General features: G+C 44.9%; 3 protein-coding genes across 11 annotated transcripts in view; 1 reads left to right on the top strand and 2 right to left on the bottom strand.

The window, feature by feature from the left end:
• Window positions 1–26,108: 26,108 nt before the first annotated feature.
• SLC37A3 (solute carrier family 37 member 3) lies at window positions 26,109–48,340 on the bottom strand. 2 transcript variants are annotated; one of them, XM_041487493.1, is made up of 15 exons: window positions 48,215–48,340; window positions 44,835–45,009; window positions 44,628–44,742; window positions 42,503–42,595; window positions 41,980–42,063; window positions 40,666–40,811; window positions 39,942–40,038; window positions 38,820–38,904; window positions 37,588–37,772; window positions 35,032–35,173; window positions 33,714–33,815; window positions 32,161–32,208; window positions 31,179–31,330; window positions 29,386–29,451; window positions 26,109–28,578 (listed from the first exon to the last, which is right to left on the bottom strand). In XM_041487493.1, exons 2-15 carry the CDS (start codon window positions 44,933–44,935, stop codon window positions 28,486–28,488), a joined length of 1,509 nt encoding a protein of 502 aa, XP_041343427.1. In that variant the 5' UTR covers window positions 44,936–45,009; window positions 48,215–48,340; the 3' UTR covers window positions 26,109–28,485. The 2 variants fall into 2 exon arrangements, with proteins under 2 accessions (XP_041343427.1, XP_041343426.1); XM_041487492.1 differs by lacking the exon at window positions 48,215–48,340 and adding an exon at window positions 47,833–47,970.
• A 267-nt stretch (window positions 48,341–48,607) lies between these two features.
• RAB19 (RAB19, member RAS oncogene family) lies at window positions 48,608–53,990 on the top strand. Its single transcript, XM_041487494.1, has 3 exons — window positions 48,608–48,803; window positions 49,646–49,829; window positions 51,891–53,990. The coding sequence occupies exons 1-3, from the start codon at window positions 48,609–48,611 to the stop codon at window positions 52,154–52,156; spliced, it is 645 nt and encodes a 214-aa protein (XP_041343428.1). The 5' UTR covers window position 48,608; the 3' UTR covers window positions 52,157–53,990.
• A 3,894-nt stretch (window positions 53,991–57,884) lies between these two features.
• Window positions 57,885–70,774, bottom strand: part of MKRN1 (makorin ring finger protein 1) — a 21,472-nt gene continuing 8,582 nt past the window's right edge. For 4 of the 8 annotated variants that reach the window (XM_041487484.1, XM_041487490.1, XM_041487489.1 and 1 more), the window contains exons 3-9: window positions 66,739–66,965; window positions 63,977–64,117; window positions 61,974–62,200; window positions 61,279–61,493; window positions 60,483–60,593; window positions 59,903–60,041; window positions 57,885–59,488 (exon numbers count right to left, since the gene is read on the bottom strand). In XM_041487484.1, the coding sequence (XP_041343418.1) occupies window positions 59,276–59,488; window positions 59,903–60,041; window positions 60,483–60,593; window positions 61,279–61,493; window positions 61,974–62,200; window positions 63,977–64,117; window positions 66,739–66,965 (1,273 nt within the window). In that variant the 3' untranslated portion in view covers window positions 57,885–59,275. Of the gene's footprint in view, window positions 59,489–59,621; window positions 59,784–59,902; window positions 60,042–60,482; window positions 60,594–61,278; window positions 61,494–61,973; window positions 62,201–63,976; window positions 64,118–66,738; window positions 66,966–70,774 lie in introns of all 8 variants that reach the window. The other 4 variants (XR_005956851.1, XM_041487485.1, XM_041487488.1 and 1 more) reach the window with 4 other exon arrangements.

Consider the following 70,774-nt stretch of genomic DNA (forward strand, 5'->3'; position numbering starts at 1 on the left):
GGAAGCTCAGGAGTAAATGTTTCCTTTCCAGACTGTTACTGTAAAGCTTGTTAATGTTAACGTTTATATAAAACAAGCAACATGAGATGATGATTTGGCAGGAAAATGGACAGCAAAGAAATGTAAAACAAATAAATCCTGCACGCAGGCTCTGTGACTGAATGGACAATGAGACAGAGAAATAAAGGAAGTGTAAAGGATATCTTCAAGAAATACCCAGTTCTCAAACGAAACCCTGACCTATTTAGAAAGTGCACAAGGTTCTGACCTGTAGGACATTGCTTGTGGATGTTTCAGTACTCTAGTTTTCCAACACACCTCAGTATTTCAGCATCTCAAAATGGGGCCATATACGCATTAGTCTCCTAAAAAGCTAATGTAAAATTTATTAGGGGTAAGAAACACCAGTAAGGCAACAAATTACAATTTCAGAGTTTCAGGAAATAATACATACCAAGAGGCTCTGTCATTAAAAATAGTGTTTCCCGTTATTAATATGATTCAAAGACACACGCAGGAAGTTGTTTTCTAATGGTAGGGCCTGCAAACTCTTGCAGAATCAATTACAGATAACGTAACGACTACCAAGAGAACTGTTCCAGTTAGATCTGTTACTCTGTGTTTGTACAACAAAGTGTTGGTGTATGTAGCCACTCTGGAACCTAAAAATGGACAATTCCTTGCTCCTTAGTGGGGTGTTTCTTACATTGTCATGGGGTCAGTCTTATCTGGAAGCTGCAGTTACCAGCTGGAGTAATGTCTTTATCCAAACTGGCCATAGAAATGCAGACGTGTTGTGTATCAGGAAGTGTCTGCAAAGGACAAACCCGCTGGACCCCCGCTTGGTAAAGCGCATGGGAATAGGGTGGGTATTCCCGGGAGAGATGGGGTGAGGCTGCACTGCGCAGGGAGGAGACCTGGCCGGGCCAGGCCGGGCGAGTCCAATGCTACTGGGTTGGGTGAGGAAGTTTTCACTTGACACAGTAGAAAGCAACCCATCAATGAGAGTGCAAAGAATGAGGAAGCAGGCTGGACTCAGCACTCCGTGGGGGACCTGCCCTTCACTGGCCTTGATTATGGAAAAAAAAAAGTTTGTTTGTTTGTTTGTTTGTTTTTTAAAGAGAGTAGTTGTAATCTTAAGCATGCAAAGTACCGCTCACTGTTTAATAAGCATTTTGCCTACTGCCACAAGCAATGTCATTTTGCCACTGTGATTTATTTCAGAACAAGGTATGTTAGTAATTCAGTCTGCTGCACCTTAATCAGGTGGGGAATGCCAACTTCATCTGTTGCAAAAAAAGTGGCATAAACCAGCTCCACCTCCCTCTGTCTGACCTGCTGACAGCTTTTCTCTTTCCAAGCTTTCTTTCAAAAACACTAGACTATACTTGAATGTAACATAGCAAAAGTTGAGGAAAGCTGAGGACCACAAACTATAACAATTACAAAACCTCTTTTAATAAGTATTCTTTCCAGAAAATTGGAGAGCTTTTCTATGACAATCTTACTAAAGACAGTTCAGAAACAAAAAATGCAATACCTACCTTCAATGTAAATAAGTAAATGAAGAAATTTTAAAGGCCAATCGCAAAAAAACTTCAGAAGCAAGCTCAGTATTCATGTCTACACAAAGATATCTGAAGACACCTGAGGCCATAGCACTCTCCATTCTTGTCTCCCAACCAGAAAGACACACCAATGTGAAATATAGTGTGCAGACCTCCTTCTGGTAGGCAGCATAGAGTTCATACGCTTGGCCTCTGGCTGAGCTCTGACTGCCAAAAACAGGTGAGGCAGCAATGACAGAGAGCTAGGGAGGGCTGAAGAACCAGCTCTAGAGCAGCTGGTAGCTCTGGAAATCCAAAGGCTGGAGGAAAAAGGCTGGAGACAGTGATGAAGAACTAGTGGAAGGGCAGTGAGAATTAAGAAGGTGGGAACAATGAAGCTTGTTTTAGGAAAGGAGAGTGATCAGTGCCGCAGACCATGACTGCCTGCTCACTCACTGATGTACAGATACTGTCACACTGCCCCATGCCCTGTCTTGTACCCAGCCTACCATCCCCTCAGCAACTGAGCACGCCACTTAGTTCTTCAAGCCATGACCAAACGTAATATTTCCACCCCAAAATCCACCAAAACATGCTCTGCCCCATCAAGCCCAAGCTCTGAAAAACACAACTTACACCAAGCAACTCCCAGTGACTGCCTCCATCTCCATGCCTGGATTCCAGCAAAAACGTTAGAAACACAGTCATGTGGGCTGGGGCTGGCAGGGGTGAGTGGCTCTGGCACTCAGAGGTACAGGACTGTGAGTAACAAGCATTGGATCTTCATCAGACACTAAAGTCAGGGTTAGAGACTGGGGCACCATGGACTAAAGAGCACCACCTCTGCTTGCTCTTCAGGGCAAGCCTGAGTGCTGGTGTTCAGTAAGACACAACGCTTCTGCTTGTGATTCAAGGAATGCTGGCTGATAGTTTATCCTTAAGGCTGGAATCAGGCTGTAGGGTAAAAAGGGCTTTAAGTGTAGGATTCTTCCTGAATAATGTGAGGATTGTGCAGAAATTATAAAGCCTGCTACCTGTTTCTTATCATTATGAGATAAACCTGCAAAGGCACTTGAGTCAGCCACATCAAGTGGCTTCTAGTGAGATGATGTAGGGATGATGGATGTGCTCAGGCTTAAGTTTAGGGTGAGATATTACCATGGGTGGACAGTGGAAGGTAGAGAAAATGCCAGGAATAGGAAGAAAATCTTAGGACTGAGGAACTAGAATGATAGGAAGATGATATAGTTACCCAGTACTGTAATGCATGTTTGTGAATGAATGGGTCAAGTACAGTTCACTGTTGTATAGGCCAGTATAGAGTCAGGATTGTAGTGGGGTTTGGGTCATGGTGCTAAGTACAGGTCACATTAGGCCATTGCTAGGGACTGAGTGTGGTAATTCTATGGTTGAAATTAACAATCAAATAAGCAGAGAGTATGGAATTAATTTCACTCTGCACGCTCTACAGAATGAATCTACAGGCACGTCATCTTCACAGGCAACCTTTGCTGTGCAACACCCTTCATCCACTAGCGTGTAATCTCTAGCTGTTCACAGACCCTCAGCAAGGTCCACAGGGCTGAGGGCTGCTATCAGCAGGGAAAAGTGGTTTATTGGTAGCTCTAGAATGCTGACTTGTGATTACAGATGAGGGTCTTAGCGAGAAACCTGTTGTTATTAAAGACATAATCACCAGCACACTGCACATTAGTAGAGAAGAGAGTATGGGAGAAGAGGGCACTGATTGTTGCACAATAAAATCATCCAAAGCCCATGGCTGGCTTTGTGTATCTCCCAGAGCACATGCCATACACTGTATATGGCATAAAGGGACAATAAAGTAGGAGAGCAGGGCAGGGAGGTTGCCAGAAGGGAGAAGGGGGTGTTTTCTGGTACTTCTGGCTGAACCACATACAGGTACCCACAAATATGCCTACTTGTCTCTTGGCAGGAGGGGAGAACTCGCAACCATCAGTCACAGGATGGTGGCTGTCACCCAGCAGGACATGGACGGCCAAATAAACACCAGAGATTATATCCATCAGACAAAGAGATGGCCCAGCAGCAACTCAGGCTAGGGAGAATCAGAAAAATTAGACATTGATAGCCATGAAAAAAATCAGATAAACTGTTGGGAAAACATGGGGGTAGAGGGACTTTCCCCATGTTTGGTCATTTCTTCAGTGTATTTATGTACATTTTGGCAAGACACTCATTTTTAAAATTACTTATTTTCACATCAATAGGCTTAAGGCTGCTGAAAAACAAAGCTCTGGGCTGAAAAATTGTTCCAGTTCTCCGCAGGAAACTGTCTGAAATATACCCAGAACTGGCAGTATGATCTTTGCATCGGCAGAGAAAATACTGAGTCATGTTGTCAGCCCACACACATTTAACAAAAATAAAAGCAGACCAACGATTCAAAATTCTCCCACTCATCATTTAAAGAAAACAGAAGTCATTCAGTCATGCCTCATGCTTCAGAGACCTTTAGAAAACACTCAGTGCAGGGAACATTTGCCCACATCGTGCCCACACACCGTTTCAAACCCACGATGTCATTTGCAACTTGTTCACTCACAGGTCTGGGCACTGTTTGCTTCAGCATCCTCAGAGGAAGTCGCCGAGACTTAAAAGGTTTCTGTTGAAAATGTGACACAATAGCTGGAGCCTCAGCCCTCCTGTGAGCAACGCTGAAATGATGTAACACAGCATGCCTGGCTTGAATCTCTGGAGGAGGCAGGAAAGTGCTGTGCACTTCATGGCAACACAAAGTTAAGCTGTAGTTTGAATAAGTGGCTACTGTGCTCTTCCTTCAGGGGTTAATCCTGTACTGAAGCATTGACTGTCCTGTGCTGAGCTCCCCAGTCATTCATTCAAAAGAGAGGCATTTGCACAAACACCAGGACTGGGGGAATTACCTAGGAAGTCCTCCTCCTCTTAACCCTTCCCACATAGTCCTCTGGCAAGGAAAAGCTGGTTTCTGCATTTCACCCAGCTGCTGGCAACATCTCTTCCTCCTTCAGTTCTAAAAGCTGCTTGTAAGTATTAGCAGCTGAACCTGTATGAGTGGCAGCCAGCCCAGCTCATGACGGAGTGGGAGACGTCACCACACAGAGCACACACAGATGGAGTTACACAATCTCTGTGGTGTTGAAAGCCGCGCTGGAAACTTGTCAGGAACCCAAAGGCCAGAGCTAATTTGTATTTCCTATTGCACAGCATGATTTTAATCAGAGCGAAAAGCGCCCAGTTGTGTTTTATGTACCAAGTGTTATAAGCAGAGACAAGTTAGCAGAGAAACTAGGGCCAGGACATGCTCTGAAGACAGCATAGAGGAACATTAGATGGGGAATATACCCAATTTATCAGCATTTCCTTTATTCTTCAGGATGGCCATGGGGTATGAAGCAAGAGAATAGGAGAATAGGAGAATAGGAGGCAGAAGTCATCAACATTTTGTGATTGCCCAATACTCTTTACAAGAAGAAAAAAAAAAAAAAAGTAAAAAAGACAAGCTTATTTTGAAAACCTCTTTCCAAAAGTTCTACATGTGTAACCAAGTAAAATATGCATTCAGGAAACCCATCTTACTTGCACCCAGTATTTGACAGCAGTCAAATCTAGGTGATCTCTAACAGAAGCTGCTTTGGCTTCATATGTAGATAAGTGTGTACGAGTTCCTTGTTACAATTAAATTTCTGCCTCATTGAGAGCAGACAACCCAAAGGACTGGCACAGCTCCCAGGTGCCACTGTTCCCAGAACAGGCTCACCTCCAGCACCCCTTTTCCATGCTGTGATGGCTGGAGAGCTGGAGTTGGGAGCCATTTGGTCACCTTGCCGCAGCTGGGCTCCAGCCATGCTCCCTTCCCAGCACACAGCATTGGGACACACCTTTTTGTGCTGCCAGCATGTGCCAGAGAGGGAATGGGGCACCAGGTTAATAGGACAGTAAATACGCCTTGACGTTTCTGGATTGGTTTGCTTTGTACTCCCAATAGATTTACTGGAAACTCAGAGGTGGGGTCTGCTGCTCAGGGAGTGCTATCATTGGAGAAAATCCTTCATTTCAGCCTTTCTCTCTTTACCCACTGGGAATAAATGCTCCTTTCCCCCTCAGTTCAGTTTTATTCCTTGACAGCTGAGATAAAGAAAGAAAGAGGGAAAAAAAACCCCAGATCTTGGACCTTTATTTTGCTCTGGAGAGCCAATGTCTAGTTTAGAGTGGGATAAACTACATGTCAGGAATATAAATGGAAGCCTGGCAGACAAGCATATCTGTAGCTTCCTATAGTCAGTCCGATAAATCCTATCCCTGGAGCGTTTTCCCCACTAGCTAGGCCCTTTCTATTGCAGCCCCTGAAATCAGCATCCTCTCATTCTTCCTCCACATGCTCCTTTACCCCCCTCCCCGATACACATTTGTCCCCCAACTCAAACAGCTCCCCGAGGAGGTCGGGCACCACCTATGTTCAGGGATGACAAAAAGAGAAGAGCGAGTCAGCTGAATATGCAAACAATTCTATTTGCACCCCAGCATGTACAATTCAGGTCTTTGTCAGCGTGATGGAGTGCACTTTGTCTAGTTTGTTTTCCTCTCTGGGATTATCATCCACACCCTTCCCACAGCAGCATTATCAAATGCTGTACCTGAATCAGCCTTTTCAAGACAGGCTGACTGCTGCCTGGTTAATACCTGTCCACCAGCTGCCTATTTGCTTTGTTTAAAAATTATAGCCAGTCATGAAATGTAATGTGACATCGACAGCAGCCATAAAAAAAAAAAAAAAAAAAAAAAGAAAGAAAAAAAGAAAAAAAAAAGCGCCACCAAAACCATTTTCCCGGTGTCACTGAGGCCCTAGATGGAAGTGGTTTTAGTTGCACAAGCCCTCCTTGGAGGCAGCCCTGCCTGGACACAACCCCCTGCACTGCAAGGTGTTTGGGGAGCTGCCTGCTGCCCACCTGCCTTTTCCCCAGCTCAGCTCCACGCCGCAGGGACACGCGTGGGGCGCGGGTACCAGACAGTCCCACCGCCACCGGCCTGGACAGACGGACACGCCGGGCAGGAAGGACGGCGGGGTGAAGGTGCGAAGTGCTTTTGGGGCAGTGGCAGCCGCCGGAGCAGCAGCGGCAGGGCCGCGGGCCGGGCAGACAATAGCTGTCTCCCTGCTCGCTCTCTCTGCCGGTCGCATACGACGGAGTAGCCTCGTGAATCAAGCCGAGCATCCAGCGACAGGCTGGAGAAATCCATTAATATGCGACCGCTGCCGCACGCCGCCAGCCCCCTGCCTGGCGCGGCGCTCACCTGCCTGTCTCTCCCCTGGCAGGCAGCGAGCGAACAAAGGAGCGGCGCAGGGCGGACGGCAGCGCCTGCCCCCGCCACGGAGGGAGGCAGCGGCCGCAGACAAAGCCCGTTTGCCTGCCGCCATGGGTGTGAGCAATGCTCCCGCTCGCCCTATTGTCTGGGCTCCTTTGTGCTCCTCCGGCCCCCCGGTCCCCAACCGCACAGGCAGGAATAGTGGGAGCAGGACAGACACGGCTTTGTTGGAGAGAGCCCTCGAATGCGGGAAGCTCCCTGGCCTGGCCCTGCCGTACGTGTCCGCCGGGCACACGGGCCCACGCTGCTCCTGCCCCACGGGGCAGGTAGGGAGCAGGGCAGACAGACGGATGGGGCACGGGTGTTTCTCCACGCACACGGGGCACTCGGCGGCCCCTTCGTAAGCACCTTTTTCTCCCTCCAGAGAGTGACCCTGTGATGCCTTTGGGAGGTGGGGAATGGTCACCAGGTCCTGCAGAAGTGACGGTGAGGGCTGCCCTAACTGATCAAGGGCTAGAGGGGGCAGTGAGGGAGCAGATCTGGTAGCATGGACCACCCATCACGCCACCTGTATCCCTCCCAGCCTCAGGAGCAGCACAGACACCTCTGCCAAACCTCCACTGCTTTGTCAAGCAGTAGCTGTGGCACCCCCTGTGCGAGCCACGTCTGTGGCTGCAGCATTGCAAACGCCCAAGTCCTGCAGGGCTGGTGGCAGGATCCAGATTGCCTTGTCTCAGGACAGAGCTGTAATTGCCAAGCGCTCCCGAGGGGTCAGTCCCCAGCTGCAGCACACTGTTAACTCTCCTCTCACTGCCACTGCACACTGGCATTAGAATGGCCAGGACAGAGAGAAGGGGAAAGCCAGGGATGCTCTCCAGTGCAGGGAGCAGGGTGTCCCCGTGGTGCCCATGCCACTGCCCAAAGGACAAAGCACTTCCTGGTCCCAGGGCAGCTGTAGCACGTGGATCAGCTCCAGCAAGAGAGCCCCAAAGAGGTATGGCTCACCTGGCTTGTGCAGTCCCTGCCCTGGTCTCCCTCAGCTGTCTTGCTCCTCTCCACTGGCACAACCAATCCTAACCACGCACAAATGTACCTGCAATGATCTGGGTGTCATTCAAACAATATGGCCAATGGAGCATAAGCAAAGAAAGTGAGGAAAGGTCCAAACCTGATGGACAGCACCTAGGACCACAAAGGAGCCCCAGCACGCCCCTGTTCCACTGTTGTGACAGCAGTGCCAAGAGCTCTGGCACACAGAACAACAGGGTCCAGGTACAAGAACCAAGACATTTACTGCAGGGGTGCTGCTAGTGGAGCTTGAGGGTGTCCACAAGGAACAGGGATGAGGAGGAGGCAACATGCAACTAAAAAGCCCATTTCTCAGTCCTGTTCTGGGGAAACAGTTTCTGATATTTTCTGGTTCTAAGGAGTGCCATTAAAGAGGAAGGCTCTACCCAAAGTGCATTTTCTCTTCCTATTTTTTTATTATATTTGGTATCTTTTAAATAAATTATAAATAAATTATTGAAAAAAAAACTTCTATGGCCACCAACAGGGAGGCCTCCAGACAAGCTTTGTTCAGGAATACATTTTTCCTAAAGAAAACTCTAAAATTCCTACTTCAAAATAAATGTAGAAACCTTGAGTCTAAACAGCATCATGTCCTTGAGTTTTCCTGCTTCACAGTGAAGCCTCAGCAGATCTTGTAAAGTATATTTGTGCTTTATAAGCAAGAATCATACTAGGTTTGATGGACAAGAGATTCTCAGCAACATCTAAGGTGCAGAAGCAAGATGGTTGTTCCTAAAGCCACCAGATAAGAGAAGACTGAGAGCAGATAAAAGCAAAAAGCCTTACAGAAGCAAAAGGCCTTCATCTTCAAAAAGTCAGAGAAAGGGGAAAGACTGGAGGAAAGGGGAAATACCTGGGAAAGAAAGGGAAAAGACTTGCTGGGCAGCAGGTTGGTGGCAGAGCTCCTGGCCTCTCTCCATGACCCCTTCCTGTTTACCCAGGCAAAAAGGGACACAGCAGCTCACTTCCCTCAATCCAGCACCAAGCTGCAGCGTGGCATTTCAGCAGCTGGAGAACTGGCTGCATCAGCCCAGAGCCGAGCTAATACAAGAGACCTTGTGAAATCCAAGATTGGAGGGGCTGCCTGAGTTGATGAAGCTGATGGGATTGGGATGAGGTGTAACAAGGTGCCTCTTACTGAAAAGCAGAGAACTTCCCCCAGGCTACCTTTGGCTCCCGCAAAGCATTCAGGTCAGTTTGTAACTTATTAACACCAACACCCACAGGATCAAAGTTCAGCACGTGTTCAGTTGTTCTTCTGGAACAGCAGACTTGAAAAGCATATTGCACAGGTGTCCTAGGAATAAAAGAGATATGCAGAGAAAGCATCCACTGCCCATCTGCTCAGAGGCGGCCACTGCACCACCTGGGGTCATGAGACAGACTTCCTTCACCACCTCGTTCCTGAAGAGCTAGCTCTGCTCAACTACTGCACCCCTCTCCATCAAGGTCCTTCCTCCTCTTGTGACAAAACAGTTTTGCACCCAAGTGACACCTGAAAAGGTCCCCACATTTAGGAGGAAATTCTCTGTCAAGAAGGCAGATTACACTGCATGTTTTTAAGTGTCTCCCCTGCAGCTGGAATTGTGCCTTAATCTAATTATACCTCCAGTGCTCCAACTTAAAGTGTTCAATATATGATGTCACTTGAAAAATTAATCACTTTGCCACTGGAAAAGCAGAGATGGGTAGTGGAGTCAATGTAGAAACACAGAGTCCAGTGAGAGCAACAAGGCTGTATCCCCAGCACTGGGAGCTGTGTGCAGGAGCACTGCTGTGGTTCCTACAACCAGCCTCTTGTCAGGCCATTAAGCCCACACGAGCCAGTTCACCTCCAAAAAAATGCAGAGTTCCCAGGGCTGGTTTTCTAGCTGCTGCTCCTGAGAGGCCTTTCCTTTGGAGGGAAAAGTGACCCTGGCAGACGTGGAGCATGGTCACACCACTGGATGCAGTTGAGGATACACACAGAGGACCTGCAAGAAGGACACAAAAGAAAGGAAGGTGAGAGCTCATTGCTGATCAAACCTGGGAGAGAAGCGCTGATGGATGGAGCTGAGTGCAGTCTTCCAAAGGTGTCACTGGGCAGGATGGCACCAAAAACAAAATCAAATCAAGAGTTTCTGAGCAGGTGACATGCTTTGAATCCTGCCTGGCCTGGGATCACCACTACTTACCCTGGTGTGCCTCTGTTGCAGTGATCAAGTTACCCAGCAAGAAGAGGTTACACAGCAATTACAAGTCTCTCCCCACCAGCAGAGCAACTGAAGATCTTCTACTACTCTCAGCTTCCCTGCAGGCTCACAAGTAAGAGAGGCAAACAGGTTTCATTTGCTGTGCAGCTACTGCCCAAACCAGTGTGGGTAACAGCACGGGGCCTGATTGTCAACAGACAAGGCTACACGGAGTTGCAGGATGATGCATAGGTGTGCTTGCTTGCTCATCCAAACCTGCAGATGTCCAGAGAGCATATAGTTCTGTTGTTTAAAGGGGGTTTATGTCCATACTTTATAATGAACAGTATAATTGGATTATTCTTTGTAAATATCTGTGCCCTGTGAAGGTCAGAGTTAAAAACACCCAAGTAAAGTTCCTGGAAGCATTCTTAATTTTTAACCATTTTGTCAGAGCAATCAGTGATTCATCAACCAGTTCTGGCATCAATTGAGAGCACTCTGCTACTGCTTACTGTGACCTATAAAGGGCCACTATTTCAGCTCTATGAGAAGTGAGATGTTCATTGCTGTTTGCAGGGTACCAGTTCCTAGTGCCAAACCTGCACAGATACATCACCTGTTGTCTCTAATCAACGACAAGCTCTGGTGGGAAGGAAGTTCAGAGGTGATTCCTTTCTGTGTGCTATTACAAGGCATCACTAAGCACTCCCCACACTTACAAATACACTTTTTGTCTGGTGGGAGAAATCATCCCTTCTCCCTCATGTTTGCAGAAGTAAATACAATTGGAGAAAGGAATGAAGTTCCACTTCCGCAGCCACTTACCAGAAGAAATTATGCATTTTGGCCATCAGGATCATCTCTTTTCCCTGCAAAGATGTATTAACAAGGTCCCTGCTTCTCAGTGACTAAGGAGGAGGGAAGAGGAACCTTGACTGCAAAGAGGAACTCAGTCTCTGGGAAACAGGCAAAGAGGATGCTGTTAAACATTTCAGGAAACACTAGGGAAAAGATGGGGGCAGCCAGAAGTTTTGAAAGTTTTGATTTCCCCAAGACAATAAACTGCCTCTTCTAACTAGAGGAGAAATGTCTTGTGAGCCCTCTCTCCTGAAGAAGTTTCTCTGACAATACTCAATACTGTAAAGAGCTGTAGAGAAGGGAGCACTTGACTGGATTAAGTTACAAGCTAAAAGTGACTCTTTTTTTCCCCAAGGAGAGTTAAACTGGACTCATGTTCTTGATGAAGAGTGTTTGAAACCCTCCTGCTTGCACGAGGAGCACAGGACTGCTGCCACTGGAGCCCAGGCATTGCTTAGCCCAGGACCACCCCAGAACTGCCTGAGCAGCATCTTTGTGGGAGAAGTTAAATACTTCAGATTCTCTTTTCAACCAGGCTACTTATGCTTTGGATCTGTTTTTGTTAAAGCCTTCTTATTTTAATTAAGAAAGTACTTGTTGAAAAGCAGTACCCTGCCCCTTTGGTTACCATTAACATGTGTCTGCTGAGACCGCCAGCAAGCCTTTGAGATGCAGCAAGGCTGAACTCAGTAGTTCTCAAAGAGTAATAAAAACCTTTTAAATGTAGCCTGGGAGAGTGATCATACTCTCAGCAAACTGAGAATACAAAACAACCCTGAGAAATTCAGCTTTTGGGTCAACAGCAACCTCATGATACACAGGAACAGGAATGCAAAGCTCTGCCCTGGGGAGGAGTAGCAATGGGCATCCACATGGACTGGGAACAGACTGGCCAAGTAATTGCCCACTGAAAAAGGAGCTGGGAGTCACAGGCTTGCCAAGCAGTGTGTGAGTTAGCGGTGTGCTCTCACTGCAAACCCAAACTGCACAGCAGGCAGTGTCAGGGACAGCGTGGCCAGCAGACCTTGGGGAGAGCGTAATTCAGCACTGCTAAGGCTGCGTCTGGAACAGAGCTGGAATAGCACACTTGATGAATGTTACGAATCCCAGAAAAGAGTTCATAGAACTCCTAGAATATATGCTCATTTTTATTATTAGAGGAAAAAAACAAACAAACAAACAAAAGAAAAAACCCCGAAGGAAAAACCCGTAAGTTACTATTTCCTCCCAGTTCCCATGTCTTTATAAGTGGCCCTACACCACCAAGTTTAGGATGTGTTGCTGAGGAAGAAAGGTTTCCTTTCACAGGAGAGTTTCTTGTAGGAAGAAGAGTTGAGAAAGGCTACTAAGCTCTGTGTTGTCCAGGACACAAGACAATGCTGCCAGCAGCCCTCCTGCCAGCAGAACATAAGGAAAGGACAGAAGGAAAAAAAGAAAAGTAAAAACCATGGCTGACAACCTCCCTGCCCTCCTGCAACCCTACCAGCATCATAGCAAGATTCTTTTGAGACAGCAGTGTACTAATAGGTGGTTTTCACAGGGTAAGGTGGGGAAGATCAGATAGGAGAAAATATGTCTGCACTGAAATGGCTGTGCACTCCTTGATCTCCTTTGAAGACATGCATTGCTTTTAACCCCCAGGTGCCTGTCCCCAGTGCAGGCCCAGTAGGTAAACAGACACAGACAGTGTTTGTAGCAGGAAGCCAAACCAGAAAGTAATTTTATCCACCCAGAACAGGGGCAGCTGGGAGACCTCTCTAGCAGTCAAACACTGACACCAGTGAAGGTCTCACCTGCTCACATACCTACTGCTTCTCTGCTCTTACTGGCAGGGGGCTGTTTTTCACCTCTGGAAACCAAGACACTCACCTGCATTGACCAAAAATCAGTGTTCAACAATAATTATTAAAGGCAACTGCTGCCCAAGCAGCACCCACAAGCATTTGGCTGGCCATGCTGACAATACTACAGATAATGCCAATGAGCCCCTCTATTCAGTCCAAGGGGAACAGCCCTCAACTCACCACTTGGGCACTTGGACACAGCGTATAAATGTCAGCTGTCGGACTGCTGCTCATGGATTATTATTCTCCTCTCCCTTCTTGCCTCTCATCTGTCCATGAGCCCACTGTCCTTCCAACACAGGACAGATTTTTTCTGGAGAACATCAGCACTTCTCCACAAGACCTCCCAGGCACCAGAGGTGATGGACAGCAAGATGGCAGTGCCTAATCCCCACATGTTATGTGTTTTTTTTCATCCCATCGCCTTCCTTTTATAGCCTAAGTGTGAGAGACTCAGGCCAGACCTCAGCCTCCATCTGCAGCCTGGGATTATGATCTGAAGCATAATATTTCTTTATGAGCAAATTTTCACCAAGTCTTCAATGTGCTGTTGGCCTTTTAAAAAACTAAGTGTTTAGTATTTTTATTTCTTTCTGCTCTGCAGTTTATAGCTCCCATAAATCAGATGACAGGCTGTGGCACATAGGGCTGATCTGATCTGTGGGAACAGGGAAAAAGGCGGGAGAAGGGACCGCTGACAGAGCTGTTAACCAGGGGGGACCTCTGCACCCTGCTGCCCATGGGGAAGGCAGGATGCTGCCCACCTGAGGCAATGCTCAAAACCATGCCAGCTCCTTCTTCTCTGACACAGAGTTTTAAATCCTCATTTCTTCTATGCCACACCACCTCCTTGCAAAAATTGAAAACCCAGTTCTCTCGCTTACAGGAGCAGTGATAGATCCACTAGAATTCACAAGGGTGTTGGGACACACACAAGCAAAGTGCTGATCCACTACACTGGTACACCAACCCACATATCTGAAACAATCAAATCTAAACCAGTGTATTGCTGATCTAGAAGCCTTACCTTGTAGCAAATTAAGGATGCTGCCATGGTTAAAATTCCATTTCAGAGTTGGAATGTTGGTGCTGAAGTCCCAGGTCTCACAAGTAAAAGACCAAATCCCTAAAGACATTTTTTCACTCAGAGATGCACCAAAGGTCATGCTATGAATCATTCTAGCAAGCAGCATTCAGGGAATCCTCCTCCTCCTCACATCTCTGTGCTTTCAAATACTGTTAAAATCTGAACTATAGTCAGCCTATGCCCTCCCAGGGAAATGACACACATTCCCACAGCCCTTCCCTTCTCCTGCCCCAATGACTTGGACTCTACTTCAGGACTGACACTTTCCTACATGCACATACGTGCATGCCTAACACTGCTGAGCAGGCCATCATCTTCACAAAGACCTCACAAGACAAATAATATATAATATTGCAAGGACTTTGTTGGACTGGGGCTTGCAGGGTTCTTCAGTGAGCCTGGGCTTATTGCCAGCTGTACTGCTTTGCTCATTGATAAGAGCTGGTCTTTCTTCCTCCGTGCTCAACGCTGCTTTGCTATGGCAGACTTTGGTACAGGTACCTTATCCTCTTGGCAGTGCCAGGTTTATGGTTGCACTTGATGATCTTAAAGGTCTTTTCCAACCCAAACAATTCTGTGATACTAAGAGAAAGGGAACAGAGGCAGCTTAATGCTCTTTCAAGTGAAGGTCTGTGGCAGGCAAGAGGACTTCTGCAAGGACAAACCCTTCCACTGGCTCATGTAAGACCAGAAGGTGATGTAACTTCATGTGGCAATACTCCCTTGAATACTCACAAAATGCCAATCCTTCCTTTGGTATTTCCAAACCAGTAGAAACTTCCACCAGGAATTTGAAGTCCTATGGATATTTTGCCTACTGAAGCAAAAAATGGTGCTCATCATTGCCCTGACTGCAATCCAGTCTCTACCACTGTTGTGTCCTTGACCAGTAAGATTTTACCTGTTATAAAAGGCTGGATAAGAGGCAGGTATTTCTGCCATCCTCAGCAGGGAGCCACCCTCTCGATGAGTGCTGGCAGCTCTGGGCTGTGCATCCATCCATCCATCTGGGTGCCTACAGTTGTCCATACAGCACTTAGTGTGACAACTAGAGCCAGTCTGTGACAGTAAGAACTCCCAGTCAGAGGGCACAGGCAAGTCAGGGCCCTACCAGTGGCTCACCCCCGTGGCTGGGGCTGTCACTGGAAGTAACAGGACTAGCAGAGAAGTAACAGGACTAGCAGAGATGAGAGAAAGCTTCCAGGCTAGGAAGAAATAGACAAAGTGAATAAGGAGTTCAGGCCATGTTTTTAAGCAAGTTTTGAGCATTAGAGAATCTTTTCAATAATAATGAGACTTGAGTATTTTTTAAAAAGAAGGCAAAAAGAGTTACAAGAACCTGCTCTCTCCCAAAAAATCATGTTGCTGCACAGAGCAATTCCCAAACACAAACAGCAGTCTGGTCCTCCCAAAACCCGGTTGTAAAGCTAACAACTGCTGTGCTATTAAAGTGCCAGATAAGCCAGGCGACAGCACCAGCCAGACTCCTGGAGCTTCAGTACATTCTGGGATCACTAGGATGCATCAGCTTTTATCCTGAAAGTATCGGAATCTAGGAGTGTTAAGACCAGGGTAAACATTATCAGTTGTTGTTCTGCCCTCCCACAGTGACTACAGCTGATCTGTTTGGACAGAAGGGCTGGGATGAAGAAACAACACCAATTTCAGAAAGCTACCTATTCTTTCCCTAAAAGAACTTTGGGGAAATGTAAAATTCAATGTGTGCCTCTGAAAGTCATGCAACTGCTTTCAGTGCTGAAAATGTGCATCTTGTTTCCAGTGCAATGTTTTCTCCATTTCACTCTCCAGTCATCATGTTGTGTCATGGCTGCTCCTCCATGGTGCTGGACACCTTGGCTCCAGGTGGGTGCTGGCAGCCTGGAGCCCCTCACCACCCCAGATCATCTCCCCTTGCTACAGAGTGGAGGGGCACATTAGGATGGGGGGGGGGACCAAAAAAGAAGTGAACTAAAGCCAACTAAAACTACAGGAAAAACGCAGGAGGCAGGTTGTCATTACCAGAGCTGGAATTTGGTCTGGGTGCCATGGAGATGAAACCTGGCAGATGGTTAAGGTGTACACAGGAAGCATGCATGCAGCACCTGACTATAGATTTATGACCAATTAATACAACAAAAGAGAAATCTCGACAAGGAAGCCAGAGACCTACAAAATGAGTAAGTGAACCATGAAAAGGGAAGGCTTTCCCATCTGAAAAAAAAGCAGCTGAGTGTACAATACCTACAGAGCCGTGAATAAACTGAAGTTGGAACAGATGGAGAGAGAAACAAACTGCCGTGTGTGTTAGTTGGCTCCCAAGTAAAAGAGCCAGCATGGGGAAAGAGCTTCCCCACAATTCAAGGAGAGAACAATAGGCTCCAGTTCTGCAGCAGCCCCTTCCCCAGGTGCTCAGTGTCCTTCCTACAGCTTAATTTAAGGCTCACAAACTGCAGCACTCTCAGATACAAGATCCTAACAAACACCAGCAAAGAATATTCTTTTAAATAATGAACCATGTGTCTCTAATTAAAAGAGCCCAGGCACAAGGCAGCAGAGACAGGAGCCTTCTCTGGCAACCCATCACACAGACACAGACCCCCAACTACATGGACTTACCTCAGACTGCATCTGAAGCAGGATCAGGGATAACAAACAAGGGTTTTCCCATGGATGGCAACTGCCCTGAAGTGGCCACACTTGCAGTCTGATGGGCAAACACTTGGTAACCCCCAGCACTATTTGGAGGCACTGAAGTGACCTTTGCCTTTGCAGGCGAGAGTGGCTTCGCACACCAACATTTCCATTGAATTTTGTCTGTCACCTGTACACTAAAGCCCTGGTCAGGTCAGAGATGAGAAAACAAGCAAGGAGGAGATGAGCCACCCACTCTAGGAATGGGAGTAGAGAGAGGTTAGTGTGGTGCAATTAAGCACAAGGAGAGTAGCCCCTCACTACACGGCTATTTAAAATCCCAGCCATGAAGAAAAGGAGGGATGCGTCCTGTGGTTCTGTGGAGCACCAGGCACTGCTGCCCCACAGACACCCTCGCCTTGACCCGAGGGCAGCAGCAGGCACTGGGGGAAGGCTGAGCCCAGGCAGCAGCCCCCTCCTCGGGATGAGCACTCAGCTTTCCCTCCAGGTCTGCAAACTTGGGGTGTCCCGCCATAGTATCTGGGATGTAAATGCCAAAGATAACAAGGCAGCTCTACAGACAACATTTATCACCCTTAAAGAGAGGTGGCTTGGGACTAAGCCCTTGAGGGGCACTCCCCATCCATGGCAAATTCAGTCTGGAAGAAACAAGTTTCAAGTCCTGCCTTGAAGGCAGTGGGCCAAAACTTTACTGACTTCACAGTGAGAGGGCTTTTGCAGAGCCATGTGCTCCCTGGAATCCCTGTCCCCAAAAGCCCCTCATTTTGCCCATGCTCCTCACCGACCCTGGATGCTCATGCATCAGCTGGTTCACTTCTTGTGGTGCTAAGGGGATGCCAGCATAATGCCCCCTCACTGCAGCTGAGCTTATACAAGAACACTGTCTGAGAGGTAGCACCTGTAATGAGCCCAAGCACAGGCACAAGCTATTAAAACCTCCCCCCACCTCTACCCCCACCTGATTCCCTCTGTGGCTTTAAGCAAATCGCATAACTTTTCCTCTTTAGTTTCTGCACCTGGGAGAGAGTAATATTTACCTATCCCAGAAGGGTGTTGAGGGGATTAGTTAATGTTTGCCCAGCATTTTAAGGGATAAAACATGTGTGACTCTCATTAGCTCAACTGAAAGATTTTTTACTTGAGTTGGGCTTTAAGTTTCTGAAAAGTAGAAGCAAGATGATGTGACAGTAACATCTCAGAGAGTGCCTGCAGCACAGGCTGTAAAACCCCCTTCTCTTTTGCCTGCCACCAACCTCCTGCTACACCGCCTGTTCTGCACAGGTGCACCCGTGCCTGCTAAACATTAAAGCACTCCCAACCCAACACGGGGCTCTGGGCTGTGCAAGCAGCACCTGGTCCCCCCCAGGTGGGGATCCCTTCAGGGAACTGTCTCACCTGCAAGGTGGCCTCTTATGGATTAAACACAGCCGCTGCACCGGCACTGCCCTTCTGCTCAGCTTTGTCAGCATTGCTCAGCTCTTATTTGGAAGCCAGGTTTGCTTGCCATGACAGCTGTGAGCTGCAGGTGGGATCGTGCAGCACCACACCTGTTGGTGGGTGTGCCAGGGGAACATGCCAGGTGGGTGGGCATCCCCTCTGCTGCTGTGCCACTGCTCTGGTTGTGTCCCCTGCCACCTGGTACTGGGCAGAAAGTAAAAGCATTAGATAAGAAATGGGCTCCAGCAGCACCCAGCTGTCTCAGCTGGCTTTACCCAGGACACTCATAGTGCATGGGAAAATACAGCACTGCACATCCCTCAAATCAGACCACCCACTGCTCAAGCCCTTTACATTCCCCATGTGGCACCAGCAGTACCACAACATTGTTGTTCCCTCCCTAAGCACTGGACACCACATTTTTCAAGCTGAGGACAATGAGCTGCCATCCTGGGTTCATTTTCCTTGTCTGTTTCTCACTGCACTTCTCCTCAGTGCTGGTATCCCATATGTGATGGGTCCACATGGGGTCTCCACTCATGTGGACAGCAAGTGGAAATGCCAGCAGCCTTCATGTGCTCCTTTGACAGAACAAGGGGAAGAAAGAGGCTGGCTTTGTCCCTTGGTATCTGCAATACTCTAGGGTAAACAGGGCCATGGGCACTGCAGCCAGCAAGAACCCACCTCCAGCAAGTGGTGGATGCACCTCTGTAGGCCTGTCTTCAAATGCAGCACAGCAAGGCTGAGCCCCAGGCAGTGGGGAGGTGGGACAGGGGGGCTCACAGCACCCTCTGGAAAGGGATTTGGGTTTAACTGCTGGTTTAACTGCCTGCCAGCAGAAGTATATGGCTGTACAATAAGGAAAGGCTGCAGGAAGGTGTTTGAAAACCGAGCTAACCACTTCAGACTCATGAAAGAACAACACCACCAAAGCAGCCCCGCACTGGCCCCACAGTGTCAGGGAGGGAATGCTGGTTTGAAACCTGAGAACAACGGAGCAACCTTCTCTTCCTTTCTTCTGGCAAAGGTAAAAGACCTTGTGGAGGTATCCACAAGGGGGTATCCACTGGGGAAGGCACTGAACAAGAAGCGCCACGCCAATTAAGCATCCCCTTGTGCCTTCAAACACCACATCCATGCACTTCCCAACCTCCATCATTGCTGTCTGCTGGCAGCACCAGGAATTCTTACCCCTTTCTGTGCAAATCCCTGACCAGAGACAATGGCATGGCCATGCTGGCATGGAGAGCTGTTTGCCAGCACTGGTCTGTGCACTCACCATGAGTGGTGGGGCAGAGCAGAGGGCTTAGTTTTCCTTTCCAGAGGCCTGTCTTTTTCCCCCATCACTCCCTACCTCTCCTGTCTTGGCCAATGTCCAGGACAGCAAGCAGAGACCAAGGCACTGCAGACAACTGCTGAGCAAAATCAGAAGCACAGACTGAAACATGACCAATTTCTAACACATCACAGCCTACGAGTCATGCTGTTTGTGAGCCTAAACTGCTCTCTACTGCTTTCATACCAGCTCGTTTCAAGGGTGAGTAAGCAGACAGTGGCAGACATGACTTTTATTATTCCCAGGGCTTTGAAGCTGTACCATTTCCCTGTGGTTAGCTGGCTGCATCAGCTGTCTGTAGTGACACATTTTGAAGAACTCAGAAATGAGACACAGGTAGCCAGACCAAGCCAAGCTGGAGCTCAGCAAGCTCCATTGGCAGCATTTCATGGTGACTCAGTAGTTGCCCACCCTCTATTATTCATTGTTTTTATCCCATCTTTTTATTTCAATATTCTTGACAACTTCCAAGAAAGCCCTTTCACAAGCAGAGGTCAAAGGCAACAAAATCAGCTTCAAGTTGCAAGTGAAGCCCATTTCCATTAAAGTGAATTTTGGGATGAATATCCTCAGAGAATAAGCAACATCATATGAAGAGAGAAAAATGTAGAAAAACTGAGCTACAACAGTGTGAGCATTTAATGTATTTATACATGTGTATATACTCATACATATGCAAAAGAATAAAAAAACACAAATCTTTTAGATTGGAAAGTGAAACTTCCTGCATTTTTTTAACTACTCCCTTAAGCCAGCTTATTGTATTTTATATATATGTATATTTAAAAACGTAGCACTTACACACACCTTGGAGAAAATGGTAAGTTTCCTTTCCATCCCAGGTTAAACTATTATGGTATTTTCCTGCTGCTCTAGTACTTCCACAGTTCTTATCTATATTTCTACATTTAACCAGTTCTACTTTGAATGGCTGAACATTTAAAAGTATCTTTGCATAGCATGAAGCAGCACAAACATCAAAGTCCAAGCAAAAGCACCAGATTGTGATTGTGGGTTTTTTTGCACAGACTAGTTCAAATTCTACTTTTAATTCCACTGCCAAAAGTTTAGACCTTGAGATAAATCACTCCTTCCCCTTGAAAGGGGCTGATTGTATTTATGGCTCATTTCAGAGTCCAAGGGCCCAGGCTGAGATGAAAGGCTGGGGGCAGAGCAGGGCGATGCCCCACATCCAGTGCCACATAAGAAGAGGGTGAGGGCTCTGGCAACAGTGGGAGGAACTTCCAGATGTATTTCCCAGCAGCACTCAGCCCCTTTGGGTAACCTCAGATGTGTCATTCAGCCTTCCTCTGACTCAGTTCCTCAGTACTGGGGAAATAACACCACCACTGTATTACGTAGGAGTTTTGGGCAGATAGACACCTTTTGAATGAGTATTGGAATCCACGGTAGAAGTGTAACTAAAATAGAGATCAGTTGCAATTCTAAAGAAATGACACAAGCGTGGGCTAGGAGGAAGGAATGAGATGTATGGTATAAATGCAGGGAGCTCCCTACCACACTCAAAAGGGCTTGATCATGAATTGAAGCACAGGAGAGATGCAGATCCTGGGTTAGGAACCCAGCTGTGGTCCTGCTTTGTGGCAAATCCTTGGGTCCCCTCAGTGGCTCTGCAGTGCCTTCACCTCCTGTTGTGAAAGAAGCACCAAGCTGCATGGCTCCCATGTCCCTGCTGGGGCTACCCAGTCACCCAGGAAGGGAAACAAAACACAATAGCTTTCCTACAAATCTGGTACACCTCTGTCCATACCCTATAAAACTCCCCCAAAGGCAGTTGGCCCCATCTGAGTTCCCATGTTTCAACCTCTGGGCCGTGCCAGGCTTTTGAACCAATGTCATGTTTTGGCACGTCAGATATTACCCAGATTCTTCTACCTAACTATGGAGGGGATGCAAGGGCAGGTCCCAGCCCTGTTACTCTGGCAAGGTCTGATAGCATCTGACACCCAGGGTTGGAGCAGGGCCACCTGGGCTGGGTGCCTCACTTTGTGCTCTGCATCACCACCCCACAGTGCAGGTGTGGCAGCTACCACAGAGGGAGGGACTGCATGGCTGGCTGAGAGTTTAAACAAAGTGACCTTGCAGCCTGTCCCCAGCACTGAGGTTTTCTCCTGGCGCTCTGTGGCTGACCACAACCCCCCTCTCACCCTCAGCACATTTCAGTGGGCAAGCCAGCGGAAGTAACAATACTCCTCTTTTTTACACAGAAGACAAAGCTGCAGAAGACACCGATTCCCATGGCAACAAAGGCAGAGAAGTGTCCCAAGATGTGATTTGCTGTCACTATACCCACCTCGCGGCAGATAAGGACAAGTGATAGCTCTGAAAGGAGCTGTTTCCATGGGACCCTTCCCGGCAAGCCCCTGCAATGACAACCATCAGCCACAGGTTTTGGCACCAAACAGCTCTGACTGGAAGGGAGCAACGCTGCTTCCCACATCTTGTCCTCTTGTGAGGGACAGGGCTCTGCTGGCTCCCTCAGAGCCTGCCTAACCCCCAACAAGCTACGCTGCTGCTCGCTAATCCACTTACCCAGGCAATTACACTGGGAGAGCAGCCTGCAGGGAGCCGTGCTCAACTTCTCAGCTAAACATCCTCCTGGGTTTTTTAACCCACTGAGTGGTATCTTAGGCAATGGCAAGAGCTCCTCACAGAGCACACATTTGTTCTTAACCAGTGTGGCCTATGTAAGTGCATTTCCTTCCCACACTTTCATTTATCATAGTTCTTCCCTCCCAGTCCTGCCCCTTCAGTTCCCTGGGGAAAGTCAGTGAATTTATGAAGGAACAAAGTCACCTTGAGCCTTAATCCACACCCTATTAGAAGGAATACATCTGTCAGCAATCACGTCCACCCACTCTGCAACAGCATTAGAACAACGCTTACTTTGTTAGCACAGAAAATACTGTCTCCTTCTCTGGTCCTCCAGACAAGCTACCACAAAGGCTGGAGCAAAGAAAAGACTGGGGACAAAGAAAATGGCCCTGTACATCTGTGGAAGGAGCTAACAGCGGGCCTGTTAGCTGAAGAAGTAAAGAAGTAGCTGATAAGGAGCTCTCTTTAAGATTGTAACTAAGGAGACTGAAAGAAGTGAAGAACAGAAGAAAGATAAGAAGAAAACTTCGTAGCTGGATGATGTATTTTTAGAAAGTTAGTTAAGTTACTGTAACTTTTCACCAATAGTGTTATGTTGATTTATTGTAACCAATAGTTAAGGTAGAAGAAGTATAAACTATCACAGAGTGTATAAAAAGTCAGACATATTTCGTATTAAACAGTTGCCAAATGAGACTGCTTCTGGTCTCTTCGTTGTGTCGTGACCGCCCCAACAGCGACATACATCTGAGGTCAAACAGGTAAACTGAGGTGGAACAGTGGAATTAGGAAGAGAAGAGCAAAGACTCAACAAATCTGTGATAAACACTCCAAAATAACTCCCTGCTCCCTTTCTGTGTAAGAAGTGAAGGCAGTTGAGAAAATTGTGCTTAATAAAGTTGGAGAAGACAGGCAGAGATCCTCATTGAACTGAGAGCAAAACAGCAACCAAAGCAAGTGACAAAGTAGTGTGGAACTAGATGCATAAGGCAGTTGGGATTTTACCATCTGGAAGCAAAGGACAGATTCCCTCATAACCAGGCTGGCACCCAGCTTGCTGGAGCCATGGCTCCATGTTCCCCTTTCTCTTTCCCTCAGGGAAACCAGCCCTGATGCCACCTGAGCACATAGGACGAAAACAGTATTCTAAAATGGACCTGGGAGCTCAAGAGATACACACAGGGACAAAGCTCTCTCCAGCAGAGGCTGTCCCAGCCCTGCACAGACAGTGCCCGGATGTTTTGGGAGTGTGGGCTTATTCCCAAGTCCCTGATGCTGCTAAAGGACTGCTGTCACAGGCAGGGCTCCCACCTTTGTGCCTATCCCCACAGAACAGCTCCTTTGCATTCAACAGGAACAAGCATAGCTTCTTGTTGCCATCTGCCCTACTTGTTGCCATGACTTGATTCAGTCCTGGGATGAACCTGTGACTGACTGGAAGAACTGAAATTTTACTATTCCCAGAAGGATGCAGGAGTTACAGCAGAGAGGCAAGGAGGCTGAAGAAGACGTAAATGGATAGTTGAGCCAGTCCCAATGAAGCTGCTGCCTCTCAAACACTCCTATCCTGCCGGCTGGATAGTGCAATGGGCTGAAACCCAATTGCTTTGTCATCTTTGGCACTTGCTGCAGGCAAGCACCAGCTTTTGTCAGCCCCACATCCTGTTCTCTGCCGTGCACCCCAGAGCAGATGAGTGAGTTTCTAGAAACGGGTCCCACCTGACAAACAGGACATAGGTGAGTGAGGACATAGGTGTCCTGATGCAGGAGTTCTCTGAGCTAGTGTTGGAATCCAAGAGCCCCAAGAAATCAACCCATCCTAAATCCCCAATACTTTGCTAACTGCATTATAAAGAAAGAAGATTTAATTAGCACACGTAAGTAATCTCCTCCTTAGCAGTGTCATTCCATTGGTACACTCTGAATTCTGTTGCTACTTATGTGGCCCTCAAGGACAAGAGGTGGTGTTGTATGGATTTCCTTTGCTTCACAATAAGAAGACCAAAACTATAGACTTCATCAACTCATCTAGAAGTTCTCCAACTGCCTTCAGCCACTTCAAAATGTATTCTCAAACAAAATAGACTGTCCCCAAACAGCTTACCTGGAATTCTCTGTTCTCAGCAGCAGTCTTTCTTCTCCTGTCAGCACTCTTAAACTTTCAAGAGGGTAAAAAACTTGCCCTATGCTCCAGGAGTATATTCCAGCTTGCCTAGTGCACCTGCATACTGTCGCAGCCCTGGTCAAAGCAGACATTCCAAGAGAACCTCCTGGATTCATCATCCTGGATCCTCCTGGATCACCAGTTCAGGAGAACCAAAAGAAATGTTCCCAGTAATTGCCTAAATTCATCTTTGTACTAAATACTCTTCTAAGCAACTCTCATTTAGAGAGACTTCAATAGAATCACAGAATGGTTTGAGTTAGAAAGGACCTTAATGCTCATCTAGTTCCAACCCTCCCTTCTGTAAGCAGGGATACTTTCCACTAGACCAGGTTGCTCAGAGCCCATCCAAGCTGGGCTTAAACACTTCCAGGGATGGGGGATGCTTTCATGGGTGCATACATAGCACAGGGAGCCCCAGTCCAGCCTCACACATAAGAGCTTGTATTTCCAGGCTCCCACAAGTGGGAGGGTGTTTACTAAAAGGATTAGATAAGGCTTGACAAAGCAGGAAGGTAGGCATGCTGTGCTTTAGAAAACTTCTGCAATACAGAACCCAAAACATCCCTGTAGGCAATTACGGTTAGAAAGAACGTGGAAAAGAAGAAGGGGGGAGAAATTTCAAACAGGTTTGGCAGAGCACTTTGGCCCCAGTTGGAGAGAGGATTAAATGACAGGAGAGTAACCAAAGAGCAGTGTGTCCAAGTCATCCCCAAGCAGGCATTGCTTGTACTGGAGAGGTCTGTGGGACTATCTCAAAATACTTTCTCCTTCTATCTCTGAGAGAAAACAACTCGTAAACCATGCTGCTTCTCCTCCCACTCTCCTGCAGAAGGGAAAGCTGCTGTCCTGGGTTTGGTGGGGACATGCTCTGTAAGGCTGCCCAGCACTTAGAGCAGAAGCTCAATTCTCTCTGCTTTGGAGAGCCTGGTGGTACCTACTAGGCAGACATCCATACCTTTCAGGTTCCAAACTTCCAAGGAAACCAGGACACAGCAGCATTGCTTCTAGGGCATTTATTGCAAGGCCCTTCCTTAACACAAGAGTCATGGGGCTGAAGCATGCCTTTTCTTTCAGTATCAGTTTGGTCAGTCTGCCATATCCTGGCATTCAGTCTGAAACAGAAATCAGTTCCTTACGCATTTCATTTGCACTTTGAAGTTAAGCAATTCCTATTCTTTTGCTTGCCCACACATTACGCTCTGGAGCTCACAGTCACAGTGGTGGTGATGAGGTTTGCTACTGTCAGCATTTTCAGATGCTCAAGCAAAGCTCTGCTCCTTCCTCAGAGTACTTCCAGAGTAGGGTGGGAAGTTCCTGATGAGTAGGTTGGGGAAAAAAGTGACAGAAAAGGAGTAAAAACATGAACTGTTACTTTCCTTGAGGAATAGCAGGATAGCACCACCAAACTACTTGGGGTTGAGACCAGAACATGCAGGCACAGGAGTTTCTCCAGTGGTCTGGTATTGTGCTCGATTCAGAATTTATTATAAACTATAAAACACAAACACAATTACCAAGTTCCCCACTGTGTCCATTTAAACACAGCTAAGCCAAGAAGTGGATTCATGTTTAATGGAATGAGCCACAGGAGAGAAGGCACAGCAGGGCCCACAGCCACATGGCACATTTTATTCCAAGGGAAGAATACCTGACTTCTACATGCAGATCAACAAAGAAATAAATTAATAAAACCAAGTATAAGGTCTGGTTCCTTCAGGACCATTAATTACACAGTCTCTGTTAGGGGACTCTCACAAAACTTCCTGTGAGCCTGATCAGGAAGAGTGCCAAACTGCAGCCCTGGGAACATGGTCCCCTTTTAGGCTGGGATGAGGGTTTGGTTTCAGCACTAGTCAGGGCTCAGGTTTTCACAGCAGCTGAGTGAAAAGCAGCTGCTAGAGCCAACCTGTGAGGAGGAGGAAGGGAGGAAGAGGAGGATGCTCAGCAGAACTGCACCAGGGAGAGTGGAATAAAGCACACGGAAGAACAAGCCCAGATCAAGTCAAAGAATGTTTATTCATGTGAGGTCAGTTCAGACATGACCAAATTGAAAACCTTTCTCCCTCAGAGAACCCTGGAGAAATACATAGAACTGAAAACCCAGGACAAGCAAGCACAGCAGCAATCCCGAGGCCTTAGGCACACCTCTCTAATCGGGGGTGGCCCCAAAGTGCTGTGCGCTCGGATGCAGCGGCTGGGCAGCCTGAGCTTGGCGCTCCATCACTTCTGACACTTCTCAAGAGGGGACAGAACTGTTTACAGGAAGCCATTTGTTACAGGGGCCAGCCTCTCCTCCCCCTTGACCCCAGCGACGTCCCTTTCCCACCCCACCTTTCATCAGAAGCTTATCTGCTGCCCAGAGAGGCAGCCAAAAAGTTCATCCAGGTTGGAATTTGAAACCAGAGATTCTCAGATGCTGTGGCTCAGGCAAATGGTGCCATGATCAATTTTAGAACTAAATTTCAGGGAGTTTTCATGCTATTTGTACAGGGGCTAATGAGTAGCTTGGGATGTGAACACTAACCCCAGGGCATAATTCTGAGAACAGAATGATAGATTCTCAGTCTCCTGCTCTAATTATACAGGCAAAAATTGGAATGGGAACGAGAAGAGTCAAGAACAGGACTCAAGCCCTGTATCAGCTTAATGGCATCATTTTCCCAAGCACTGAAATACTTTGAGGGTCAACAAAAAGATGCAACAATCACCTCCACCCAGAGAAAAAGACTCAAAAAAATATAAAATGGGGCAACTGAGTTCCACATTAAGCAATGCTGTGCATGGAGACATAACTACAGAAGCAGCAATCACCAAGCAACCATTCAAAACTGTAAAACCGTAAGGCACTAATGATGTTCCACTCATTACAATCAACACATGACTAAAAATTGACATTCATTAATTAAAAAATAAAATAAAATTAATGCACATTTTGAAAAGGCAACTGTTCCCATTTAAAAAGTTTCAAATTCTGAGCTCAAATTTTGCTGTTTCCCACCTCCATCCAGGAACTGACTAGTTAGACAGAGTGTTTGCTCACAAGTTCTGCAAGTTAAACAGACCTATTACAATGAAACATCTCAAGGCATAAAGAAAGCATTTTTTTTTTCAGAAGTTACACTCAGTGATCCCATTAAGATCACCAATAAATGTTAGAGCTGTCAGTTGGTCACCCCACTTACCACAGTACTGCAGAGCACACAAACACCACCACAGCAAGCACAGCCACTTGTTTTTAATGCTTGCAGGCAGACTTGCAGCTACCTTTCCCTTCAAGGTACAATTCAAGCTTCCAAACCCTGGAGCTTGAGGTCCCCTATGCAGCCATAGCAACAGAAGCATGAGGGGAAACAGCAGCAGTTGCTCATTAATGCTACTCCACGAGTACACTTCAGCTCCTGTCTGAGAGCAGCCAGGTCTCTTAAATTCCTTTAATTCCATTCTGATCCTGCTTTGCTAGAGATGAGCAATTGCCCAAGGAGTATGAAGTCAGTGACACCAGTTTCCTTCAGAAGGTCACCTCACACCCATTTTGGTCAGTATTGGTCAGGTTCAGTAAACAAAGTAGTGAAACTGTTTGTGTCCCATTACTGATCCCTGAAGCCATTCAAGGATCCTTTAGACTCAAAGGACCTATTAAGGCTTATTTCAGAGATTACATAAAGTATTGCACACTATTTTGTCTGCTTCAATAGTTTAAAAAAATGAAATCTCCTTTCTCAGAGATTAGTAACATTATTAAAAATGTTAAAAACAAATACAGAGTTAACTTCTTCATATGACTCTACTGGAATATGTAACAGTTAATAGATGCAGGATAGCAGAGGTCCATCTGTGCAGAGATTTATCAACAGCAGTTTTTAAACAATGGGACAGCATAAATCCCAAATAATTATTTTTTCCCTTTCTAAAAGCTAAGGTGATCTGAAATTTAGGACTACCCATTAACTGCACTGTATGATTTCACCAGCACAAAAGAGCATCAAGATTCATTGCAAGACAGCCTCCTGAAAACTGTCAGTTTCAAAGAGCTGACTTTGGTCAGCACATCCAAAAATAAATAAGAAAAGGTACAGGAATGAGACACCCAACAGAAGACCCTGGTGTGACTGCTGGAAGAGTCTGGGAGGCTGGGATAATCCATCAGTCCCATGGATTGTCTGGCTTAGGTCAGCAGCTCCTTGACACAGGTGGTCTCAGGACAGGTATTTGGTGCTTCACGACTGAGCTCACCACAGGAAAGTCAATCGAGTCTTGTGGAGTCCTTTTGAATCAGTCCAAATCTGGAGGATGTAACAAGTAAGTCTCCCAAAGCTTTGATGAGTGTCCCAGCTGTCAGTTCCATAGAGCAGTCCAGGCAGAGGAGAGCAGGAGTCACTCTGCCAGCATTCGCAGGTGCCGCTCATGCAGCAGCAACCTGATCTCCCTCACTATCAACGGTGAAATGAACAGGATTGTTGAACTCGTCTGTGGAAAGAAGCAAATCCAGGACAATTAGCACAGAGCAACCAGTGCTGCAGTCCCCCCTGCTCCAATGTGCATCCAAGGCCATCCCAGGAAGACACAGGCTTAGAGAAGCAATGACAGAGTGGCACAGCAGAGGAAGGGCTGAGCTTGCAGGAAAGCTCATACAGTTTCAGCCTTTTCACAAAGATGAGCTCTCCAGCTCCTCAGTGACCTTGCTCCTCACCACCTCTGCTGATTATCCAAGTGGCCTTCTCCCTTGTCAGCACAGATGCAAAAACATCTCCTGGCACTTCCAGCAGAGGAGACCAAGTGAATAGTGCAGTGTTCACCACTGTGGTGACACTGAGGACATCAGGGCCTCAACAGCTCTCTGCCCCAGCAGCAAAACAGGGCCAAGGCATTTTCAGTTTGGTTTCAATACCCTCACCACTCTCTCCACTAATCTTCAAGACGTAACAAACAAGCAGCCTAACTTCAGCTCTCTGAAATTATTAGAAACAATGTACCATGGAGATGAAGAAGGGAGAAGCCTCACCTTGGAAGTCAGGTGGTATGAGTTTTAGGAAATGCATACAGGTATTTTTGGGCAAGTACTTTTGTGTCTCTGCTACAATCTCAGTTCCTGTTGGGTAACATGACTTTAAAGGATCCAAAATGAACTCATTTGACTTAGACAACCTGAGGCAAAGCCACAGCACAGGCCACTTTGAGAATGGCATCAGAAGTCACAGTTCTCATGTTCCCACAAAAACATCCTATGGCAAATTGAGCTTTGACAAAGAATTTTTTAAAAAGGTGATTTCTTACCATTAGAATGAAAAAATAGAAAACCCACATCCATCCCAGGTTCTCCTGGATCAAAGACACTAAATACTAAACAGAAAGGAAAAAAAAAAAAAAGTTCAAACTTGGAAGATAAACATGACTTTCAGGCATGACACTTTCATTTTCTAGACTTTGTGGGCTGTTGGCACTCCACACAGAGCTGATCACATAATATTCCAATTGATCTTTTCCTGTCAGAAGGGATGACTCAGGACAGCAGCCTTTTTCTGTACAAAACCCACAGTTTCAGCAAAGCAGAGAAAACACCCTGAAGCTTTACAGTAACTCAGAACAGCACAAAGACAGAGCTGAACTACAGTTTCAAAGGGTGACAAATTGACTCTGCTGAATACAAGGTTTTTGCACAGAACACTGGGATATAAGTAGATGTAAGTACTCTCAGAAGAACTAAAAGCTCTAGAATGGCTTATAAATTACACAGGACACATTTTCAAGAGCTGTGCTACCAGTAACTACTTAACCCTTCATCTAGGCAAGACACTTGAGACTGCACTCTGTTCCGAGCTGCACCCTAGCTCAATTGGGCAGCCCGGGCCACACAAGAAAATGTATCTCTTATTAGTAGATTTATACTCAGATGCTGCACAAGGGCCTCCCTTCTTCACCACTGGGTATATCAGAACAGGATCTGAATTTCTAACATGTTCATTGTGCATTTGCTGTCATTCACACACCCCCGGAATGACGTTGTGGTTGTCTCTGCTGGAATAAATGCAGTGTTGGAAGGGGAGGCAGGTGGAATCTCTCCAAAGCCAAGACCCACTTTTTATGATGACGTGAGTTTGGACCGTATGTGTGTCGGAAGACAAAAACACTGAGACGATGCCAGAAGAACACTGAGTGTAACAGTATACTGATATTTGTCAAATACTCAAAGCACTTGTAATTTTCCATGTTCAGAGAAGATAAGTAGCATCTATCCTACAAAACAGTGACTGAATGATTGTATTTATCAGGCAATCAATGGCAAGCACAAACCCAAAGCTCTTTCTAGAAAAGAAACTCACAAGCCTCGCCTGCATCCATGGTATTTTACCACCACTGGAGGATACCTGGAGCAGAACTGGCTCCAATCTCTCTGCTAAATCCTCACCAAAGCACCACTGTGTTCTTTCACGTAGCTAACACTTGTATTTGAGAAGAAAACATCCCCAGTGGGCACACTGTCAGCTTCCTCCTCTGCAACACTCTACTTCTCAGACCTCTGGCAGCATACTGTAAGGACTACTGAAGCAAGTGGGGCTGGATTTACAAGGTGTAAAAGACATCCACAGATAAAAAGAGAAAGCACAAATAAAAGCAAATTTTAAATCACTTCATAAACACAGTAACATTCATAATAGGTATTCCAATTTTACTCAGTTATAGAGATACACTTTTCTTTAAGAGACGGTTTGCATATCACCTCAAAACAAAAAAAAAATCTCAAACTTCAAAGTATTTTTTTCACACTTGGCCAAGCTTTTTGATGTTCCAGCTATGAAAGTCTGTAAAATTCACTTGAATTACAGAAGTGCCTTAACATTAGCACTGTGAATACTTAGTTTAGTTCTTAATTACATTGTTTCCACTGGAAACTTTGTTAAAACATACAGGTTCCCTTGGTTGATTCTAAAGTAATTATTTTTAAAAAAACCCCAACCCTCTCTTTCCCCCCCAACACAAATTCAGATTGAGGAATGCACTAACATCTGTAACCACAACAGACACTTCTCCTCCTTCCCCAGACCTCTCTTTTCCTTTGGCAGTCTCACCTGACCCACGGCAGCACCAATACTGCCTGTTCCATCCACAATTCCTGTGACTGTCGCCAGAGCCTCGCTGCTGCCTTTCACCAGATCCTGACGCCCCAGGTCAGCAGAAATTGCAGAACTGATCATGTTAGAAGGGCCTCCAATGAAAAATCCTGGAAGCAACAAGAAAACAGCCTTGGTGCAAAACAAATACTCACATAGATTCTCAACAAAATATCTTCAAAACGCAGATTTTCTACCATGAAAGCTCAGGACAAGAATTAAGACTAGGGACAGTGCTCAGAGACTTAACTGCAGGTAGAGGGGTATCTGAAACACACAGTCATGGAACACCCTGAATATCTGGAGTAGTCATACAGAAAGAGCTAAGAAGAACATTTTAATTAGCATGGACGCCCATGCTACAGCCTCAGTCTCTAGGGGTTCATGGAAGAGATGGAAGGCAAACAAAAAAAATAAAAAAAAATTACCCACAACAAGAGGACAAAAAGTTCTGAAATCAGAGTGTTTGGAAAGAAAGGCTCTATTCATGCAGACCTAATTCCATAACACAGCACAGTATGTGTGGTAGCACAAAAAGCTTGTGACCTCTCACAGCACAGAGGGTATTTTGGATTCTGACAAACACCCTCAAGTTTGAGCTGCAGCTCATGACTGCCATATACCCCCTTCCTCAGATACCAGATCACTGCTAGGTATTTTGGCATGAATCCACCTCCATCGTACTGAGTCAAGACAGATCCCCCCAGCTCCAGGCCATTATTCTATACAGTCTATATTCTATATCTCCCTCTGTAAGGCAGTTTTCCTACAGCTGTTTTCCAAAGGTAACAGAAACTGGGGCCCAGTTTTCACTCTTTCTGCAAAACCAGCAGAGATAGCAGCACACACAAACACCTTACTACCACCAGGCTGGTGTTACTGATTGTTCTGCAATGAATTTAGATGTCTACTAGCATAACAGTGGATTTTGAGAAGTTACCTGTAATTGCCATGATTACAGCATTGATAGGTTTGCTGTTTGGGGAACCTGCAAGAGAAAGACCAGGTGAGTGTAAATAAAACTTGAATAGTAAGAGAATCCTTCATTTATGTCTGGGGAAGTCAGACTCAACTCAAACTCTTTCATCACAAAGTATGAAACACTTGAATCAGCCCTTTCACTCTTCCTACATTTTCCAAAACACTAATTCCTCCTAACAAAGCCATGTCTGAACACCTACAGGTTCCCCTTGCCTTTTCAGCAGCATGTGTACATGCTGCTAGTTTTCCATTCCAGCCCCTCAGTGCATTTCAGACAGTTTTCCCTGGTATCTCATTTCCAGGCATCACCTGAACTTCTCACTCCCTTCCACTCAGGGCCCACACACAGCGAGTTACTGCACAAGGCAAGGTGCACCCTCTTCATATATTCTCAGGCCATTATCACTCTTATGTGCAACACACTGTGGGCACAATAAGGTTTCCTGGCTTGGCTGATGGAAGCTGAATTATCACACTGCAAGAACTTTGGATCACCTGAGGCTTCTGTATCTGCCTGGACAGCAGTACATTTTTAGCTAAGTACAAAGCACCTGGGGCTCTGGCTGTTCTGCTACCTAGTCACAAACTTCAAACTTCATCAGCAATAATTTAATGTTTACTGCCAATTCACTTTTTAAAGCAATTAGTTAACACAAGAGCCTACAAAAACTCCACCAAACCCAATCCTTGCTATTCAATAATAATAACTTACTGAACTTACTTCAAGACCATCTGAGTAAGCCTGCATGCTTCCAAAAGCCACTGTACATTTCCAGATCTGGCAGAAATTTCTGCCCACAAATCTTGAAGCGCTCTATAAAAGTCTGTCTGGACCACCACCCCATTTTGGAGGAACACATAGAGAAGTGAAATGGCATCCCAGTGAGTTAAATCACTCTGTACCACAGGACATTGTCTGAAAATACAAACCTGTCACCCCTAGAAGTGCTCCATAGATGTTTCACAGAAATTACATCTTCCCATCTCCTTACCCCCTGTTTCCCCAAGATTCCTTTCAAAAACTGGACACCAACAACTATATCATAAAAAGGCATAAACTCTCCAATTTCACCATTTTCAGAAGTCTTAAGAGCTTCTCCAGCCTCTGAGTAGTGAATATATACTCCAGCACAGATCTGCCCACAGATTCTCTTTCCCCACAGGATAGGGATGCACCCAAGATTTCTTGCTCTGCCAATTATGGTGTTGACACAATGACAATGTCAAAAATCTCACTGACACTGGAGAAGGATCAGTACCAGAAGGATCAGTACCATAACTCACCACTATAGAGAAATCCAGCCACTCACAGAATTCATTTCCACCCAATTAACCAGAGAACGGATTTCTTTCTGTGCAGTGCCACACTTGAGCAAAATAGACCAAAAGGCCCCATTCTGATCCAGAAGCAGTTTGAAGGCCAGAAAACATAATGAGAACAGGCTGTGCTCTGGTTCTCTCTAGGAGGTACTGAATGAGCCTCTTATCCCTGTGCAGCACACGAGTACTCACGGCTGTATCCAAAGAGAGAGCCCACAGCAAAGAGCAGGCTCACTGCTAGCACGGGGGCTCTCTTCTGCAGCACATCAGAAATCAAGCCCTGGATAGTCCCACCTGTTAAAAAAAGAAGTCTCACTGTCAGGCTCAGGATGCTGGTACCTTGAACAAAGCTCGTTTCACTGAGTGCAGTGGCCTCCTCATCAATACACATTCCCCCTAAAATCCTGAAAGCTAAGCCTCCTACCCTTCCTGCCCTGGACACAGAGACAACAGCAAATTTAAGTCTCAGATAAAGCAGAGAAAACTACTCATACTGCTTTACTGGGAATTTATTGCTTCTTTTTTTTCTGGCACACCACTAGCCAATGTTCCTACTTTCCTTTCTCTTCCCCTACAGGACCACCACGGCTCTATGACCACCACAACCCTGGATTAAGCAAGCTGAACGCTGTGGCTGGCTCCTTTAACTGAAAGTGCAAGAAAAGGCAGCTCTTTCTCACAGGGAAAACATTATCACACAGGGGCCTCACATTCTCTTAGGGCAGGTGCAACTGAATGCAACAAATGCCAAAGGCCAATAAAAATCACCTTATATACCATTGGTACCTCTGCAGGAACTGCTCTGCTGGTAAAAGCCAGAATGTTGAGAAAGCCTAATGCAGAAAACACCACAGACGCAAAACCAGACCCTGAATGGACCCAAACAAGGATGTCTATTATAAGAAAGCTAACTGGACAAGGGAATAAAGCTAGAACCTGATCACAGGAGACTGGAAGTCTAAACACATATATAGATTATACTTTTGATTCTGGAGGAACCGGGTCAGGTTTTGCAGCCAGCAGAAATAAAAGCAATTATGTTTAATTTCTGAACATAACACAGTTGGTGCCTGCTCTCCTGAGATCTGCAATGAGTCTGTCCTTAGAAACACAGGGCAGACAGGACAGTACCGAACCCACCAAGTCCAGATCTAAATCTTCTCCAAGGGTACCTGTCAGAAAGGAAGTAGCAAGCAGGGGCCCCATTTTGTACACAGAACTTTTCAAGAAGTCCTAGTCAGTAAAGAAAAATGCCAGCTGGGGGTAATTTTCAAGGATATGACAGTGATATGTTAACTTCAGTTATATGTTAACTCTTTAGGGGGTCATATACTCTGTGTTTAAGGAAAAAAAGATAAGCCAAGCAGCCACATACAAACCTAGACTTTTCCCACATTAAGTGAACAGCTAGATCCCACTGAACACAACTGCTCTGGCTGCATTCACTGTCTTTCATTCTCAAACACTAGGGAGACAGCTGCAAGAAGGTGTCACTCCCCTGCTCACTCACCTATGATTCCTCCCACATCATACCAGATCGAGAGCTGGTCAGCTTCTGCTTCTTTCCATCCAAAGTTATTGCTGAGGTAGAAGGGCAGCCAGAAGAAGAATGAGTAATTCACCAGCTTCAAGCAGGCATAAGCCAAGGAGTACTGGAACAAAAAGAGGGCCAGTGAGCAGTTAGCATTTGAGAAATGCAAACAGCATTTCTGCTTATTTCCATAAAGCTCTGGATCCAGCTAAAGCTTCCAGGGGAAAGCACTTCCAAATTTCATGTAAGAAGGCAGCATCATAAAAGTTTAATGCTGAACATCAAAGGGAACCCAAGAATTCAAAAATCATTGTCAAGAAGGTTATTTTTTAAATCACTGAATGCAATGGGTTAAAACACTTTCAGTGTAATCTTGAAAGGAAATGACACTAGGCTTCAGAAAATGAAGAAAATTTAATTCACCTTCTGAAGAGAAGGGAGCCAGCCACGTGACATAAAACAAGCTTGAGATTTAGTCAACTGTGCATCATGCTGAGAAAAGTTATGTGAAGTGGTTCCTCTGTGCTATCTTGTGCTGCTCAGAAGGCTCATCTGCTTACAGCATCAGAAGAGAAAGCTTCACTCATAATCCCCAGGCAGGTATTCTAGGACACGGGATGAAAGGTTTGGCCAAAGCTGAGCACAGGCTTCCAAACCAAACAGCTGAGACAACTTTTTTTTGGTTGCTGGGCTCAATTTGTCCTTAGCTAGCAGATCTCCTCCTACAGAGCCTTCATGTGTGTGGCAAACATTAGTTCTCAGGGACTGCTGGCCCAGCATGCAGAGAGACAGGTCACTCTACTTCAGTAAAGACAGCAGTTAAAGGAATCCATTGGAAAAGGCAAACAAGGATGAAGATGTTAAAGTACAGCCTTTGAGGCTCTGGGCATATGGACACGTGACTTTGAATTTCAAAAAGCAGATCTTTTTATACATTAAATTCCACAAAATAATATCTTCTGAATTTATATTATTTTAATAGATGCAGACTTCTTAGCTGTATTATTAATGCTTTTTCACTCTTACAGGACACAAACTAATTTCCACCATACATGGAAGACATGGGGATGTTTGGTAGGGTTCTCCTGCCTCTGGGTGTCAAAAGTACACTGCACAAAGTGATATTACAACACACTAAGAAATTGTCTACCAGATTGTCTGAGTGATTAAACATTGAATTCCTAGAGGCTCAGGGGAAAGCTGTCCGTACTAAAACTCTTCCACTGTATCACTCAGCAGGAGATGACAGGAGCTACAGAAAAAATATGTCAAATAAATTCTTTGTAGAATCTTGACAAGGCTTTGGAGATTCTCTCAGTATTTGGTCTCTCAACAATCTGACATGTATCCCTGTTTGGCTGGACGCCAAGCCAACATCAGATAATACTCCGGCTCAGAGGTGCTCAGGTTGCTGGATTAGGGCGTGGAAGGTGTCCCCCAAAACCCAAAGTTCAAAGCAAGCAACCTCAGTTGCTGCCATCTCCTTTTGCTCAGGCCAGTGAAAAACGTCACACATCAACTGAGGCAGACATCATCACTAACATTTTGTGTGAGGCATTTATCCAGAGTAGGAAAGAACTCAAGATGGGTTTGCTTTCTTTTGCCATCCCTCAACTACATCCTTAACAACAGGACTGTGGTTGTCCTGCACTCGACACACTGACAATGCACCCATCCCTTCTACATTTTCCTGTTGCCTTAATCACAACAGCCAACTGCTCATTAAGGGTACCTAACAACACTGCCCATTCAGTAGTTCTGCTCCATGGCAAATCTGGGCAGTTCCCACTGCTCTGCTGAGCAGCCAGTCTGCCCCCTTTCTTGTACAGGTTCTAGTATTCAGGAGGCACACAGAATGTGTGTCCTGATGCAGAAGGCTAACATTGTTTTTTAATAACAGGTCAACTTTTCAGCTGAACATGAATTGGGCAATACTGCTGATACAGAAGCACAAGTTTTCAAGGGACAGGACAAGGATATGTGGAAACTGCATCACCAGACCTTGTTTCCTGTTGCTCATAAAAAAAACCCTCCACACTTTGCCAGATGTTACATCATGCTGATTCAGGCTTTTCAGGCCAGCTTTCTGCTTTAAGATAACTAAAAAGCTCCAAATCTCAGTATCAGTGCCACAGAGCTATGTGTGATGCTTAGCTAGGAGTGAGAACCCCACTCCGCAGGGCAGACATCTACCTTACCAAGGAAGCATGCTACAGTCACCTTTGGCCATGGCCTCCCTTGCAAATTCACAGCAGGAAGAGCAGGATCTCTGCTGCACTTCACCGGCTCATTACATGCATTCCATGAAGCAGGATGGGAAGAGCAACACACACCACACATCCAGACAGCATCATCCATGTACACAAGGATAGCAGGCTCAACCCCAACATTTTAACAGCATGAGACATCAGATGCCAACCACTACAACATATGGTCAGCATATTAACAATGATGTGTACAAATCCTGACAACACAAAAAGACAGCTTTATGTTTGACAGTTAAGTCAGCTCACTCTTAAGAATCTGTGTCCTCACCAGTACTACACCAGGAAGGCAACAAGCCTGGAAAAAGCCAATGGCCTTGGGCTGGTTGTCATTGTCAGTTGCTTGAATGGAGTAATTCTGGTCATCATCATCTACATCATCATTGCCCATTAGGGGTCTGTTGGCATCTTCTTCCACACTGGCTTCGTCTTCATCTGCTCCAAGCTCAGGGAGGCCTAAGTTTTACAAGGAATAAGCAACAGGAAAAACAGACCACAGCCTGTTCACCCTCTCCCCACTCTAAAGCTATGCTCACTTCTTTTAAGCAATTCTACCTTCCAGCAGTTCCCTTGCTCTCCCATACCTCCATCCTCCTTTGGCTTAGAAACTCTTCTAGATGGTGTTCTGCAGTGCCGCCAGTTTCTACCCTTTGTCTTCTAGGGCTCTTGAAAGTACTGTGTGATCCTGGCGTCGGCTTTGTCTGTTCTGAGTGTCTGGCCATTAGTTGGAAGACACAACAAATTAGTGCACTTCCCCCCTTTTTGAGGGGTTAGGATCCTCAGCCCTGGCCCTGGGTGCCACCTTCTGTGGGCATTGAGGCTGAGAGTAGCAGCAGGGACTCAGATACCTGCTGCCTGTTAATGCCTCTGCTGGAATGGAAGGCCTGGGAACTGCATTGTGCTTCCTGGGATGCAGAGCATTCTTACAAGCACACTTCATGGCAGCTTTAGAGCTCCCAACTTTACAGCCTTTGCAGGCACCTGGGAAACCTCCTCCACAACCCTGTCAAAGCCCCAGAGCTCTTTTGTTTCCCTGCTGCACTCTGACTTGCCTAACACCTTCTCAAAGAAACATATCCAACCCAAGAGTTACTTATCTGGCTGTGGGAGACCTGCAGACCAAAGCTACTTTCCCTTCTCACTGCACACTTAAGGCTTGCCATAGTTTTCTCCTACAATAGCCAGTTACCAGTTTGCCTGCTGTTTCTTTAACAAATACTGACGTTTCAGGTGAAGAAAAACTGATAATTAGGCATATCCTAGTGAAGATGTTAGATGTTAGGCTGGTTTTTTTTGCCTTAAAAAACATCCAGGCCCTATTCACGTGGTAGCATTTAGTGTGATCTTGGCAAGTAAAGCATTTGCTCCATTAAATGCACTAAGGTGCAGCACCATTTGATAAGAGCCCTGAGGATAAATGCTGTCAGAATGAGTAATACTACATGGAAAGCTGCAGATCTGCTCTCCATGAAGGGACTGCAATAGCACAGCTCTTCCACTCACCCACTTCCTTCGGCGACGTCAGGAGCCCGAAGAACACAATGACTCCTCCAGCAAACTGCACTGAGGCCGTCACCAAGAAAGCATACTGAGGAGAAATAAATAAAACATTCTTTTTTAAAGCACTTTCAGTCACATACACCTCCCTCTCTAATGAGGGTTTCTTTACATTCCAGCCTCATGAGAGAGCAAACACAGGTACAACAACACAGACTGCATCCATGACACCTGGAAACAAGTGATCTCTGCATCTCCTAAACAGACTTGGTCCTATCTAGGCTCATCTGTACTGAGGTGACAGCAGTGAGGAAGGAGCTGAGCCAACACAACCAGAGATCCAGCTCTATTGGAAGGGACTGCTCAAAGAAGAGTCAAGCACCAAATTCAGACAAAGTTGCTCAGAGCCTTGATCAATCAGATTCTTGAAATCCTCCAAAGACAGATCCTCCAGGCTCTGTCCCCTTCCTTGTTCCAGTGCTTAACATACATCAGAGGAAAATGGTTTTCCAAACATCCACACGGAACCATCCCTGCTTCACTTCACACCCACTGCTTTTTTGCTCTCTCAAAGTGCAGTCCTGGAAAGAATCTGGCTCTGATTTCCCAGCAAACTTCCCCCAGGCTTTGGAAGACTGCTCTTGGTGCTCTAAGCCTTTTCATGTCCACAGTGACCAGTTCAGCTCTGACAGCCAGTCCTCAGAGGCCCCATGCTATGAGACATGCTGGGTCACTCCCATTCCCTATGCTCACTTGTCCACTGCCACACAACAGCCTGGCCTCTTCCCAGTCACAGCAGCTATGCCTCTGTGCCCTTCCAGCTCCAGGGACTCCAGTCAACTCAGAACCTGTGATGGATGACTCTGAAGAGCACTTGAAGCCACCCAAATCAGAAGATGGTATAATGTACACTAGATCTCCTTAATAACATCAGACCCTTTTACAGAGGAGTTTCAGGCTCATTTCTCCCAGCTTGGAAGAGTCAGGAAATGAATAGCCTTTCTATTCTGCCTCCACAAAATTCAGCAAGATGAAATTGTATACATGAGGCTGTTATCTCTCAAAGACGGGATAAAAAACCAGTGTCCCATTCAGACATACAGATGTAGCTAGAAGCCAGGTACCTACCTCATAGCCATACTTGAGAACGCAGGAGGCAAGGAATGCCCCAAGGATATTTCCCACAGATGCACAGGCACTCCAGAGTCCAAAGACAAAGCCTCTCCTGCAGAAGGGGAAAAAGAATTGAAGCAGACAATGCGAGGACAGATGACATGAAGAACACGACAAAAAACATTCAAGTTAACTTTAACTTATGAATAAAGTTACACCATTTTCCCTTCCACTTCAAAGGGGCTCAAAGTTCATTTAAAACAAAACACATAACAACTTGGAAGTGCCAAATAGATAAGCCAGGAACTCTGGAACATCTGTGTTAAAGGAGAGTGAGCTGGCAACAAGGTTATAAACTATGACTGGAGCTCACCTGCAATACCCTGAAGTGAGAGTGGAGACTAGGATGACTCAGTTATCATTAGCTCTCTTTATTGCTAAGCAGACAGAAACACGTTTTTCAGTGGTATGAAAATTAAAATTCAGTCACTCTACACTATGGGATTTTTGAAGTTTGAACCTATGCTTTTAACACACACAATTATGTTCACACCAGGCTGTTCTGTGGCTCCAGAAAAAAAGTGAAAAAGAGAGAGAGAGAATGTAACAAGTAAGGCATATTTCATCCTACCTAATTTTAATTATGATCTAACAGTTGGCCTTTCTGGTTTGAGAATTTCAGTTCAATCTGTTATTCAGCATGTCAGGTAAGTGAGTCACTGGAGAAAACTCAACTTACCCAGCTTTTCCAAACCAATTTCCCATGACAGCAACCACACAGGGCCAGCCAGTGGACTGCAGCAAGCCATTCACAATCCAGAGACAGCAGTAGAGCCACTTGTTGTAGAAATGCAACCATTCTGTGAGTGTGCCAAAGCAGAACACCTAGAGGAGAGCAGGGGGAAAACAGAGAAGACACCCTGAGGCTACTGCTGAAAGACAAGCAGGAGTGGGGTCCTAAAAAAAGGAACAAGCTTTCAGGGAACTGTGCAGGGGCCAGGGCAGAGGCCAGGCTGGTGTTGTTTGAGACACAGCACAGGGCTCACAGCACCCTCTGCTGAGCCAGAACAGCTCTGACTCCAGAGACAAATATGCTGTCATGGCACTTCCTCTCCAAAAGACTTTTGCCTCCCCAGACAGCACAGTTATAACAGGAGAAGAGAAGGAAGACACAAATAGTTTCAATGACAACACTAAAAATACAGTTGCCTCTTGATCTGCTGTTGTACTGACATGCTAATCCGTGAGGCTCTCTGCAAACACAGAACCCTCACAGGCCATGTATCCTCACCAAATTTAACACAAATACTACAGCCAGATCTCAAATTACTAAGTGCTCTAACCCAAAATAAACACACATTGTGGCACAGGGTGCTTGATGTATGCTTGCAGTCATGTGTCTGCAGAGCCCAACAGGCCACAGTGGGGTTTGTAGCCACTGGTAAAACAAACACACTCCACACATTTTACCACTACTTTAATAACCAGAAAACCACGAGATAAAACTGATTTACACTTATCTGAAGCGGCTTGAACTTGAACACAAAACATCCTTTGTTTTAAGCAGACATTCTTTTTTGACACATACCCTCCTGGCAATTATATAAAGTAAGTATATGAGTGCCTGGTATTGTTAGGATGTCCTTTAAAGAACAGAGTGAAGATTGTGTTTAAAAGCAAAAGCCTCGATAACAACATACATGGTCTAAGAGATTAAGTTATACCACAAAACAGTCCGCAAAGCCCAAATACACTAATCTTGAACAAAAGCTGTTCATCAAGTCTCTAGACAGTTTCTCAAACTTAGGAATTTCCTTCTGACACAGTGTCCAGAGCTAGACATTTCAGGAAGGGGAGAGTCATCTACGCTCCATGCTTTAGACAGTGCAGTACATGCATCCAGCACCAAGTTAGACCTCCAGGCTTTGAGACCACTGAGGTACAGTTCATGAGCAGATTCACACAGAAACAGAGCCTCTTCTCCCTTACAGCAAAATCCTACCCAGAAACCCTAAAGCAGATTTTTAAATCCCACTACTGTGTTCCAACTTACCACCAGAGCAGAGGAACACATGCCAAAAGACAAAACCCAGCGTAAATTCAGGCGGTCCCCAACTATACCGCTGACAAAGAGACCCTGAGAACAAAACACAGCATTAAATAAAGCCAGAGGATTTGCACCTTACAGCTGTAAGTATTAAAACTCCATAGAAAGGCCATGCTAATCCAAACACTGCTGTTACTTCAACATACAGTTTGATTCTAACCACTTCTCCTGCCATGAAAGAAACCCTGCCTGTAGCTGCTCATTACATTTCTTGTTTAAAAGAATTCAGCTAAGAACTCTTGGAGAGACAGAACTAGTACTCCCCGGTGACAGGGGTGTAAAAAATACTGAAGTGATAGTATTTCCCTTGTGTTTGTTAACAAGCATCTTCACATGGGTGACAGGCATGGGCAGAACTAACAGTAACTGAAAAAGGTTTGCCTCTGAACTAAGTTTTTTATTGTTTTTATTGTGATCTTCCCAACAAGAATCAACTAAAGCTGAGCAGCTTGGGGTTGGTTTTACTCACCACAGCATAGGAAAACAAAAAGATGGTGTCCAATGTTCCCAGGAAGAGAGTTGCTTCTTCTGCATTTGGAAATAAATGGCTGCTGTTCCAGAGCTACAGAGGGAAAATTTTGACAGGTAAAAGGGGAGAGGCATAGCTCATTCTACTCTGTTTCAATGGAAACCTCAACTCCAAAGCAGAACGGCACCTGGCCCAAGCAAGGTCCCATTTCTCCAACACTTTAGTTATCGAATCAGAAACAATTCTGGCATTATCTTCTGGCAGAAAATGTTCACTGACACCTTGCTTCACTTCTAAAATACAAGCTAGCAAACCAGAAGTGAGAAATGCTCCTTTCACCTGGATCAAGACAAATGAGTGGCAAAACAAACCCTACTTCTAACAAGCATGCAACTGTTAGACAGCTTCTTACTCTGAAACACTGACAAGCATCTTAATGAATAATAAAATAAAGGAATATTCTGTTTTATGTGCAGCATCTCTTCTGTACTTCTCTTGCTGTCTTCACTAAATAAATAATTCCCTTAAAGTATTTGTGGCAGCAGCCAAAACAAGAAATGACAGAAAACAAACAGAAAAGAAAGAACACAAAAGCAACAAGGGGAAGAAATAGACTGGTTGGAAACTATTTACAACAAACTCCAGTCATCACTAATGTTGTTGGGTTTTGTGCTTACCCTGAGTTTCACTTTAGTTTCAATATGATCAACAAAAGGGAAAAAGTCGCACTTGTCCCCAAAGAAAGATTAGTGACATCAGATTAAAAAAAAAATAGCAAGCTTTGAGGATAATTTGAAGAATTAATGAAGTTAATCAGAACAAAGTTTCCTTCCCTTCCCACCATGCCTCCATTAGAAAACAAACAAACCCAACCCAAGCGCGACCTACAGATGTGCCTAACTCAAATATCACCTGTTTCAGCTTGATTCTACCTCTCCAGGAGAACATACTGTACAGACAACACTGATCATACATCCACTGAGTTTAACAGATGTAACATGAATTGATAACTAAAGGATCAGTTTGACCATTTTTCTTGATCAGACACATGCATCTCAACATCCAGCAAACACCAAACCATCTATATATTTTAAAAAGAAATCAAAGCAGCTTCCAAAATATACTAGTTGTTTGAATGTTAGTTAAGGAACTAAATATAAACACCTTGCATTTCGTTTTAGCATCCCTGAGATGCTTATTCCTTTTGGCCATACTATAAAATCCTGAACACATTACAAGCCAAACGTACTGTTTTCACTTATCATAAGAAGTCAGCATTTATCATCCTTCTATTCCTTCTGTCAAACATTCAAATAACCAATGATTTCTATGCTCCAGCAGCTGACTTAAAACTCCCAGCCCTAACAGATCTCATGGCCTGTGACCAAGCTTTTGATGTGAGATTTCTTCCACTTCTCAAAAGCATTACCAAAAAAAAAAAAAAAAAAAAAAAGCCCTAAAAACCCCATGGTAGGAACCAGGAGGTAGTTCTTGCCTTCCCATTTGTGAGAACCAAGCAGTTTAAAACTTCCTTTCCTGCAAGCAAGCACTGCCAAAACTCCCATTGCTTTAACTGAAACCAGGATTTTACAGACAAGGGGTACTGGATGTTCAGCATGGAAATCAGGCCTTTCAGATGCAAGATAAAATGTCATTCTCCACCATCAATTTAGGACAAACAGCTAGCATTGTCAGACAGGTCTCTTGTCTCCTAGTTTGGCTATCCTTTTAAGAGGGTGGCAGCAGCACCACTGCCACAGAAAAAGCACAGCCAAGACTTGACAAAACTCTCTGTAAGCCCATTAACTGCTTTGGTTTATTGCCTCCACCCCTTCAGAGGGAGCCACTCTTCCCCCTCCTCCATGCTACTGCCTATTGCAGACTCTTCTGGAGCCCCCCTTTCCATTGGAACACTGTAGCTTCTTGAGAAGTTTCTCTCTGGGCACCACTAGGGAAGCTTTCAGCATCGCCTGGTGATTCATAAAACTACAATGCCAACACCTGAAGCTTCCACTCACATGCTGAGAAGTGAGGAACACCTAAAGGGGCTTCTTCAGCCCCACAAGCTCAGCCCACCAGCAGCTGCCCACCCTTCCTAGCACTTCCTTCTACCTTGTGTCCTTACCTCATATGGGCGGAGCTTGGGGACTGTGCTGTTTAGGCAGAAGGGAGTCCACTGGCTGGAAATGCTGACTTTAACATTACTGAATGTCTTTCTGGAGGCATGGAGCAGGGAATAACTGCCAGGAAACACACAGACACAGGTTGGCCCAATCTCCTCTGGAGAAAGGGTGGAAATACAAATCTCTGAGCAGAGGTACACTCAACCTACCTGAAGAAGGTCAGCAGGAACACAACAATATGATGGTGGGTGCAGTGGGACACAAGACCTCTGTTGGCAGGGGCTCTCCGTAAGCCTCCAGGCACAGCCATGTTCCTGGCAGCCCTAGCCCTGCTCCTGCCTTGGCCACGAGGGCTGGATGGTGATTAAGTCATTCTTCTTCTCCCTTAAACAGAAGAAGATTGGAAAGGAGAAGAGAAAACCAATTTGAATTAAAACACATGTATGAAGTTCAGCTCTGTTCCCCAAGCAGCTCGAATCCAGATGGAACAATGCCATGCCATGCCATGCCTTTCCAACTTGATTCACACCACTACCCATTCATCACTTGTACATTCCTCAGTAACTTCTATGGCTTAAGGTGTCTTGTTATGCCCATTCTCCCAGTACCCTCATGGCACTTCTGTTTTGGTTCTCTCCTAGCAGATGCCTCTTCAGTGCCCAGGATCAAAGGAGTACTCCCTGATCTACCAATTTCTAGCATTCTCCCATTACAGACCATTGTGCACCATTTACACACATGGTGCACTACAGAGTGACCATAAATAAGAGCTTTCTGCTGCTACCTGGCTGGACACAGACAGGTGATGAAGCCACAAGAGCAGCATTTGGCTATGGCTGGAGAAGAGTTTGGGATCTGACTGCCTCATTAAGATGCTGTTGAAGGAATATGCCCAAGAGTGGACTTGCATAGATAGAAGAAGGGAAAAAGCTGTGAGGACAGTGCTGAAATCCAACAGCTGGAATCCTTTCCTGTTTATTCTCAAGCCTGACATTACAGCTCCATCAGTCCCTAACTCATTAGTACAGCACACAAGTCACACCTTCCTGTCCCTGCAGGACATGGGTGTAGGGCATGGGTGACACCTGCCTCAACCTCAAGACAACCAGAAACTATCAGTACTGAGGGAAGACCATCAAAGACACACAGTTTCCTCATGCTGCTCCATGTCACACCACTCCAATGCCCCAGCTGTGCTGGCACGGCCGAGGGATGATGTTTGCCAACAGATTTTGGAAACAGCCCCACTGGGCAGTGAGGGGATGAATCTCTCTCCACACATTTCAGAAGACATTTCAACGCCACAAACATTCTGAATGCTGAGGAGAGGTAAACTAAAGCACCTCCCCTGCTCCCCCATAGGATCAGCACTGAAATAAGACAGAATATAATGCCTTTGACTCCTTTTGTATCCACAGGTGCTGTTTGTAATTATTTGCACATCTGACAGAAGTATTTTCAAGTTCAGCTTCATAACCACACCTGGAGAAAGTAGAAGTCATTGCCCAGACAGTCTCTCATCCAAATTTCGGCTACTGAAAACTCTTTATTTCACAGACTTTCTATTCCTCCTTTTAAAGCTTTCATCAAGATACCTTTCACTGCAGACAGTCTCCCTTCCTGTTCTCCCAGTGGTGACACATGCCTGACCAACAGCAATATCCACCTACTGCTGGATATGTGAACCATCTGACCTCCAAAACAGAGTGTGGCAGGGAGATCCTCTGAGTAACACAGACCCAGCTATGACAGCTTTGAGACACCAGTCACATTTATCCTACACCACACCTGAACACCTCTATTCTCATGCAGGACAAATGCAGTGAGTCTGTACAAGGACCTGACACCATCAGTCTCCACACAGTCCAGGAGCTCCTGAGCCACACCGCCACTGCTCCAGCTGGCACACAGCACCTCCTTGTAGGGACACATGTCTAGACTGCTTGGGTTCACACAGAGGAAAAAAAAGTGCCTACAACTGGAGCTGTGGGAAGGCAAGACTAGCCCAGAAGAGGCAACTTTGCAAGCAGTCTTGATACTACCTTCACCTGAGGTCCCAAACCATTTCTCAGCACCAGTGAATGAAGACTCAGCCCCCACACAAGTACCACACAGTGCAGCAGTAACCCTACAGCTCAGGGCTGTCCCCCACACAAGTTGCAATGAGAAGGGAAGCCAAGGCACTCCAGTTTCCCAGCCTGTGAGCCACACAGTCTGCTGGTCAAATACAAGAGGTTCCTTGGCTCTCCCTCCCCTCCCACCAGGCAGATAACAGAGCTGTCCCGAGGAAACCAAAACACTGCCAGTTGTGCAACGCTGTGGGGAAAAGTTCCTTCCTTGGGTAATCAGTTTGCAGCCCAAAGCACAAGATTTACTGCTCGCTTCATGTCAACATATGCAAATATAGTTCTTATTTGTCCAAGATACTGAGTCCTTTTAAAGCTAAGACCTGGTTTGACCTTAAAGTCATCTGCTTTTCTTTTAAACAGCATTTGCTATTGGAACAATCTGTTCCTCAGAGCTTCCCAATCTCGGGTCTTCTTTCTAGAAGGCTTTCTGGCACAGGACATTTTCACAGCGTAGAGGCAACCACAAAATATTTTATTTTCTCTCTATCTTCATCCTGCCCTTTCTATATTCAAAACTGGCATTCTTCCTAAGCTAGTAAAGTCTGCAACCAGTTTCTTCTTTAAAGTTAGTCTTTTAATTATTGTGAGAACATCACAGTAACTTTGCGGTGGAGGAAGAGCTTGGCATCAGGATGACCCACAGAACTCAAGGCAATGTAGCACATGCCTTTAAGAAAGGAAGAGGAGTGCTTTTAGAGTGTTAGACTGCCTCATCTAACTATTTAGCACTACTTACCTACAGCCAGCCAGTATTCTGAGTAAGCTTTTGACAGGCTTTCACCCTTATGTGTTAAGCTCTCCTCGGTGTTCTACCTTACCCTTTCACTTAAAGGCAAAATAAGACACCTTAAGTTCAAAATAAACACCCTTAATGCTACCTTACTGCCCTCCAAAGCCGGCAGGAATGCACAGCCTTAATATTCCAAAGTGTAAAACAAACGAAAGGATTTTTTCTTCAAAATAATAATAATTTTTAAAAACAAATAAAACCCCATCAAAACCCAAACCAACAAACCCCCACACTCCTATGCCATTTTTCCGAAGAGACAGAAGAACAGCGGCACAACCGCAAACCCACCCGGGGCCCTCGGCAGCCAGCACAAGCAGACCGTCTGTCACCGCGGACGCCCCGCCGGATGCTGTCCGGGAGGAAGGACAAGGGGCGGCCCCGAGCACCCAAATGCTCCGAGAAGTACCCGGGCTGCCGGGGAGGCCCGGGCCGCGCTCCCGCCCCGGGCACGGCAGCGCAGCCCAGCCCAGCCTAGCCCGAGGAGGAGGCGAGGAGGAGGACGCGGCTCCCTCCGGGAGCTGGGGCCACGTCCTCGGCAGGGCGGGGAGCGGAGCCGAGCGGGCAGCGCAGGGCACGGCACGGCCCGGGCCCGGCCCCGGCTCCGCCGCCGCCGCCGCCCCGCGCCCCGGGGAGCCGCCCGGCCCCGCGCACCGTGCCCGGCCTCGCGTACCGTGCCCGGCCTGGCGCACCGTGAGCGGCGCCCAGCGCGGCCGGAGGAAGTCGGCGGGAGGAGGCGGCTCTTCCGGGCGGTCCCGCGGAGCGGCGGGAGCTGTAGTCCGGCCGCGGCCGCCGCCGGGGCCCTGCCCGCCCCCTGCGCGGGGCGGGAACGAGCGGCCCGGCCCCTGTACGGCCCGACCGAGCCCGGGGCGGGGCGGCGGGGAAGAGAAGGGAGGGGAGGGGGCGAACTACAGCTCTCGCCGGCCGTGCGGCAGGGCGGCACAGAGCGGCGCTACCTGTCCCGGCAGGGCAGCGCCGGCAGGTGAGCGCCTGGGACTGGGCTCCTTCCTCGGGCCTGCGGCTCCTCCTCCTCCCCCGCCTGGCCGCAGGCCCACCCGGCAGCCGCGATGCCGTTCCCCAGCTCCGGCGCGGATGATGCCTTCGACTACCTCTTCAAGATCATCCTGATCGGCGACTCCAACGTGGGGAAGACGTGCGTGGTGCACCGCTTCAAGACAGGGCAGTTCAACGAGAAGCAGCAGAACACCATCGGCGTCGACTTCACTGTGCGCTCGATGGACGTCGACGGCAAGAAAGTAAAGGTCGGTGGCGGGAGCGAGCCCGAGCCTCCTGACGAGCAGCACCTTGGCCGTGCCGTCCTTCCCGTGCAGGTGCCAGGAAGCGGCGGGACGCACGGCACCTCCTGCTCGGCCCTGCCGAAGGCAGTGGAGAAAGCTGGCTGCCTTTCTAACCAGGGGTGTTTCCTAGTGGAGCTTTCTCTCAGGAAGATGTCCTGGGGAAGCAGTCACCCTAATTTGGGTACATACTTGCTCTCATGACTTCCCTGCATCTCGTGGAGGAGAGGGCTTGTGCTTTGCCTGCAGGGAGTTCTTTGGAAGACGGCTATAGTTTGGAGATGTGTCTTCCCTCCAGAGATGTGGGGGTTTGAGCTGGTACATCAAGGAGGGAAAACGACCAAAGTTTGCAAAGGCTCCACTTTAATGTGTGCTTAATTTGAGGGAAGAAGACTTCCAAGACAAACACCAGAAGAAATTGTCACCTAGAACTTCCCTCTGTGTGCAGATGAAAGTTAGGATGCCTGGCTTTTATATATAGATTTGCCCAGCCCTGTATTAGGGTTCTTTACTCTTCTTAAAAGGCTGTAATGTTCTATATCTTTTGCTACAGTTGTTGAAAATGGGTTTTTTGGCCTCTTTGCAAAGCTGGGTTTACGCTTGGAGCTTTCTCTTTGGTCTGTGTAGATTGACTCTACATGCTTGTAAATGGCTTTTCGGATCTAGGGAAGGCAAAGACACACTGGTGTAGTAGAGTGAGCTGGGACAGGTCTGGCTGCCTTCTGGACAAAGGGCTTCAAATACTGAGGGCAAGCACCTAGGAAAATGGTGTTCACTGGTCTTTACAACTTCTGTCCTTTCTCTTACAGATGCAAGTGTGGGACACAGCCGGTCAAGAGCGCTTCCGGACAATAACCCAGTCTTATTACAGGAGTGCCCATGGGGCCATCCTTGCCTATGACCTTACTAGGAGGTCCACATTTGAATCCATTCCTCACTGGATTCATGAAATTGAAAAGTATGGTGCTGCAAACTTGGTCATGATGTTAATTGGTAGGATTTTTGTTTTAAATATTGTGTTATGTAGATTTTAATAAGTATATAAAATCTCCCTCGTTTCCTACCACTACTTGAAGCATCTATACACTATGCATTAAGGAAGAATTCAGTTCTAATTAAAATAGATCACCAAGTGTGTCAATTCAAGCTGAAAAGCTTAAAAAAATGAGAAAAATCATAGCCTGGTCCTGACAGGACCGAACCCATTGCAGACAGCAAAACGCTTTTTCAGTTGGTCTTTTCGTGTTGGAATAACACAACAAGCTTTGCTGCCAGGCTGGAGGCAGGGACCACCTTGTTGAGGTTAGAACTGCAGCAAGCCTGACCCTGTACTCCTGCTACACAGGAATGTAGCAGCTCAATAATTCAAGGTGAAGGGGGATGCACAGACTCCTGGTTCTCATCTTTCCTCTCTGCTCTCTTGATATGCATGCGCATTGCTCTGTAATGGGATTCCGAGCAGGTAAGACAATAGATGGGGAGATGGCTTTTGCAGAGTGTGGAGTAGCCTGGCTTGCATTCCCCTAGCGCTCAGGAAACTGCCTCTTTGAGGAAAGCAGTGGCTGGGAATTGCCAGGAATGGAACTGGTAGGAAGACGCAGTTCCTTTCCCTTGGGTTTCATGGTTATTATTGCTCTTCCTTCCCCCAGGGAAGAAGCTGCAAATGAGAACACTGGTGTGGTGAAACGCCGGAGCCTTTCTTGCCTTTATTTCCATTGGCGTGGCTGAGCCTGTTGCAGTGTGCTGAGAGCAGCTCAGCAGCCGGGGCTGGGGCAGCAATGAGCCCCAGGCAGGGCCCCTGAGCTGCTGCCTCTGCTCCCAGCACCCTCCGTGCCTGTGCTGCGGAGATTTCTCCTGTCCTTCCTCTGGAAGAAGCAAACTGTAAATTCTCTAATGCAGCGCTTGGAACTGGGGATAGGGGAGGTGTAAATCCCTGCATTTTGGCTGGTTTTTTCTAACTTCTGTCATGAATCTAAGGAAAGAGACTTATCTGTGTGTGGTGGAGGGGATGGTGGTTGTTGGGTTTTTTTTAGAGAGAAAAGTTCTGGAATTACTAAAAAATTAAGCCTTTTTTAAGGATCCAGCTTGTTGCTTTCTTCCAAAGCTGATGGTGTTTGCTTTACTTACATTGGCAGAAATCATTGTACATTTAATTATGCTTAGTCATGTTATACACCTTTCTAGCAGGAGGTTAAGGTTAGGAAACCTAACTTTCCTATCTGGAACTGAAGGAGGAAAAGGCAGGTGGGTTCCTCTTAAGAAGGCAAATAACCCTCAAGCTGGGGTAGTTTTTTTGGCTGGGTTTTTTTTGGGTTTTGTTTTTTGTGGTTTGTTTTGTTGTTTGTTTGTTGGGTTTTTTTGTGGGGTAGGTTCGTTTTGTTTGGTTTTGTTGTTTTTTTTTTTTCTTTTAGAAATACTTAAAGGGACTTTATGGGAGGGTAGTTAGTTTATATATATTCAAGATATTAATTTGATGAAAGGTTGTCTTGAAACTATAAATGTAGACTTCAGCCAGCTACTAGAACTGATTAATCCACAGGTGCTGCAACTGCTTAAATATACAAAGATATTTTATCTTAGGTGTTTAATGATAGATTCTGACTAAAGAGCCACAAGTAAAAGTTTAATCTATACATGCAAAAAGAAGTATATATTTTAGGCATTAAGGTAGCTGATCTGAATTCTTACCTTTCTTTTTACATCACCCCAAAAGATTTAGAAAAAAAAAATTCAACTTAAAGGCTACTTAACATTTAAAACCACTAGGGAACATGACCAACAGTTACTTCAAAATAATCTTTTACCTACAGTAAGTAATCAGATGAGCACAGGTTTTTAGCTTTTTCTTGGATTTCATCTCTTGCTATCATATGATTTGCTGCAGTTTTAAATCACAGTCTATATTTTTGGCTCTGATGTTCTCACATGTTCTATCCAGTAACTCTTACTGCTAACATAAATCTATTGTTTAACAAAACTGAATTCCTGCATCTCATTTAAAAACAAATTTTTGATGGACTAAGTGGCTGAAGGATCTCTTTGCCTTCTTTTAAGGGAACAAATCGGATTCGCTGGACAAACGCCAGGTGCTGTTTGAAGATGCCTGCACCCTTGCAGAGAAGCACGGGCTCTTAGCTGTGCTGGAAACATCAGCAAAAGAAGCTCAAAACATAGAAGAGGTGTTTACATTAATGGCTAAGGAGCTGATAGCCCGAAATACCTTACAGCTTCATGGGGAGAACCCTCCAAACAGCTTCAGTCTTGACTCCAGGCCAGTGATTGCCAGTCCAAGTGTGGAGAAGACCCAGTGCTCCTGTTGAAGACTTCAGAGAGAACTTGGAAACCACCATACTTCTGAGGCTGTTTGATTCAGTTTTGTTCAGTAGATGAAAGTGTTTTATGTGGCCTCAAGCCATCTCTCTTGATATTCCTACCTTGCAGTTTGGCTTGTGAGTATTTTCAGAGATCATTGTTGTTGGTAGCATAGGTTGCTTTGAACATAGCAATGTGAACTTCTGAGATGAGAGGACTCAGGAAGCTGCCAGGCCTTGCCCTAACCAAAGAGAACTATAAAAGTTATTGCCTTTAATTATTTCCTTACATGTCTTTCTGGCTGTGTCAGAAGATAAATTTGCACCAGAGTTCTGCACTGACCCTTCTAAGCTGTGTTGCTGGTTTTCAGCACTTTCCTCTCTGGCAGTAGCTGTAAAATCTGACACATGCTTGGACAGCACTAACCCACTCTGCCTAAACTTTCATTTAGGAGCTCTCCTGAGGTCAGGCAGGTAGCCACCCATGCCAAGGAGCTTAATAACATTTGTGAAAGAGTAGAGGATTTCACATCCTTACCAGACAAACCTGGAGACAACTCAAGGGTGGTGTAGCAGGCAGAATGATACACTTCTTCCTAGGGTGAGAAAAGTTGCCTTTCACTTTGCTTTGTAATAGTCAGGATTGTTTCCAGTACCATTCTCCATCTTGCTACATGCTTTGCTGGGAGCAGCAAAGCTTCAAGTGAAAGGACCTTTTTTTCATTCCTCCCTGCTAACTTCATCTTGCTTTTGATGTGCTGATTTTAACCAAAAGCCTTCTGCAGCTTGTGTGATGGGCCAATGGCAGCTTGAGAGTATCCCTGTAGATGTTCAAGGGAGTGTGAAGGATGGATGCAAGCTCCTGTAAAACTCAGCAAGGGGTGAGATGGTTTAAATTAGGTAAAAAGTTAAAAATTTACATTGTGTTAGAGTGGTAAGGCATGGCATGGTAAGGTAATGGCATGGGGTGCATCAGACAGCTGCCCTAGGCGAGTATATCTGCTGCTGCTGTGGAGACTGAACATGGTGGTAGCAATGGAATGTTTTGGATTGTTCTTCCCAATTGCAAGCTCTGCTACTTGGGGCTCACTTTTCTGTATACCTGAACTGAATGAAGGGTTTGGGCTGGGGCTTTTTTGGTGAGGGTTTTGAGGTTGTTTATTTTCCTGTTGCTTGCAAGTTTTCTTCCCAGTAGATGGAAACAGGGAAGGAGGAGGAGGAAAGAAGTATCAGAGGAAGTTTTTTTTGACTGCAGTCCACATGTACCAAAGTGTATCACTTCATTACTGTTTAGCTATGAACTGCAACTCCAACTCTGTAATGATAAAACACAGTTTGTGTTACATGCAAAGCAGCCTTGGGAAGGCTAGGGTGTTGCCAGCTTACCCAGTGGCTGGCTGCCACTGTTTCCTAAGTCATTGAAGAATAGGGAAAAACATGTAGCAAGTATTGTTGGAAAATCTTGTCTTAGAAGCACAAAAAAAAAATAAAGGAGAATGAATAATTAAGTAATAGTATTGGAAATATTTATAATGTTCTTAATGCTTCCTCTGGCCAGGTTCTTTGCTATTACATGCAAAGAGCAGGGGTTAATTCAGCTCTTTGTAAGCTGAGGGAGGAACCTTCCATGCTAGCCTCTTGCTATAGCCTGCTGTGGAGAAAGCTTCATCTTCAGGCATCCTCCTTCTCATGTTTGCTTTTTAAATCTTTATTCCTTCTTCATTTTTACTAGCCTAGTAGTTGCATTTTGGTTTGCACATTCAAGCAAATACCATAGCCTTTCACAATTATGAGCCAGCTTCCTGGTTGTAGAATTTTTACTTTTTTTTTTTTTTTTTTTTTTTTTTTTAGTATCTTCCAGAAGACTACAATAGAAAAAGTATTGCTTTCATCTCCATTTGCAATCTTTCATTGGTCAAAAATTAGAGGAAGGATGGTACCAGCAGAGTGCTAACTTTGCATGGTTCATTGGGTTTACCATCATAATTTGCCACTACTGTGCAGGCTGTTGTGATCCTGAGTGCCCAGCACTGCCAGGTTTCAGGGTTCTTGCTGTTCTCTGCCTGCACACGTGGAGCTACTGGCAAAGCAAGACCTTCTTGGCAGAAAGCTGTGCAACACAGGATCAGGAAGAACAGGCTTGTGACTGTTCCCTTTCCTTTAACAGGTCTAACAGCCTTCCTACACCTCCAAGAAACTTAGTCTTAGACACTTACCCATTGTGCAGCTAAACCAGGAACGTGACCTCTTTTGGTTGGTTCTGTTTGGTGTTTTCCACGAGGCCTTTGGGCAGTTACACTGAGTGGTTTCCACAGAGCTACTTTTCCAGCTGTCCTCCTGTGAGTGAAGAGCAGCACTTGCTAACAAGGTTCTTTGGAGTACATTGGTAACGCTGTTACTTATGAGGTAATACAGGAAGCTATGAACTTTTAAAAAATCCCCTTAAAATTTAAAAAAAATCCTCATTATTCTAGACTGTGAGAACCACTAGATTAAAATACATGCTCAGCATAATCTCTGTGGTTCTGCTTTTCCCCATCAGAGAGCAGATGGAAACACCCAGCTATGACAAGGCAAAGTAGCGCTAACTCCTATGGAGCCTTTTGTTAGTGGTTTGTTCCCCAGCATCATATGCAAATTCCTAGTGCATCGTGACAGCATCATTAATGCATTTGTACAAAGGGTTATAAGGTTGTTGACAATGCTGTTTTAAAAACTACTACTGCCCCACAGGTTTCAGTTCCAAGAGCTGCACATTCAGCTTGAAGATGAGCTCATTTGTTAAGTTCTTATCTACTGGGAAAAAGTATTTGAATCTTTGCTGTGGCACGTTACTTGCATTGGTGTCACAGCCAGACCAGATGAGAAGAAGCATTACCTATTGGTGAAATAGGGTAATAAAAAGAATTAGAAATATTTTAAAATGTTCCAAACTGACACCTCCCAGAAGCTGACTAGTTAAAAGCCATCACAACCCAGCAGCCCAGTGATGTGGAAGACACACAGCACTGCCTGGGTGGTCCAGCTTTGCTTTATATGCAGGAGACAGGCTCTCAGTTACAAGAACTGAGGTTCTTATCTAATCATTCCAGTTAATGTTTAAGTATAGTTGGAAGGGAGACAGTTTTCAGATGCTGAACAGAGGTGGAGCACTCTATCCTGGAGCCTTCTTTCAGGAAGAAGATGCATGCCTGTGATTTTGGACAAGGAACTGGAAGTGAAGCTCCCCCCAACCAGGTGAGTGCTCCAACAGCAGTGCTGTTACAGGTGCCCCTTCCCCAACAGGCATTTTCCTGCCTCTCAGCTCCCAGAACCCACTTTGCCTGCAGGTATGTGTGAGGGGCCCAAGCAGTCATTGCTCAGCAAACTGGCTCCTGAAATAATTTTCAACTCTCAAGCAACTGTGTTAAGAACTAGAACTACAGCAACAGGCAATGCTGGGATATCACACTCTTTTGAGAATAGTTCTAGACAGGCCAAGAGCCCCTTTGTCCTAAGAGTACTTCACCTTGAAATAGGAATTCCGTTTCAAATTGACAGGGCTTTTAAAAATCTTTTAAAGCACTTTTTTAATTCTGCTGTTGTAAATCAACCTTCATACAGCCGCCTGCACAGCTTCTGTGGATGCATTCACATCAAGCTGTTGTCAAGCACATTTATAATCCTGCATTTCCTTGCTACTGCTGTGTCCATGGACATCACTGCTTATAGTTTTCACTGCTAAGTCTGTCTAGTTTTGCTAACCTGAAGTGAGGCTCACCACAACTACAGTTTAATGCCCTTCTAATGCTAGCAATTAAATTGACTTTGTAGTTACTTGATCCCTGCAGCACAGTTCTGCATTGTATCTCAGTCCTAATGGATTACATGTAAATTCCCTCATTTTAAATTGCTGCAGCATGAATAATTTTACCTACCTAAGTTTTGTTCCCCATAGCTCATGGTACCCTCTAAATACAAATCTCCTCTGTACCTGCAGTAGTAGGAAAGTTACTGTGTATTTCATTAAATGAACCAGGTATTTCTTCAAAGATTACAATCCACCTTGGGCCATGAAGGCCAGCTGTGCTACCACCATTTGATCTAAAGCAGCCCAAGTTGTAAAAAGTGCTCTTACCTTGTATGAGCACATTCAGAGCAGGGAGAACAGGTAGCACACTTATTCTGCACTTTCCACAAGAGGCAAAGGTTTGTATCAAACGACATGTATGTATTCTGGCCTAGGGAGTAAAGCCAAGGCACCTTAAGTGACAGCATCCATCTTTTAGTGAAGATTTTTGATTGAAAAATTGTGAAATTAAGATTCTGCTGGTGGAAATGTATGGAGACTTTATACCCTTTCTAACTTGATACTACTCTCATTGGCCTTTTCAGTTTCTGTACCTTAAGTATTTCCTTGAAAAGAATGTAGCACAGCCGAAGTTGTCACCCTCCATCTTCTTACATTATAAGCTTAATTATATTGAATTTATTCCTGTTCTCACAGAGGGAGAACATAGCAGCCTACTAACATACTTATTTCAGAGACCCTACTATTTTCAGCTGTCCCAGTCTGAGGTTGGTGGGGGTGGGAATCACAATGCTCCAGCCAGCTTAGAAACAAGGCTCACACAGCACAGTTCGGATGGGAAGCGGCACCCAGCAGCGCTGGCCTGGGGACAAATACAGGCAGTTCCTGAACCTGCACACCAGGAACCACAGCACAGTTCAGAGCAAAAGGAGCCATTTCATGCTGCCCATGAACACATGAGTGGCTGTGCAGCTCCACCCACCAGCCTACACCAAAGCACATCACTCACCTGGGCATTCTCAGCCTCCTCTGTAATGTGTACAGGAGGAAGCTTTAGAAGCACCAGCAGCCACCACTGTGCCACATGTACACCCAGGCAGGGAGTAAAGCACACCACTCCTGATCCCTTATGAAAGCAAGCTCACACGTGTGCTCTGGCTGGTAAGTTCATTGCCTTTTTCCATCTTATCAGAACACAACTTTGTTACAAACTCACATTTGAATGAAGCATTCCAATAGGATATAACAACTTATGTTCACCATGTAGGGCAGGGAGGCTTTAACTTTTTTCTGTTTTCTCCCTTTCATCAGTTTAAAGTGTCATTTGCTCAAATTACATTCCTTTCCTCCCTCTGCTACTTGGCCCCTGGGGAAAAAAAAAACAAACTGAACAAACCAAAAATGGCTTTACTCTGTTTACTTCAACTTTTTTTAAATCACATCCCCAGCATCTTAATATGCTTCTAGCAGTTTACTTCCAACTTTGTGTATTTCTGCAGAAAACTGCTTCCGTCTGAACACAAGCATGTGGAGCCTCAGGAAGTGGCCTGTAGCAGTGCTTGGACTTGCTGCCCAAACAGCATGATGATAGGAAACTATGGATAAGAGTATGTCCTGCAGCTGGCTTTGTCCAGTGCAAGTAAAATTAACACAACAGTGGAGGACTGACTTCTGAAAAAGCAAGACACGTCAGCTCTTACTAATGACCCCAGATATTCCTTCATCAGCTGTCTCAGTTGTCCGTTTGGAGTATGTCTCCTGCATTACAGGCTCTTTGCTGGAAAGGCTCTAACAATGCTGGAATTCTGTATTAAGCATAACACAGTTTTGCAGGAGTTAAGAGTAAGTGACATAAATGCCTTTGTATTTACAGAAACACACACAAATATAATAAAGTCAAAAACCAGAACCTTCGAACTTAAAAGAACAGACTGACTTCTTGTTTAATTTTTTTTTTTTACTTTTTTTATTTGGGAAAAGTGCTTCTTACAAAAGGCAGCTGCAAAACAATACGTTATAGACCTCAGAACAATTTCTCATTCCATTTAAAAGTGAAAGGAGAGGCAGTCTAGGGGACAAGAGCAGCAGGAGAACAGATCACGGGGCATCCACAAGTCAATAAAAAACAGCAATAATGTAATGCAAGGTTAAAATTCCTGTGCTGGGGCTTTGGTGGCAAAGTAATTTCTCAATGCAAATTACAGCCAGAAACTGCACGACTGCCTTTGTAAGCAGTAACTCACATAAACTGAACAGCTTTACCAGGCAACCTGCCCAACTCAGCTGCAGAGAGGCACAAGTACCTCGAAGCAGCTGGGAGGCACAGCGAGTTTCTAGCAAAGCTCACGGCTTAAGTGTTTACATGAAGTTCTAAAACTTACAGAGCGATAAAGCTAAAGGGTCCTCTCTGGTGTTCCTCTGACCCCACCTTGGCTAACCGGATTTCTGCTCCTGGACAACCCTAATCGTACACATGAAAGAGAGCTGGTGTATTAGTGCGTGCCATCTATCAAGTTAAGCGATAGTCAGGATCGTTTCCCAGTTTGGGCTGAGACCACTAGACCAGTTTCATGTCCAATTGGAGGCAAGACTTCATGCACCAAGAGGGGGTGAAAGATGGTTTTGTTATTTTTAACTTACACAGAGTCTCCCCATCCTTGAGGTCCAACTCTACATTTATCTGTATATACACATAGAGAGTTCTCCTTTCACAAAGACATTTTCCTTTCATGCTAAACACAGTAAAAATCCAGAACGTTCACACCTGGTTCTGGTTACACAGTAGTTATAGTAATGTGCAAGTAAACAGAGACCAAAAGTCACAAATGAAGACGTGTACATGAGGGGGCTGGAACGGAGCTGATTCCAGAAAGAATATTTGTATCTGGCCTGAAATCAGAAATATTGGTACAAAGACAGAATAAAGGCCATCAGCCAATTTACATCCCCACTGCATGGCCACTGCTCATTTTTGTATCTGGGCTCTTCAAAATGAGTGTGGAAGTCCTGTAAACACTTTAACCCTGGAACTGGGTGAACTCTGTTGGGTACACAGATGAAGCAACAAACCTAAGCTAACTGTCTGACAGTTAAATTTATTTTTACAAAAACTAACATTTTAAAGATTTATTTATTGTTATTTGTTGAAACAGAGGAAAAACAACACTCCTGGGGTGGGAAAGGAGGGGAAGGAAAGAGACAGACCCTGGGTAGAAGTTATTACAACAGCACCTGGAATTGATCGGCCTGCCTAGGAGAAACACAGGCACTGCCACAACACCACAGGTAATAGCTACTGCCTGAAGCCAAGACAACAGTCCACACTCCACTGACAGGTGCTATAGATCCAAATCATAATAATCTTCCAGCTCATCATGAAATAAGTCCCACTCATCCTCGGAATCCGTTAGCTCATCATCACCTCCGGCTGCCAAGAGCATAAGCAACATCTCACCAAGCTCAAAGGTCACCACCTCATCCTCGTCGGTTTCAAAGGGATCACCATTCTCTCGCTCCTCAATGAACTCCCAGAACCGGTTCCTCCGCTGGGCCTGCAAATGGAACACAAGGATTTCCCCAGGTGACCCAGTGGTACAAAGCAGGAGCCTTTCCAGAGGCTGACATGCCCCTGGTGTACTTTCTGACATGCAAGAAATCACATTTCTCTTTCAGGGAGATACTGACCTCTAGCAGAATTAACCCTTACACACACCCCTATTACTGCTACCCAACATTTTTACTTCAGTATGTTGTAAGAAAGTTTTTTAAATTTAGTCTTTCCATCTTGGCCTCCAGCATTCACAAACTTTAGCGCACCGCTTCCTTCAAATTCACCATTACAGAGGTCTATCAGAAGTGGAAAAAAGAAAAGTCAGTATTTCCCTATCCTCTTCTCAAGACAGAAGACATAATGCACACCCCTCTTGTGCTCTCTGTCTGTTGGAAGGACAATCAGCAGCACTAACCCGGTATCTACTTGAGGTTCCTACTTTGGGTCTTTGCGGCTCCTCTTGGCGGCCATCAGGATATTCATGCTTGTAAAAACAGTTCCCTCCAAATGGACAGCTCCCACGGCCTTCATCAAAATACCTGCATGGCTTGTTGCTGGAAAGGAAAATATCGCAACCCTTACTGACAGCACACCCCAATCAGACTTCAGAATTGCATTTACCTGCACAAGGATCTCAGGTACTAGGAGCAGAAGGCATTTTGTGAGTGAAAGACCTACATGCAGAAATGATTCATTACACTGTGTGTGGACTGATGCATGCAGAGCGAGACTAATGGTGAGCAGTGCACGAGCTTGGACTGCCTTATGGCTACACTACCAGTGCTTTGTGTAGAGAAGGGGAAGACTGAGGTGCAAGAACACAGGAATAACTTTGGGACCATGTGCATGCATCTGTGGGCAGACAGGCAGAGACATGCTTCACACGTGGTGGTGGAAAGGAAGCGTGAAAAGGGACTTTACATGAACACCCTTCTTCTCCACATGTGTCTTTATCTCTGCAGTCTCAATTTGATAAAAGGCTGCATTGCTCATACCTCATTGCCTCCTTGTATTTCTGAATGAGTTTCTGCTTCTCTTCCTTCTCCTCCACCCAGTACTCACTTGGAATGACAAAGTTAGACGTGATCCGGCATTCTGGGCAGGACCTGGGAAACGAACAGACTGTGCTGCAAAATTCCACATTACAGGGCGCTCTCTCTCCTATATAACAAGCCATGGCACATATCCATCTTTAAAGAGGTACTGTACTCACATACCTGCTGTACAACCTTTTCAATCTAGACTCTCTTATAAGTGAAGATAACCTAAATTCTCTTCAAGAACTCAATGGCAATGGCAGCTGGTCAGCTTGTCTCAGAAAAGCTTGAAAAAACACTTCACACAGACTCCTTTTTCTTTAGAATTAAATAAATTTATTTTGGTATTTTTCCTATATTTATTTGATTGGAACTTTGTATTTTCTAGAACAGCCTTAAACGGAGAAATGTTTTGCCAACTGAGTAATGCTCTAAGGCAGTAATGAATACATTCTGAACTGGTTAATCTGTTTCCAGATTCCTGCCTGGGTGTCCAAGACATGAACAGTAACCACTGGACAATATGCTACTAAATAAACAACAGTTATTTACTACCATTGAGTTTTGCAAACTTATTAACCAAATCAGAGTGTAAATGTTATCCCTAACAATTACTTCACTCCTAAACCGGAAGTTAGTATGCATTAAATGCAGCCTCTGTGCAGTCTGCATCTGGAAGTCTGTTGCAAGTTGTCACAAGTTACTAAGTTCTTCCACAGTAACAAAGCACAATCGAAATGGGAAAGTGCCTCACTTTATAATCTTGCTCTCAAATTGTTTAGCACTCCTCCACTTGCGGATGCACTTGAGACAGTAAGTGTGGCTGCAGTTGGAGAGGATCCCAAAGCGGCGCTCGCTAGGATTAGCCTTCTCATACACCACCTCCATGCAGATCCCGCACACCATGTCTTTACTACGCTGGACGGCAAAGGAAAGCTCCATGTCCTTCTCGTGAGCTTCAATGCAAGACTGAAAAGGAGACACAAAGAAAACAACTACAGAGATGACTGGTCATCTGGTGAGGTCTAAGCAGGTTTTTTAACTCAATTTGCTGTTTTGCATAATGCATGAACTGTGATTAAGCTGAAAAAAAAATCTTCATCCTCAAAAAAAATTTAAGTACTGGAGAACAATCAATTCAGAGTTCAAATTCCTTCCTTCAGACACTGCTTTTAAACATGAAAAGGCAATCTAAAAGATTGCCACTTTGACTAGGCAAAGAACAAAGCTGCAGTATCTTTAAGCAGACTGTTTTCCCAACACAGATAAGGAAATCCAGCTGCTTTTGAGTATGGCCCTGGCAGGAAACTGTCTAGTTTACAACCGGAATTTCATTCACTGCCTGAGCTGCACACACCTTCAAATAAAAGGGAATTAGTAACAAGTGATTGAGGGAAGCTAGGAAGCAATAACTTACAGCTGTTAAACAGCAGACAGTTGTTTGCTTACCTTTATGTGCTGAGATCTCTGTGCAGCATCAATGGGATGCAAGACCTGCAGGCCACACATATCACACACGTCCCCATGGATATACACGCAGTTTTCTCCATAACGACATTCTCCTAATGCAGCATAGGGGCACAGCTCCTTCTTCATCTCCACATCTGCCTGCTGCTTCTCGTATTCTTCTTCAATCACCATTTCCTGCAAGGGTGCTTCAGCACAGAAAGGAGCAGCTGGGAATAGAATTAAGAACAGTAAGCAGCACATTCAGATTTTGAGTACCGGGAGTAAGAACACTCAGGGTTACCCAAACAGAATAATAGAAACAACCTAGGTTCATTTCAGTCCAAGTTCACACACCCTCAATCTGAACTAAATTATCTTCCCCACTCAATTAATTTCAAGACCAATTTTTTCATCCTTCAACCCAGACAAGATTGAAGCTATCAAAGTTTCAGTGGTCAGGGAAGATCCATTTACAGGCTAAGTCCACCTAGAAAAATTGCACTAGTCATCAGCAGCTTAATACAGACTCTGGTTCAGCAATCATTAAATAAGGCTACAAATCTCTCACTCCTTTTAGAATCAATTTCACCAATTTCACTTTACTTAAAATTTTCACATCAGCTAAAGTTAAAAGTTTTTCCCCAGAAATTACACAGCTGAAATAATAAAGGTGTATCCAGCATAAAAAAATGCTAGTATGGCAATACCACATCAGCAATTCCTTATGTGCAGGCTAATTAGCACACTGTTCTTTAGCCTGAACAAACTTTCATTTCTGGACTCCCATGCATCTCTAGGATTGATAGAAAAGTGGTGTTCACATCTCCCAAACTAACTCCACCCTACATATTTGCAAAAAAAACCTGTCCTAAACAGTTATCTGGTCAATTAGCCAGACACATGAAACTGAAATTCAGGCTATTATCACTGCATTCTAAGATGGCTATCAGTTTTGCAAAATCCTAAGTAAATTCCCTCACCTAAACTTAAACTGAACTGAAATCTGTATCTTTTCTCTTCCCCCTTTAGAAAGCCACTGCTGAACACTTCTCCCTGTACCTCAAACACATGCTTGCCTGCCTCACCACAAGTCAGCTTTCCGAGATTGTTATATAAGTAGGATGATGACTGGATTAGAAGACAAAAGCAGTCAGTGAGAAACTGAAGGTGTAATAAACATAAAGCACTACTGTATTCAGAGTAAACACCAGGAAGAACAGCAGCTGGAGCTCATTTACATAACCAGAAGCTGTTACAAGAGTAGCAAGTCATCTATGCTGTAAGAAAGTGTAACTTTTAGAAGCTGTTCAAGCACTAGATTTGGAGAAGCAAGCAAGAACTACCAAAGGCATACTTTGATCAGTTAAAGTGAAGGACAGACTCCTCAAAATTAATCAGAGGCTGCAAACTTGCACAGTTTTCATCCCCATGGAGCAAACACATAACAACAGGCATGTATCATTCTGTTAGTTTAGGAAAATAAAAAGAAAATACATGTCCCTGCAACTTAAGTTTTGAGGAATAAGCAAATATTGAAATTTAGTGTAGAAAAATATTAGCTCCCAAGATCAAGTCTCCTTCTTGAACCATCTCAGACTGTAGTGGTCACTCAGTGATCCTGGAGAAGTCTGTTTGTTAGAAACATACTTTTCAAAGCAAGTGAGTAACTGAGTAACAAGTCACCTAGCAATCTCCTCATTTTCAGTCCGAGATTTCCAAAGTTATGTTCATTAGTTCTTCTTCCCCATCAGTTTTAGTGATCTAGCACCAAGAAAAGTGACAAGAAACCATGTACTAGGCTCTACATTCTCTCCTGAGTAGCTCAGCAGAACAAGAAAATATGTACTTACTTATTGAAATCCCATTTGCCCTCCCATTTGAAGTCCATGGTCTCCACTTCCATAAGAAATAACAAAAATCACAACTACCATTCAGTTTTTAGTCCCTCAACTGTTGCATTTGCCATTGTTTGCTCAAGTTAATGTTGTCACAGATTTTTTTACCTAGTTGAGGGCCATGAAGATGGTTAGAGGGATGGAAAACCTCCCCTATGAGGAAAGGCTCAGAGAGCTGGGGTTGTTCGGCCTGGAGAAGAGAAGGCTCCGGGGTGACCTTACTGCAGCCTTCCAGGACCTGAAGGGGGCCTACAAGAAAGGTGAAGAGGGACTTTTTACAAAGGCATGAAGTAGTAAGACAAGGGGTAACGGTTTCAATCTAAAATTCAACCTGAAAAAGGGTGGGTTTAGATTAGCTATATAAAGAAACTCTTTACTGTGAGGCTGGGACAGCATGTGTATTTTCTTTATCTTCTGCACTGTAACAGCTACAGTTTTACTTCCTCTTTGAAACCACAATTAGAAAAATTCAGAAGACTTCACTGCCTCAGCAGTTACAAATCCAACATCCCTCAGAGTAACATTTGTTCTCTGTGATTGTTTGCTGTTTCCAAATCTCTGCTCACCAGCAGGTGGACTCAATCCCCACCTTCTCATTGCCCATTTCCCAGTCAACAGGGTTAAATTCATACTAGCGGAAAAACCGGTTTGTTAACTTTGATCCACACACCACCTTGCTTGCACTTAGAACGCACTTCGTAGCATTAAACACAATCTTTCAGTAGCAGGAAACAGACACCCAATTTACTGTTTCTTGTATTTCTGCCTTTCTACTCTTCCTCAATTACTGCAGAACAAGTATGGAAATGTGGCACATCTGTACAAGTGAATACTTGAAGAATCACCACCATCTTCTCTGCTAGGTCCTGAAGTCATCTTCAAGATACCAGGTTTAGTTCCAAATCAGAGAATCGTGGTAAAAGGTGAGCATTATAGTCCCAGCTATGCATGGTTAAACTGCCACCCTTGAATCTTTATCATTTTAAAGAAAATTTTAAACACACAGGCTTCTACAGAACCTTGACAAATAGATTTCATTTTGTGCTTTCCAAGTATCTGTACATTTCTCCAGCAATTTGACAAGAATAATCTGCTTTAAGGCATACACTATAGAACACACTGCATGCATTTTAATTTCTGTAGCTTAATAAAGACAGTTGCTTCAGAAATGTGAAGTTTTTTTTAATAAAGTCACCATGGGAATTAGCATCATGCAGCACTGTTCAGAACAGAAACAGATGAGTATGTTTACATCAAATTTCAAAAGCTATAAAACACAACAAGATTCACAGAAGAGAATGCTATTTAACTTAATCTTGCACATTTTTGCATGAAAAGTACGCCTAACGCCTAGAAAAAAAAATTGCTTTGGTAATACTAAGTAAACAGTGTAGTGACTTAGACTTCAGGAAGAAGCACCAGCTCTTCTGTAAGGACTGTGTGTATTTAAAAGATCTCTGGCTGTCCAAACTAGCAATGAATTTATTCCAGTGGAGGGCCAGCCAGTCATTAATGGGGTTGACTCCCAAGAAGAGAGACTGACTCTTCTCAGATGTGCAAATGATGAGAGACAGAAGACAAGCTGAGGCAAGGAAAAACCCAATTACATACTAGTTGTGAAAGAAGCTGAACACCACAAAGGATACCCAGAGGTTATAGCCCTTTGAACATCTCTGAGGATAGAGATTCAACTAAACAAAGCCCCTGGCAACCTTTAAGCAGGAAATTAACTAGATGAAATCCAGAGATTCCTTCCAATCTAAATATTATATTCTGATTAAAATATTTTAAAAAATCCTTTGTCTCAACAAGCACAGAAGCTCTATCTTTCATGACAGTAAGGTGGCACTTTCACAGGTAGCGGTCAAGTTTTCACTCCTTTAGGTTATACTCAAATTCACAGATCTGTTACACAATTCCATAATCAAACTTCTCAACAACATTAGCAAACAGTTTGTGTCACTTGACCATTCCTCTTCACTCTCCTCAAACAGGATGGCAGGACACTCCAAGCAGCACCCTGTAATACTGAGAAGGTCATTCTCTTTCCAAATCTGAGAATCTGAGCAGCACCATGGAGACAAAGCAGTATAATCTGAACACTCTACGACATTTTCAAATTCTTCTAGATGCAAGGTGTCCATTTTGAATTCAAACATTTAAGTACTGATAGCCTCCTCATGCCTTAGAGAGACAAGTATTAGAAATTATGTTAAAGTGAACACCACCTTCAGCCTACTTTTCACTTCAGTTTGAAGACTTGTTACATTTTGGCAGGAAAAACAGGTAAGAAGTATGCTACTCAAATAGTGTGGTCCTATTTGATAAGTTTCTTCAGTCTCATTCTCATCGTGAGCTGTCACAGTATTAGAAAGCTGAGTTCAAGAAAACTAAGTAGAAAAAATCATTTTCAGCCTCTGGCCATGGGATTCACAAAAGTAAGCATTAGGCTTCAATTCTTTCTGCAAGAATTCGTAACTTCACCAAAAAACCTTTGAAAGACTGCAAAACCACCCCAAACCAAATCAGCCAACGCAAAATACAAAGGCAGATTATCTCTCCAGAGTAGTAATATCAATTTTATCACCAGTAATTTCCTCTCCCATCCCATATGCAAACTAAACTTCAAAGGACATTCTCAAGTCATTCAGAAACATAGTAAGAGAAAGCCAGTCATGCAGAGACTGACCTGAAATATACCTGGTTTCAGAATGAAACAGTCAGTCCAGCTATTCACACTGGAAAACCCAAGCTCATTTGAACTGATCAATAAGTATGAATAGCTGTACTCAAATGCATTAAAATAAATGCACTACACAGAAACTGTTGAGCCATGATGGAAATTCACTGTTATCCCATGATCAGCTTACCACGTCCACAGTATGGCTGCCCAGGGACAAACTCCACTGCATTCACCCAGTCTTCAGCCCCTACTCCTGCTGCTGCCAGATCTGTATTTTCATCTTCTATCTCAGCAATAAATTCTTCAACTGTTTCAGGGAGCGATGCAAACTCTGAGGACACTGATGGATAGATTTCTGCCTCTGGGTTAACATCAGTCACTTCTTCCTGTATTAGTGGCTTGGTATGTTCATACCTAAAAGTTAAAACACATCATGTCAACTTTCCACAAAGAAGTACCTCCAGACAGCAGCCCCATGTACTGAAAACAAACTAATGAAGATGTGAACATGCTGTTTGGAAGAAGGACCCAGAAATGGCTAGAATGAGAAACTCACTGATGACCCTTTATAGAAAAATGTTTCCACTTGTGCAATCTGTCAGCCATTGTTCAAGAAAACACAAGGTACTCTGAAATTTTGGAGAAAAAAAGAGCAAAGTTCTTACACACAGAACAATCTTCAAATATGTCCCAAAGAGGTCAGTTACCTATTACACATGTGTAGTATTGCTGAATTAGAAAAATGAGTTTATCCAGCTTTATATATATGAGCCAGTTTATCCAGTTCAGGACAGACACAGCTGTCTCCAACTACCTCACAGGAACAGGAGCCACAGGAACTATCAGCCAGTCTTCTAACAGGTGCAGTAACAGGACACCAGTCCAAACTGGGAAGTTACAGTTATGAAAATTAGGAAAAAAAATTGTTCTAAGAGGAGTTAAACACTAGAATGGGTGCACAATCTTCATGCTTGCAGAAGCTGGACAATGCCTTGGGCAACCTGGCCTCAGCTGGCACAGACTCAGAGATTCCCCACCAACAAAAATTATTCTTTTCCTGTGTCTCAGCATCTTGCCTCATGCAGATTTTACACTGAATTTGAGTGCTTGTTCCTATTTCAGCTTATTGTGGAAAATGATAATCAGAACCCTTTTAACCCTACCATCCACAATAAACAGGAAGGCACCATTTCCCTCAAAAATCTGTCTTCCAGCAACTAGGAGAGTACATGGGGAAAATAAATTACAAATATACTATTGTAGCCTTAGATATTTGCTGACTAATTTCAAGGACAACAGGAAGGAATTTTTTGAGATCATACAGAAGTTTGAAGTGACTGTGATTCACTTAGCTTGTGCCAGATTAAAAACAAAGAAGTGTCACAATTCTTGCATATTAAAGACGTGCTCCTAACCAAATGTCAGCTTGAAAATCCTACTCCTACAAAGTAGGAGTACAAATTTAAAATTCTAGCCTTCAGATCTCTACACCTGTGGCCTCCAAAGAGTGTGCATACTAGGTGCCCAAAGCAACCCAATGGGGTGAAGGAAGAAAATACTAGAACTTAGTGGATTTTTTTCCCTCTTAAAAATACAATAAATTACTACTATTACTATTAAGATACATGTTGATGGCAGTGTTCTCACAGTCCATACGTCAGAGAGCCCACGTGCGGTACCTGTGAGGTGCCCTGAAGGAGAAGGTGTTCCATCACCCAATGGGTTGACAGTGGCATCCCCTTGTCTGCTCACTTTCAGCACATTGTGACATATTGAACTTTCCTAGTGCCCAGTTAATGGATCAACAGATTATCTGATCTTGTTTTACCTAAACCAGCCCTGACAAAGTGAACAAGTGTCTTGAAAAGATCAGCTGTGGGCTGAAGACAGCATTGATAATGCCAGCAAAAGCCAACAAGAAAATGTCAGAGCTAGCAGTTCTATTCCTACTACCAGCTCCTCATCAGCCACACTATGAAGCAAAACAATGCCAACCTAATCAGCTCTTGAACTCAGGGGGATGGGAACCACAGAAGAGATCAAGATTACCAAGAAGGCAATCTGAAATACGGATTTACACTGACTATTATTAATGAAGAACCATGCCCTCACTGTATGCTGTACCTTGAGATATTAGCTACTGAAAGGATGAAGCCATCTCAATTAGCAAGGCATTGAAAATCAGAACATCTGGAATACAAAGACAAACCTCCACATTTTTTTCCAAGGTGTTTCAAGTAATGTGCTACTCAATCCAGTACTCTGCAGAACTTTACAGTAAGGGTTTCTAAACCTCTTTTGAGGCTTGTTACATAACAATGAAAGACAAAAAGCCGTACACCACTGGACCACTCTGTCTTCCTGCTGTGGTAAAAATGACTGAAATAACTCATGGAAAACAGTATGGTGACAAAGTAGAATGCATTCCTTTGTCAGCAAATACTGTTGGGAAATGCATAGAAAACACTGCTAGAATTTGAAGAAACAAGCAGTAGAATAAATTGTGCAGAGTGGGAAGTTTGCATGGCAGAAGGAAAAGTACATATGTTTTTCACATCTCAGCTTATGACACTTGCTAGATTCTGTTTCAATATGAACTACTTTTTGTGAGACACCAAAGAAAAGATGTACCAGTAGAGAAACTTTCTCAACAAATTACTTCCTTAACAAAGACAAAGATTCACTGGACGAAGTATCTTCTCAATAGCATACAATTACTTTAATAAAACCAATGCTTTATGGAAAAAAACTGTGCAAGTAAAACCACTGAAGCAGCAGCTGCTCTGACCACAAGAAGAGATTGCAGGGTAAGGATACAGGACTAGCACCCCACCAGAAATTCACCGCAGCATCATTCACAGGCAAGATATTGTAGTAAAGATGGATTCAGAAGCAGCCAAGTGACACTAGAAAATGTCATCAATATAGACCTTTAAATAGTCAAATGCTCACTGCAGTTATGAGGTGGAGAGCTACCATGAAAATCTTCTGTATCACACAGATGTTTGCTGATTATCTCATGGCAAAACACTTAAAAATTGTCATGGATGAGTTATGCATGTTTATTTCACAAAGACAAGTGCTGCAAATTCGCTACCTTTTTCTGTGATGACAAGTCAGTGCCAGCAGTATGCTGCTGAGCAGATATTAAAAAAAAAAAAAAAAAAACAAACCAACAAACCCAAATCAACCAAACCCAACCACATTCCAACTGTTTCTCCAAGATAAAGTCATTCTACGAACAGATAATGACTTTTTGAAGGAAATTTGTTGTTGTAGTGTGTTTTGTATGCTTTAGCACTGTTAAGTTGTAAATTGGTTTGTTCCATGTACCCCCTTGTTTGTAGTGGTTCTGCCCTGGTTCTCTCTTCCCTCGCTCACCCTGTCAATCCAGTTTTCTCCTCCCCGTTCCCCTTGGCAACCTAGGTATCTGTTCCTTAGTCCCTCCCTAGTGCCCTGTCCATCACTCAGCGACCCATCCTTTTCCTATAGAATCTTCCAGCCAGGGCATCGAGTGATTAGTTCACGGGCCAGGGCCCCTCCCCACGCTTTTCCCTATTGGTTATTCTGCTCTATCAGTCACCCTCACCCCACTCCCACCTTTTCTCTGATTAGTTGAAGACCAGACTCCACCTCTGTATCCTCCCCTCCGTAAAAGTTGGCGTCAGGCCCCAGTTTGGGGTCTTCAGCTGTCAGTCCCCCTGGAGCCAATAAACCCGGATTTTGCTACAGCTGGAGTCCGTCTCTTTATCTCCTGCTGGGTAGCAGCCCCTTCCTCACTGACCCTCATCCCTCGAGGTGAAAGCCTCAGGCACCCTCCTGACCGGAGCAAGGAACGGGAGAGTGCCCCAGTGCTGCTAGTGGTGCTGGCCACAGCTAGCAGGGACATCCCGAAGCATCAATTGCTTTCTCCTTCGAGGCCAGCTGCCGCTGCAATTTGTAGTACGGAGACAACACTTTGAAAATGAAGTATTTCCATCATTATGTGATTTTATTGCCAAGAACTACCCAAGTGTGTCAACTACAAAAACCCTTTCATATCTTGCACACTTAAGAAACTTGGAAAGAGATTTCTCTAACATGTTTAAAAATCTTTCAAAATCAGAATTCCAGTGTATGTTGGACCCATTTGCTAAAAATATAAAAATACAACACCTTCCAGTTAATCTGCACTAACAGCTGATTGACATCAGAGAAGGTGGAAACTTGCCAGCTAAATTTAT

Source organism: Pyrgilauda ruficollis, unplaced genomic scaffold (assembly GCF_017590135.1).
Source record: "Pyrgilauda ruficollis isolate IOZ18807 unplaced genomic scaffold, ASM1759013v1 scaffold80, whole genome shotgun sequence".
Lineage (NCBI taxonomy): Eukaryota > Metazoa > Chordata > Aves > Passeriformes > Passeridae > Pyrgilauda > Pyrgilauda ruficollis.

What these genes read in the sequence shown, in the direction of transcription:
- SLC37A3 (XM_041487493.1), bottom strand. Translation starts at nt 44,935, where the DNA reads ATGGCTGTGCCTGGAGGCTTACGGAGAGCCCCTGCCAACAGAGGTCTT. An exon ending in TTCCTGCTGACCTTCTTCAG is followed by an intron (nt 44,743 to 44,834) that starts GTAGGTTGAGTG and finishes GTTTCCTGGCAG; the next exon opens with TTATTCCCTGCTCCATGCCT. An exon ending in CCAAGCTCCGCCCATATGAG is followed by an intron (nt 42,596 to 44,627) that starts GTAAGGACACAA and finishes TTCCCTCTGTAG; the next exon opens with CTCTGGAACAGCAGCCATTT.
- RAB19 (XM_041487494.1), top strand. Translation starts at nt 48,609, where the DNA reads ATGCCGTTCCCCAGCTCCGGCGCGGATGATGCCTTCGACTACCTCTTC. An exon ending in TCGACGGCAAGAAAGTAAAG is followed by an intron (nt 48,804 to 49,645) that starts GTCGGTGGCGGG and finishes TTTCTCTTACAG; the next exon opens with ATGCAAGTGTGGGACACAGC. An exon ending in CTTGGTCATGATGTTAATTG is followed by an intron (nt 49,830 to 51,890) that starts GTAGGATTTTTG and finishes CCTTCTTTTAAG; the next exon opens with GGAACAAATCGGATTCGCTG.